Raw genomic sequence first — 68,620 nt, 5'->3', positions numbered from 1 at the left:
GAGAGTTCTTGAATGGAAGCGCACCTGGAAGGAATAACAAAGTCGGCGGCATACCTTGTTGAGCGCAGGTGTACTTGTCGGGAGGTCGGAGTTCTTTTCACACAAAACTGGAGATGGGAAACGCGTCGTCATCAACGGGTCCAGCTCTGTATTATCCGCTGAACCCGTGTCTGCCAGCGCGGATTCAGTCCCTCGGAATGTCTCATAAACATCGGCGCTAGGTGCGATCCTATGAGAATTTACTCGTCAAAAAACTGCTCTCTCCCTCTCTTTGAGAACGAGTATGATCACCCGAATGGGATCGAGACACGATTGGAGCTCACCTCCCCTGTGGACGTAGATTGTCTGCATTTGCCCAAATTTGAGCCACATTGACCGCGGTCGGGCTCCTCTCAGCGTTTTGCGCCAATTCTGCCTGCGGCAAACGTTCTGTTTCGTCTCTCGTCATCTCGCACCACGTCAAGGGCGGCTCTCCGGCTTCGTCGCAGACCTAGAGAAGGAGAAGTTCCACTTGCCTTCCTTCTTGCCTTTTACTACCCTCGCCAGATGATAACAATCATTGTCATACCGTCAGAGTGAAGCCGTCGGTGTTTTCATTATTGTCGGGGTTCCCATTCTGTGAAGTCTCGACTTCCATCGTCGAGGACATTCGACACGAGCTTGCCTCCGAAACTGAAACACAATTCGGAATGAAATTCACCCATCTGCATGAGGGCGGAGCTTCGCGAAAAACTGCTCACGAGCTGACTTCGCGTGGCAGTTAGGTGCCTTGAACGGTCCCCCCGATCGGGCGCCCCCGCTGTGGAATGGATTCGAAGGTGGAGTTGCATAAGAATAAACTAACCAATGATCTGCGGTGGTTCCGGCATCTTGACGTAAGTTGTCCGTTTCGTCGAAGATCTAGGGAAGAGGTTTGACGACCTTCGCTGTCTCAACTCGCTTCGACGCTCAAAGGAATCTTCCTCCGAGCTCTTCGATGAGTTCGTGGGCTGCTGGTTAACCGGGATTTCGGAAGTCAACTGAGGGAATGATGCTAAATTGAGGACAGAACCTCGGGAGAAGCGATTCTTCCATATCGGGGGCTTTCGCAGCGGTCAACCTAACAAGATCCCAAGATTCGGATGCCCCCGCCTCCCAATTCGTTTAGGGACATTGATTGACGCCGCATGGAAGAAGGCTACGGCTTGGTCTAATTCCCCTGTGCAGTTCAAGGGGAGCATCTGGGGGCAAAGTGTGGTCAATCGTCCGACTTACCCTGTTCTGGGCACGCTCGGGCACCGGTCGAGGTATGCCAATCGAACTACGCCGACTGCTCCGACGCTGCGTGACGGTCGAAGTTCCCAAAGACGGAGACGTTGGTCTCGTGAAAGTGGATCCCGCACGTGGCGAACAGTTCATCGTTATGTTTTCTGCATCCTCGCTATTCTGCTCCATGATCGTCTCGATATCGCCTTCGTCATCGAAACGATGATGCTCTCTGGGGGGAGCTTGTTTGACCACGGGACTCCGCGGCGGATCCCTGATCTCGTTCTGCTTTTACCACGCACGTCCCTTAATCACGACTCTTCGACTGCTCATTGGCTTATCGCAATTATCAGAATGACACCGGCTCATCCAAACAAATGAAGTTGAATGGGAAAAATGCATGTCCGATTTTCCTCACCTGAACGGGTTCAAACATGAAGCTTTCTTCCCCCACTAGAAATTTACGGAGACTGTTGGCATCCGTGAAACAATCCATCATAGTTTCGATTTGTCCCAAGTTATCGTAGGCGAGCTCTAAGTGCTTCTTCATTCCTTGTACAAAAGGTATGCCTGAAGGAATGAAAATCGAAGTCTGTCCCGAGGTTCTCAGACGATAATAAGCTATCCCGATTCATATTCCCCAGAAGTCCCAGATCCCTCGAGGCATAAAAAGAACGGGGAGGTTCGCCTCCATGCCCACGAGTACGAAGCCCCCTCCCCCCTGAAAATGTGTCTCCAGTTCATGCAGGCTCTCTTTAAGGAGGACATCATGATAGTTTGCACCGGTCCCTACTCAATCGAGACTTAAGGTCTCCGATTTTCGAGAGGGATTGACCGAACTCACTTTGACCCATTTTCAATAGGAAGCGATCGAACATAACCGAGAATTCTCGGTTAGATTTTTCTGCAGCTCGCAAGGCAGCGTTCTCTCTGATGAGTTCTTCATTCAACCTCCTATATCGTTCGGCTCGAGCCGCGAGGCCTCGACACCGAGGCGATACGCACCGCCCTCTAGGGGGAACCTGTCGAACACAGAGCTACTTAACAATTTGCAGGCCTCGATCAATGCGTGCTTACAATCAATCTAGTGCACCTTAAGATAGCTAGAGTACGTCGTCTCAGACAATCGTAGTCGGATGAATGAGATGATAATGATAGGATGAGGAAAATAAAGACACTGATAAGTAAGGAATTATTGAATGCGGCAAAAAGAAAATTATTCGCTTGAGGAATCTGAAACTCGGCTCTATTAAGCTCCCGAGGAAGCCGAGCACGAGCAATTCAGCAACTAGGTGAGGTACGACCTCACTGACTTAGCCTCAGCGATGCATTGCAAGCCAGTTTCGGAGAAGAGAGGAGAAGAATAACTCTGCCAGCTGATATCCACGCACATATTGGAAATTTCTTCTGAGGCGACCAGGATGCTTCAAGCGAGCCTTTCTTGCCAGGCTCATGACTTCGCCTCGAGGAGCGATCCCTGGAGAGAACGTAAAACATTGAGATTATTGCAGGGTCCGGAAAGTTCATTGTTCGCGCCTCCCAGATGAGCCCGCTTTCTCCTCAGAATCGAAATCACGCCCGAACTCTCACGCATCAAAGGGTGTTCGAACTCGACCCCGTCACAAGTCAGCACGAGTAGAAGCAAGAAACTCAGTAGGTGCGATCAGGTGGTGCTGAATTCGCGATCTTATCGGTGGAGAATGTGGAGGACTTCCCAAAGAAGCGAGTCGTCGATCGTTACAACGTCTCGCATGCGTTTACGGAATGAAGTTTCTCCACAAACAACGCCTGGCTTTCAGAGGTGCAGAAATATTGAAGGAGAAGAGCTGCCACTACTCTGACACGGAGACTGTCCATGATTGGCAGTGCTCCCGAAGAGATGGAACAAAGTCGTTGAGCCCGACTGTTCGAGCGGTTGTAGATCATACATACGTTATCGAGTCCCGCCTAGCCAGTAAGTCAATATTCACCCACAGAGTCACGCCACAGACTGCCACACAACCTGGCGCAACCGCGGAAAATCACATTCAATTCGAACACCGCTTATTTGAAGCTTGAAGAGTCCTTTATTTTGAACTCTTCTATCGAATATTTGTTGCTCGACGAAGCAACCGCCACCCCGTTGCCTCGAATCGTCAAGAGCAGACGACGCAGCTCTGGCGCGAGTTTTGAATGCATCCGCGCGGCGCACCGGCGCTGTAGCGCTCCTCGACGGGAGGCGCACCTCACCCCGGATCAATTTTCCTTCAGTGGAATCGCTCGGTGCGAGCATGCGGAATTCTTCGATGGACATCACGATAGGTGAGTTGCTAACTATCCCCATCGGAATGGTGCGCTTGCTGATTCAATTCTCCGCAAAAGCGTACGCTTCGTTGGGGGTGAAGTACTCTGGAGTCTGGAGCACTCGAGTAAGAAGAGATTCTGGGGTTTGAGCGATAGGGGCATCGCCTCCGTCGGGGAGTACAAAGCGAGATCTGACTAGGACAGATTTTGGGAACATAGGAGCCAAGTCAAACCCGCGATGACAATTCGAACATCATGGTCTTGAGTATCAGGCGCGAATTTTATACCGTGATAGCAAATCGTCCTTTTCATTGTTCCGTACAGCCAAGACCGTGCTGGGTCTAATCACGCAGCGATTTCTGCAGCTCCTGACGGATTGTTATACCGCGCCTCTCGCCCTGACCCGTGGCGTGGCTTCTCCGGCCCGAATATAGTACCTCTCGATCCCTCTCTGCGAGGCGGACAGCCGGGTATTTCTTTCTCTCGATGTGCGGGGTAATCTGGTTGATTTTTACCCCGAGATTCCATTGGTCGGTTGTTCCTTCGGTCTATTTTTTGTGGTACGAGATTACCAACGGACTCCCCTCCTAATAGACGACAGACACCCCACCTAAAACGAGGGCGTTTTTGTGTCTCCATGACAAATATATGAGCTCGCCGTCTGAGAGGCGGCGAATGACAATGTTCGACAGCGGCACAACAGCTCGGAGAGCGCTTCGCTAAGAGTCGGTCGCATGGTTGGACAGACGGGGGGCGACGCACCGGCAGGGAGCGACGAATCATCTAATTACGGCCTTCTTATCGTCTTCACAATCAGAGAAATAAGCCCCGGGGTGATGCTCCCTCTATGATAAGGTATTTCCGACGTACGAATGGGAAGAAGACGGTCCAGATCCTGGGCTGCCCCCGCGACGGTCTCATTCGCTCTCTTCCCCCGGGTACCGATTCTTCCGTCCTCGGAGCTTCGCGTCGCTCCACATTCACTTGGAGTGGCCTTCGTGAGCGAACGAACGAATGCTCCAATCGAAGAATCTCCCTCTGGGCGATTTATGCACAGCGGTGTCGACACCGCAGTCATTCCGAATTCGATTACAAAAACCTTGGGACCGACTAGACGCGGCTTTGTATACACGCATGATAAAGAATCGCAGCTCTGCTTCGCATCTTCAGATATAGGCGAGCCGGATCCATTCGGTGATCTCCAACGTCGAGCGTTGGGAGCCATCGGCTCTCATTGTGACCGTGGGCTTGCCCTCGGCTGGAGACCGTGTCGTGACAAACTTTGCGATGCAAAATCGCGGAGGCTAACTTTTCCCTCTCGTGCCGTTTTATAATGGACCGCAGCTGACTCTTCATCAGCATCAACGGTGCGGGCCTTGTTCAGATGCGGCCTAGTTACAAATCGCTGTGGACTTGCCCGTCCAGTCCTCGATTCCCCCTCTCCTCCACCATGGACCTGCCGTATGGGCTCTGGAAAGGAGAAAATAAAATAAGAGCGGGTCAACTGCGTATCGCGCTGGGGGGTAGCGTGGGAGCGCGTTCTCCATCTACGAGGCAAATCGCATTTCAGGTGCACTAATCAAGGATTCAGTTATTGTCATTGCGTCGAAGTCCTCCCTGAGGGAAGAATAGCTCGAGCTAATGCCGAGAAAGTCGTAATTCCGAGAATTATTCAGCATTCCCAGCCAATGGGAACGCCCGTCTCCGTCGGTCTGATTCGGGATGTTTCTTCAGTATGGACAGAGAGACACAAGGTATAACTTCCTCTTCCCGTTCTCGTATCTTCGTCTCGAGGAGGCTCCCACAAGGATGGCAGGGGAATAACAACTGTGAGTCAACACGGAACATGGAATACTTGGTGTAGATGGGAAAGGTATCCGAAGCAAATATTTGAGCTGCGGCATGGTCGCCTCTCATCACAAGTTACAGCCGTCGGTGCGATATTTCTACATTCCGATTCCGGCCCAGAGAAACTAGCTAAGCAAACATCGTGTTCGATCCACACTCGCTGCCGTGCCTTTCCCTGTCCTTGAGAGAGTTCCCCTTTTCTACTTTCGGAAAACCTATACCACTACGTTGGAGAGGCTCCGGCTATTCCTGCCTTGCTGTGAGAGCACAAACTTCAAGCGGCCTAATTTAGTTTTCCAATTCGTTCGAGCAGCGGATTGACTCCGTGCTGATCGCCGACTCGGTCGGCTCTAGCGCAAGCCTTGCGACGTCTCTTCCTGTCAACAGCTCTTGCTGAGGTGGGCTTCGAGAGAATCATAAGTTCTTTTCGATCAAGTCGATCGTTTCCGAGACACAGTCGTCGTCGTCTGAAGTGACTAGAGATATAATGTCGAAACGGACCGTGTCGGACTCTCCTGTCGGAAATTGGTAGAATATGCAGTCGATTCTCGAACATCGGACGAGGCGGGACCAGTGCAACATATCTTCTGAGGGTTCAGTTTTTCACTCAAAAAGTTTCGCCTTCGTCTCATCCCCGGCACCGTCCCCGTGTCTCCCTTTCGAATATCCAGCGAGTTCCTCTGGGAATCGTCTCAGCCTAGGAACGAAATAGAACCACGGATAGGTGTGGGTGCAGAAAAAGACGGAAGAGCCGCGCAAAACAAATACCGCCGAACGCTCGGAGGAAGCCCGCATCGAGCCCTACATCGCGTGAGACAGAAGGGGCTGCTCGGAGAAATGAAGAAGAAGAGGGAACGTTCGGAGCTAAGGAGTCGGATTTTTCGCGAGTAGACCTTCATACGAGTATTGAAGCTGGATGGCTGCATAATAAATCGACGTTGCAGCTCGCTTTGAGTTGAGTTTTGTTTGGGGCAACGCGAGACAGCGAAGAAACCGAGAGCTCTAAGAGTCCTTTGCGATGAAGAAAAAGGAAAATCGCGAGGAAAAGGATCGGAGTTCAAACGACAGCTGGCTGTAGGGTATTAGAGGGAGTTCGGTCGTTTGCGAAACTTCTTGGACTTCTCCCATGTCGCGGTGAGAGCCCCCGCTCCGCTGGCGGATTCTCCCAGGGCAGCTCTGGCCGAGATTTCTAACAGCGATCCCTCCGCCGCGCCGCGCGCCGTTCCGGGTGAGGAATCGCTGGAACTCAGAATCGTAGGCCCGAGGTCCCGAATCGCCACGGAGCTGATGTCAGCGACGTGGACTAAAACATGGTGTTTGGCGCCCGACTCTATCGATTCGAGAAAAACTAGCAATGATGGGCGAAATTAGAGATATACGCAGCTCTTCGAGACCAGTGAGAGTCTCATCGGAAGAAAACAGTGGACATCCTCCGGAGATAGGAAGAACAATCCGGCAAAGGCGAACAGAGAAAAATTTCGGCTCTAATTTCCCCGATCGACTCCGGATACGCCTGGTTTGAGGTCGTCGTTTCGGAGGGAGGGGGCAAGACGAGAGGAAAGAAGAAACGAGGGCAAGAGCGAGGAATCATCATCTTCGGCCTTTCCGCTTGGGCGGACGCGCGTTGTCAGCATGGGGTCCTCTCGAAGAGAGCTCTCTGGTTGACTCGACGAGAGGCTCGTATGTCGGAGAAACCCTCGAAGAAGATTGGTGGAGCGATTCAGAGACAGGAGGGCACTACAATGTTGTGAAATCGGCATGTTCTGCTTAAATTTCGTTTAGACCCGCTCCGAGATTTCTGTTGGCGAGAAAGAAATCAGAAGCCCGAGAGGAACGAGCTCAACCAGTCACGTCGGACGAGTCGGAGAGGAACAGCTGGGGTTTCCGCTCTGGAGCTTCTGGGGTTCCGCGGGTCTTTTCTGGTATATCTGAATTGGATGCGCTGTTCACGCGCATCGAGAACGCAGCTTATCGGTCGCCCGCGGGTTTCAGCATTGTCGACGGTCCGCTTCTTCTACAAACTACTATTTGTAAACACGGGGAGATGGGGGCTTCTGCTCTTTTTCGTCGTCTCATGCAAAAGACGAAAATTCTAAGATCGAAATCGATCAACTTCCGATGAAACTTAAAGAGATTCTCATAGCCTGATGACCCGTGTCGAACCCAGGTTCACCCTGAATTGACTCGAGATTGTAGAGGAGCTCCACATCCGAATTCAAATATTTGGCCGCGGAAAGAACAGGAGCCATCCTTCCACATCCTTCCAAATTAACCATCAAGATCGACGAAGTACCGGTCCGCCATAGAAAGCGAGGGGCTGTACGCTTTGTCCTCGGTGCTGGAAATCTGATATGGGGGCCGCGAGGATACCGGTCTCATTGAGGTGTCCCGCACGTTTCTTCCGCAGACTCACCTGTCGATACGGATTCGATTATGCTCCTCTTTATTTGCTCGTGCTCTGGATTATCATATCCTTCTACGCGTACGGGGAGAAATTTTGCTATCTCGTGCTGTCAAGAGAAGGTGTCAACCCAGAATTCCGGAATCACAAGCTGCTATTTGGCTTCCAACTGACAACGCTCCTGTATGGACTACCGGCGGTTTGCATCTTGATTCCATCGAAAAAGAGACGCAAGATCGCCGCTGGAGAACGCCTCTATTTCTGCAGATGGTGTCATGATGTCATCGACGGGAATACAGCTCACTGTTTTACGTGTGACACCTGCGTTCAACAGCACTTCACGCATTCGACAATTTTCAACTCGTGCATCGGTCAGGCGAACGTCGTTGCTTTCTTTCAGTTCCAGCTCTACTTCGCTTTTAATCAGGCTTACGTCCTGTTGACGTTGTGTAATGATTTCGGAGCTTTGGACATGAGCCACCTCTCGCATGCGTTGGTGACGTATTACCTCGCGATGACCTTTTTCGTTTTCTTGGTTGTGACATTTTATTTCGTCATCAATCTCCTCTACCTGGCGCTGAACATGAAGCCCGACGAGCCCTCGCACTGGAGAGAATCTCTTCGTTGCGAGAGACCCCTCGAGAACCTTCGGAAAACGTTCGGAACTTACGGATTCCTGAGGCTCTTGCTTGTTCCCACGATTCCGGGCGGTGAGACGTTTCCAAAAATTAGCCCACTCCCTCCGAGCCTTTGTAAATACCTCCAGCGATTGTGCCGCCACGTCGAACTATGTCACTGAATAATCTCAAGACGTATCGAATGTGAATAAATCCGCCATCAAGCTCCAAGTTTCCCGGTTCGTATCTGATTCTTCGTTGGGAGCGACATTTGTTCGGAGGAGCACCGGAGCCGCTTTCTCCGATTCGGTGAGAGGTATGCAAGCTGGTGTGCATTGCGAGTCACGGCGCAATTCGTCGTAGAGCAGCCAGTCGGCAATACGGCCGGAGTCGTAGATCGTAGATGAATAGCTATGGCTCTTTGGTCTTGACAAATGCTAGAGGCGGTACCGCGGCGGAGGGAAGCATCGCGGTATACGGTGTAGTGTTGAATACTGAGGGAGTCGAGACAAAAGCAGAAGACTGGCCGAGCTCGGTATCCACCTGTCGAGAGGGAAAAATAGAGACTTCCCCGCTGTGAATGGAAATTGACAACTCGGAACGGAATTGCTTCCCTCCTTCAGGAGACGACAAGGGAGACGGAGTGTTCTGTGCGAAGTCGGACTCCGCTCAGCGAAGGACCATCCGAACCAAGATGAGTCGTTCGACGGGAACTCTCTATTATCCGTGACGTAGCCGAGCAGCTCGGTGAAAACCCCCCACGTACAGTAGAAGGAGATCGGGGGGATGTTGATCGTCTCACAGAACTCGGTCTGTAGGCAAGACAAATTGAAAATTGAGAAAGACAAACACGGCGAAGAAGGACTACCGCTCTGTCCGGATGGAGGAGTGGCTGCTGGTCGGATAGATGGGAGTACACGTTCCCGGGAGCTTCTGCGCTGCCGGTTCCGGCTATTCTTCAAGTGGCTGCCTTATGCGTTTCTTTTTTGAGAAAATCCGGAAACTATAGACTATCGCCGTCACGCTTCCCACTGATGTGAGTGCTGGAAAGAGAGTTAGTCAAGCAAGAGGACACTGTGGATTTACCCTATCCGGAGTCCGGAGCCTGCTGTGAGCAATGGTAAGGCGGTAAGGAGTTGAGGGAAAACTTCGGAAGAAGAATTCCGTGTGGCTAGGAGACGATTCAGGCGGTCCGGGGGAATTCGCAAGAAAACTCGATGGGATCGCACCATGACAGAATCGACATTGAGGAGGCGTCAAGAAGGGCGCTCACCGGTTCACCGGGAATACCGCAGAGAGAATCGTTGGGGAAAGCCGAGGGGCCACCGAGTATAGAAGTCGAGACTTCGCTGTAGAGGAAGCATCGCACGCGTGAGAAGTATATGGTCCGTTCAACGACAAAGTGCAGTGTCTGCGGAAAAAGCGTTCCCACTAAATTGAAAATTGGACGCGAGCTCCTGCACGGCCGGTTCCGCGTCGGCGTGCTTTAATTTTGAGCAATTACCTCCCCATTATTTCCGTGCCCTCGGTCTCTCTTCCGCATTCTCACATCCTGCTTGCAAGGTTTGCTACGATGTCGGCGGGTTGAGCGGAGTCGTCGAACCGGCCACACGCATACACAAACCATTGGCGAATCGTAGCGCGGGTATCCATAATAATCAGGACAGATTTTAATGAGTTGCGGCTCGCCAGCCTTCCTTTGGTTCCGCACAACACGTGCCAAGCGGAAAGTACATCTGATAGTCCAAATAGCGCAGGTCACGGAATTGAGCACACTGCCGGGATGTGATTCCGAGGTCAGAGGGGTTCCCGTTTGGACTGGGATCTCGGACCTGAACAAAATCAAATCGAGCGTAACATCGAGCCGGGATCTCCAGCCTTCACCTCGTCAGAAACGGGCGCCGCAATCATCTACGACTAATGTTCACTTCACTGTTCACTCTCCTATCAGCCAACCAAATCACGTGCGAGGACGTTATTACCGTTTCTGGACATTTCCGCAAAGGTAACCACGAGCTTCACAAGCACCGACATAATTTTTTTTTCGCGCGACGATCGAGAGAACCCAGATCCTGTACGGGCTCGAACATTGAGACCGAATTCCTCGCCACGGCTCCAATTTCATGGGGGAATACCCCACCGTACCCTCACCCGAAGGCGTTTGAAAAATGCTGCATGTTGGCAAGAGCGAGGAATCGACTCAAAATCACTGATCTGACGGAGGTACAATGGGATCCTCAGCTCCGCTCGTTATATCGCTTCGGTATTCGGTGGGGCTACACGAGAAAATTGCCGATCACTCTACCGCTCTGTCAAAGCATTGGGCGTTTGATTCGATCAGGAGAGAATCGGAGAGTCGGGAACAGCAAGAAAAATCCTCCGATTCGGGGAGACTCCCTCAGATCATATATGTAGCCCGTCGAGGAGAAGGGAGCAGCGTAACTGCATTTGTATTGAGAGCAAGCCGCCGCTCACCCGCTCGCCCGCCGGTCAGTCAGTCAGTCAGCGAACTGGCATCGTCTGAGCGACCGAGCAAACTAACGGACGGCAAGACCCAACCACATCGGATTACCACCCGGATTCAGTCAGGCAAGCTAATCAGTGAGGTCAGTCACAGTCATAAAGATCGCGGGGGCGAATCCGGCGATGGATGGCAACAGCAAAGACTTCGGCGTCCGACTCCTACCCCACCGACGCAACTCAGTGGGCAAGTCGGCCGACCGAGCGACCGCCCGCCCGCTCCCCCACCCTGGTGCCTCCCATTCTCTTTTCCCCACCTACAGAGACCTCGGAGCGAACAAGCGCGCGATACCTAGGAATTCCACCATGAAAACTCCCGCAGTCGGGCCAAGATTAGGCCACGCTTCCTGGCCGTGTTTGTGACCCAAAGAAAGAGAGGCAGAAGAAATGGGTTCGGAAACCCACCTCTGTGGCCTAGCATCGATAACTGCTATAAACTTGTGCCGTTCGGTCAGATTGATGGCTGCGTACGCTGAATCCATTACGACGTGAAGGGGGACAAGGTACGGCGACAGCAGACGGGAAAACAAAACGTCCCGATTTCTCCCATCGTCGTTATCAGAACGAGCGGATTCATCTGGGGGGATGGCTGTGTGTACGCTCGGTCGACGAGCAAACGTACTTTTCCGCGCGTCCCGAATGCATTGAGCGGACAAACGGAGAGATCCTGATGAATAGGAGATATGATGGATACTCGGGTGACGTCCTCGCCGACCGATTGGGCCAATCGTCTTCGGTGGATGCATCGATCATGGAACCACCCCACCGCATCTTGCAATTACTTTGGGCTCAGATCACGTCGCATTGAGATAAATAAGGCCGGAGCAAGCAAATGGACAAGCGACTCGCTGTGCACACACATCCTCACAGAAGGATAGTATAGGATAGGGCTTTCTTCCCGCGCTTGGCTGCAGACTGAGGCATGGGGGCGATGAGGATGGGGGCGAGGGGGGTGCTGGGTGGGTGGGTGGTTTGTTGGTGAGTTTGCCTTCTTGCCGGCACGCTGCGGCATGTATTCCGGTCGTGTTTCGCTATGTACTTCGTGACCGCTAGTCGTAAACGAAGCGTGCATCTCGTTCCAGTCCGGCAAAACTTCTCGATTCATGCCCGCTGCTGCACATCCTCTAAGACACGGTTTGCATCCTCTGGAGGAGAGCTCCCGAAATAATAACTAGGGAACTTAACTCCAAGGAAGTTAGACGCGATTCGGTGCGCTCGAACGCTAAAGACGGCTCATTTGCAAGTGGGTAGCGAGTTACGCGAACAAAGCGAGCGCTCCAAAAGGAATTCCTGTGCGCGTGTGACTATTGTTCAAGCGACTCTCTCGTGGGGCTGCTGAAGCTTGTAGGCGAATTTTGAGCGCCCACGCTCGAAATTACGTATTTTTCATGTCTTGCTCCCAACTCCACATCAAAGGATCGTCGCCGATCGAGCGGAACTTCCTACGCTTCTCTAGAGACTATGGGAAGAACTCCCCACGATTATTATATAACCGGAACCAGAGAAGCTCGAGAATTAGGCTCCCTGTCGGATAAAGAGGCCAGAAAGATCTCCACGCTCCTATCCAGTCGAGCCGAATATTTTCGACCGGAATTCGTTTTTTTTTGCCGACGGGAGAGTGCTCTCGAAAAGAGAAGCATCGGCGTCGAAACGGATCGAAGCTTTTTGTCGCTTGTTTGCGATCCGTTGTCCAAAACCGGGGATGAGAAGGAAGAAGGGGATTTTAGCGGAGTGCAGGCCGAAGCGAATGTGTTCACTAGCCGAATCGACTGGTCAGTTCAACAACCTTTGTGGCGGCGGCGTCGTCGACAACGACAGGGGGAAAAAAGTGCTCCGAATGGCAAACTCGCAGAAAACCCCCGCGAAAGTCGATGAAAGCCGTAGCCACGAAATGCAATTGTTCCGGCCAAATAAAGACTTCCCCACCTCACTCTCACCAGGCCTCGACCGCTATACCAGACGCTTGATTTCCCTGCCCCCACTCCCTCTTTCCACTCCGGTACTAGGAGCAGCACAAGCAAAAGTGGGTTGGCTTCGGGACTGCGAGGGGGGATAAACTATGGGAAGACCGGCTTTGATTTGTCGAGAGCGTTCCGGATATTTGGCGAGGGCGCGCAGACCTTTGCTGTCCATGACAAGCGAACATGGCCGAAAAAACCGTCAGCTCAGCCGCTGGCGCGGTCCGGCTCGCCAGCAAAATCGCTTGCCCTTACCGAGCACGAAGGCGAGAAGAAAACGTCTACGGTGCGGGGACGCCGAGCAGGTCGGTCTTCGAAGCGTAGAGAGACCGTGTCTCACATCATTAAATGACTAGCGGTTTGCCGTAGCGGGAGGAGCTTGGCGACTCTCAAATGCGGCGAACTCCGGAGGGCCTGAGGACGAGGACAACGCCCGCCGCAGATTTTCAATCCGTTGTTTCTCTGAGACAAGACGAAGGGAAAAGCCTCCGAAATCTTCTTCCCTGCTCATGGGGCTGGAAGAAGGTGGGCTCGAGGAAAACCTATCTGCGCGAGGCACGGAGCTTAGCGGACCGAGGCAGGCAGGCGGGGAGGAAGTCGGCGAGAGATTCCGCAAGAGCGCCAGCCGGGGAACTCACAAGAAGCGCGGGGTCTCGGACTCCGGCTCACGTGTACGCTGTAGGTGACGGTGCGGTGGCGGGAGCGGAGCTTTTTTCTTTTGCTTCCTGACACGACTGTGACACGCCAAAGAGATCTCGTCCTGATTTCGTCCGAGATTCGGTCTGGAATTGGCTTCTTGCGCGATTACGTCGAGGGCATGTGACGACGGAGACACAGAGAGAGGGAGAGAGGAGCAACAGAGAAAAAAACTTGCTCAGTTCTTTCGACAGCACGGATTTCAATCTCACGAACAGCGGGCTCCAGCCACGGATTAGAATCTCCGTCGCCGGTAGAAATACGGATGTGCTCTCAGGGGCGTTTCCGTCACGCAATTAGGAACGAAAAGCGGATTAACATGCCCAAATGGTAGAGTTGCTCCAGGGCCTCATTGGCCCCTCCTGGAGTCGAGGCTCTAATTTCTTGTCGGAACTGGGTTTTGTCACGTTCTTTTTTTCTTCAGATATCTACATAAGATCAATGTCAGACAGACTAGCTCCCGAATGCCCTTTTCCGCGATGAGAGGAAGCTTCCCCGAGAGATACTCGTGCCACCGACAAAGATCCAGTCCTCTGCTTCCTCTCGTTTTTATTGTCCATGAACAAGCTCTGCAGGGCGAAGACACAGTCGCTAACTCAATGTAGATGTAAAGATCGATTGGGAAATCAATGCTCGCTCCCTTGCCTGGCGGCCTCCCGACCCGTCAGTCTGCCTGCTTTGCATTATTTCTCGTCTATTGGCAAAAGATGCAAGCCCACCCCACCGACGCTATCGATCGATGCGCTCACCGTGACGAGAAGAAGCCCTTGCGCACGGGGAGCAGCCCTTCGGCATCCGTCAAGACAGGAGATGTGCAGGAGCTTGGCTTTCACGCTGGGGTTTCCTCGGAGCGGATATTCGGGACTCAGAAAGCCGAGGCAAGAAGGAAGAGGATCGGGCGAAGATTGGGAAAAAAGGAACAATTCAATCTCTTTCGGCAGAGGAATTCACCTCGCTCGATACAGACGAGATCCGTCCTCGGATGTCGACGCGCTCCGCTACCAATTTTTCGAAGCGCTAGCAGACGAAAAAAATGACTCCACGTGAGTGTACGGGCTCGTCGCATGGCTCTAGAGTACAAGCAGGAGAAAATCTAAATCCTAGAAAAAACCGCTGGAATGGGAAGTGAGCTGTCTACGCTTACGAACGCCGACATTACACTCACCAGAATAGCGATACGCGGAAGCTTCTCCCGAAGGTAAATCATCTTTCGCAACGAGATGAATCAGCTCTGGGGCTTGCATAAGAGAACCAAAGCCCACGAATAGCCGGCAGCCCCGTCGGATGAAAGTGCGCATCTACAGACTAGACGCTGAGTTACAGTACAGCCTCCCCCACTTCCCCCACGGCGGACTATCTGCGAGCGTGCGCTGGTATCCTCGAGCAAACAAGAGCGAAATAGGAGAGTCCGGTGAAAAAGAGCCCGCTAGAGAGCCCTCGTGGGGCTCGCTCGGGGGGCGGTCGTCCCTGGTGGGCGTAGATTGCGAATCGCCCCTTCTTCCCCCAGACTCAGCATGCCTAGGCTTCGCCGCGTTGCCGTGCTTTTCTATGCCAACGGAGACTGGGAAAGTTAATTTTCCTTCACAATAACCCTAGTGCCGCTAGCTCGCCCGCCTGCCCGCCGCCCGGGCTCCGAGGACAAGTGGGTTGCTCGGAAGGTGGGTAGACCGGTCGGTAGGTTGTTGGTCGCTTATCCGCCGAGCCTGGTTCGCCAAGCTCGCGCGTCACTCGCCGTCGACAACTACCTACACATGTTTACACGAGACTACGCCTACCGACTCTAAAGAGCTAGGCAGACTGGTCGACTCTAATAGGCGGGGGGGCTGCCGGGCCGACGGAGCCGGTCCTTGTTACGACGAGGCCGGAAAACGGTCAGAAAGCTTCTCGATGGCTCGCGAGCCCAACTCGCCCAGCTGCAGGTCTTTCCTCGGGTGAACCCCGTTTGTGGTTAGGCAGGAGCGTTTCGGCAATCCTATTCCGTGCAGGGCGTACCCGATGCCCAGAATTGGTCGCTCACCGATGTGATTTCTAGACCGTTACGATGACTCACCGATTTCCCACCCCAAAAGCGCATATCCCGAATGCCGGTATGTCTCTCCCGAAGGAATCAGCGCTCCCGCCCGACCGGAACGCGGAAATACGGAGTTTGGACGGATTCGTCACAGGCTCGAAGGTCAAATCGACAGCGACGCATTACGTCTTCCCAGCCGTTTCGAGGTGAAAGGCCCGACGACGCGACGGAGGCTTCGAACTGAATCATTACAAATGAACACGTTCGCTCAAATCTCGTTCCACGGAGGAAGCTCTCGAGAGAATTTCGGAGCTGACGATGCCATCATATAGCGGCTCGTCTCCTCCATGAATAGATGGATTGCGGCCGTCCGATAGCAGATGTTTGTTCTCTCAGGCTTCCCGAGGGTAGTCAGCATCTGCGAGCAAGCCGAGTGGAAGAGTGAATCGAAGGAGGGGGCTCGAGCACTAAGTAATGGTGAAAGCCAATTGAGCCCACCGCGATTTCGTTCTCAGCTTTCTCATGGAACTATCCCGTCTCGTCGGTTCCTGTCGATAGTATTACTTCTCGCTTCCACCAGACGATGATGCGGGTCCGCAGAGCAGAGGGAAAATCAGGGAATCGGGTCCGACGACAAGCGGTCGAAAGCATGGCTCTCCCTGTATGCCGTCCTCCTTCAACGGAACCTCAATAGACGCAGGAAAGGCCATCGAGCAATCTCCTCACCAAGGCCTTCTAGACGCGACGAAGGTCCCCCCCCTCTCCCGCGGCTAGGTCCGGGCCGGCCGGGCGGCTGGCCGGACAGCCATCGCCCTCTCCCTGCGCCCGAGACAGGGGTCCCGAGAGCGTTTTCCTATACCATGGTTCTCAGGACGGAGGAAGCATTCGTCTATCGGAACGTCGGAGGAGCATTGTTTCAACATCGCTAATACAACACCAATATCGTGAGCAATGCTGAAGGCGCCGGCGGATGGCGCCAAGGGGCGAGTGCGATGCCGCGGGCTCGATACAGAGACGCAGCCGTGACTGCTGTCACGTGCGGACGATTTTTTTCCGGTTATACATTCCTCCTTCAGCCATGGTATGTGTACAGCTCGAGCAAATGGCGAGCACCTTCGAACATGTGCTGCGCGTAATGCATGCCTATCGCCGCATACATCGCTCCAAGCTGACATTGCGTCCGAAAGGGTTCGGAACGCGACAACATTTCCATAAAAACAGCCCGGAGCCCACCAACACACCTTTCGTCTTTCGCGGGCCTCGCCATCTGTCGCGAGGATCTCTCGGTCGGCCTAGACGGCCGGCGCCGGCCATCGTCGCCCCACAGTCCCCCGGACACGCCTCGGGGCGGACCCGGATGGCGCCTTCCTGTTCCCACTCCCTCGGCTGGAGTGGAGAATTTGCTTCTTAGAGTTAATGTGTCGACACCAACTGTTGGCGATTCTCCTTCCGGGGAAGCCCTTCCGCTCAAACAAGAGCGTAATATAAACTTTCGCGAGAGTCCGGGCCCGACTCACGTTTTGCCCTCGCGATGAATCGAGACGCTCATGAGGATTTCTCACCCTCGGGGAGACGAGGGAAAAATACGCGGAATTCAGATTTCGTGCTTCTACTTACGTTGTAGGGATTGGGAACGGACGAGCTGTGCTTCCAGCCAGGCGAACACATGAATCATCAACGAGTCAGTCGTTTGACCGGTGGGTCGTTCGGGACGTAGCTTTGTCGCCAAATCGACAAAGCCGAAACGACCGAAGCTGACAGACCCATTGACATGTTATAGTAGTGCTAGTCGGAGTAGTGAACGTAATCGAATTTCTTGTCCGGTGCAGTGACCGACCTGCCAAGCATCCCCACCCGCATTACATTCCCTCCCTGTCGGCTAAGCTTTGGGAGCAACTATTACGTGGAGATGTAGGGCGGGTCAGTCGGGGTTCGCTGCCCGAAGTTACGTCTGGTAGTCCCGCAACGATTTGACCTTTCGCAGCGGGCCGATCATCGGTGGTCGTGGCTCCTCATCCCTTTCTTTTATTCGACGGTACCTGATGTGAATAGATTTCAGTTCAGTTCGGTAGTTTCGGTTCCATTAATCATTCAGAAAACATTCATGGAGCCTTTCCGCCTCCAAGCGAGAAATATTTACAAGAGCGTGCACCTGGAGTGCTCGCGGCGGAACCAGACGCTCGCTCCTCGAATCATACCGGGCCGTGCGACGAGATATCTACCCGAGCAAGTCATCGAGGATCTCATCATCCGCGAGGATCTTCTTCCCGCTCGGGGACGAGGGTCTCAGCTGAGACTCCCGCATGCCGGGCGGTCTCGAGCCCCCGGAAAGACGCTGTAATACGAGCTCAGGAGCTAGCGAGCCAGAGAGAGCTCGTCGACCCTCTCCGAAATGTGGCAAACGGTAATTTCCGCTCGGTCTTATCCCCGGCTTGATCTGTGTCCGTCTTTCGAACGACCGCCTGAACGTCCGTCCGGTCGTCCGCCTATCCGCCCGGCCGGGCTCCCAATCAGCCGGCACACGATGTCGACAACAAGATCCGCTGATATTGAGATTCTCTTTAGGTTTCAGAAACAGCGGAAATTACATCGTGGCGGACTGCGTGATTTGAATTTCGCGCAGTCGGACCAAGTTTTTTCACCAGTTGCGTTCGGTTTCGACGTCTGGCGACATGACCAGCGTTCACCCCGCCCCGGAATACGACGCTGTGGCGCGACGACGACTCTTCGATTCCGCCAAGATGAGCCTCACCCCGACTGCATCGTTCCCGCCGCAGGAGAAACCTCATTTGATGGTCTACATGTTTCGCGTTCTCGGAGTGTTGTGGCCCGATGAACGGGTCTTCCTGAAAAGCTTCCTGATCGTTGTTTGTCACCTGGCTATTTTCCAGCATACATTCTCACATGTCGGGGCACTGATGGGGAAGGCCGGACCCGTGCCCGGCGAGCCCAATACTTTCAGCCGGAAATTCTTCCACCTTGGGACCTTGCTCCACACCACGTCGGCCTTTCTGTCCATCCACGCCATCCTCGCGAGACAGAAAGAGCTTTTAGTCGACATAGCTCTCAGATCTCTGGGTCCTAAGTCGTACGGATATTTCGTGTACGTTCTGCTGCAGGACACGCTCATATTCATCCTGCACGTCTTACACTCCGTAGCTTCTACGGATGCTTCAACCGTCTCGGATATCTTCTACAATATCTACAGCATTCTGGCGAACACCTACGTTTTCTATCATACGCAATACGTGGTTCCGTGGCTTGTGTTCACGAGCATCTCCGTCGCGGATCGCAAAATCCAGAACGTCAACGCAGGACTCGAGAGCGGGATGGGTGACCGCATGCGACTGATCAGGAGATTCCGAAACACCGTCGATCTGTGCTGCGACAATTCATCGCGCATAGCCGCCATAGTTCACAGTCATATCGTGCTCCACGTCTGTTTCCGTGTCACAACGTTCTCCATGATGGTCTTCCCATGCCTGCACGATCGCGCGCGATACGCCATGCCGCCCAATACGATCCCGGTCTTGCTGACCTATCTGTTTTGGGTTTTGTCGACAAATATCGGTCAACTGCTGCTGTTGAGCATAGCTGCGGAGAAGTTTCACGCGTCTTGTAGACAAACAAGAAGACTGATTCGCCATATTCGTCTCGAGGAGAACACCCGAGACAACGATGATCTCAACTGTGCTATAAACCTGATCTCTCGAGCTCTAGGACTCCGGGTTCCAGGGATGGGGATCGTTGGATACAGGGTGAGTAGAAAAGTTCGATTCGAGGATTAGAGCGTTTCTGAGTGAGAGGGCATCGGTGGGTCGCTATTTCGTCGGGGAATGTTACCTTGAATTATATTCGATATTTTCCCTCACGATGTGCGTTGCAGGTGATGATGTCGATCCTTGGAACAATCTTCAGCTGGATGGTGATCTGTTACCAAATATCGTATAGCGACATGGCTTGCCGTTTTCCGACGATTAACGCCACGCTCGCTACGTCGGCAAACAAAACAGCGGAGCAACCTGCTTAGGCGACATTTGCATTGAGACGAAATTTTCATGCATTCGTACCTTCATCCAATTATGTAAATGTTTCGTTGCGTGCGCTTTCTGCCTTGTAGCTGACTGAGTGAAAGACCAGATTTCATTAGAGACGGAATCTTCTCGTCTCACACTGCGACATTGAAAACAGCTTCGGATAAAAATTATCACGTGGCGGAAATCTCGCTGAAACTTCAGACGTCATCTTGTTTCGATTTTACGAGTCAGCGAAAATCAAAGACCCTCCATCATTGAGTGTTCGGCTGGAATGGAAAACCTACCCTTCCAAAGAACTGACATGAGCTCGCTTGAGCTCGAGAATTCCCCTCTTACGAAGAATATTCCCTACGGCTCAGATCGAGGTCGAGAGTCTTCCGATCCTCGAGGGAGTTCTTCTCACTGTGCGATCGAGACCGAAGGTCTCAGGTCGAAGATTGACATTATAATCTCATGCTCCTCACCTCTCCTCTCTTTTCTCACGCCCTGAATCGCTATTCCATGGGCGGGAGTCCCTGCTCCGCGCTAGTCAGTAGGCAGCCTTATCTCGCTTTTATCTGAGGGATTAGGATAATAGAATATTTTCTCATTAGCTCCGGGCCGCTGACTCCCTCTATGTGCAGATGGTCAGAAGGATATTAATCCACACTGCGATGGCTTTCCGACCGTCGCGTCGCTCCTTGTTGCAATCGACTTGCAGCGATTTTTTTTTGGAAGCGATTCGATTCGTCACGGCACCGATTGACACCCGATGCCAACCGCTGCTCCCGATGTCCGATCCGAAGCGGCGCGGATTCCGACTCCAGGAGATTGAGACCGGGATAATAATCTACTTGATCGCAATTCTGCATGCGAAGCTTCACATCTTACTCTCGATCAGAGCGCCGTGCCTCGTATTCGCCGGCAACCGCCGCCGCCGACCTCTGAACTCCGCCGCCGGGACCTTGGTGTGACACGCGACGCCGCGGCGGTAACCCAGCGAAGCGCGCAATCTTCGTGAATCATGGCAGGAGGATACGCAAAGGTTCTCGAAACAGTGTTCAATGTACTGAATGCACACGAAAATGCAGGACATTCGGATACTGATGAGACGGAACACTCCAAACAGGAAACTCAATCTGCAATTTTGTAGTCACCGAGGGACCAGACTTATTGCCGAATCTCGAATTTATCGGACGATGGCAATAATCCGACTGGATTCGATTCTCTTCAAGTGCGGAGACGCGACACGTGTGAACTCTCCGACCTCTCCCGCGCCGTATATCACCGCAGCGTCCGCCGCCATCGTCGAAAACCCTTCGGAGCACGGCTCTGCTTTTGATCCCTTTGAAGTTGATCTGGAGCGCGCGGTGGGACTCTCGGAGTTTCGCTAGACTTCCGCGAGTCGCTCTTTCTCGAGTCATTAACCTTGGAGTCGCAGACGTTGCCGGCGGCCACGAGTTCTAATTTCCGTCGCAGGTTCCGGCAGCTCAAGATCTTCCATGAACTGCTGACTCCTACACTAGAGAATCTGTCCCTCTCGCTTGGTATAAGGCGTATAGATAGGTACTCCCTCGTCGAATTAATCCGATTCTCTTCCCGATAGGATCGTTCCTCTGGACTTCTCAGCTAGTGATCCTCAGCCGGGAAAGAGGGAACAGTCGTTAATCATCTATTCGTTTGCGAGCGGGATTATCACGGCTCGCGATGAATTGATCGGCTTGAGAAAGTCGCGAAGGGGTATGTGCTGCTACCATGGTGTCGAAGTGAAATCCCGCTCCGAGGCGAGGTCTCAGAAATATGGTCGCCTGTCTGTCCGTCTGCCCGCTCGCTCGCTCGCCTAAGAGTACGGGCGCAATAACTTGTTCGGAGAGGAACGATGCCAGCCACTCGGGAAGATGAGTGAATAACGTCGTTTCGTGAGGCCGATAGCGTGGGTTAGATTGAATCAATGCTTACGCGATACCGGATCTCCCATCCGATCGGAGGAAGACCATCTCGGGTTGAGGCTATCCACCCGATTGGTTCTGAAAGGGACGACTGCCAGGAAAACACGGAGCGCTCACTCAGCATTTCCGACCTCGCCTGACTCGACCCGATTCTCGCCGGGTCGCTGGCTGTCTCCGATGGGGATCTTTCCTTTCTCTATGACGTACGCCGCACCTCGCTCGTCGTCGATGTTCCGATTTTTATCGCGCTCCCATCCTCCGTAGAATCATTGCGCCGTTTACATAAAGCACGAGACGTTAAGCTTCGTTCGACTTGCCGCTCGCAGAGAGCAAGGCAACTATAGAATGAATAATCTCGACAAAAAAAGGATACATAGTTTAAGAACGCCCTAACCTTCAACCTCGGATGGTCGGATTGTTCTGGTCACAAAATGACAAGCGTCTGGCGGCGAGAGTGACAACTTTACACTGCGGGTCGGTCGGTCGAGCGGGTGTTGGTCGGTAGAGCGGCGGCAAGTTCGCATGCCGATCACGTTCGCGGCTCATCGCCTGCCGCGGGAGCGTCTCACCTCGTGTGAAAGTTTGACGTTCATTCCAAGAGACTCTGAAGTAAGATCCCGGACGGCTGAGTAAGGGACCTCGGGGAGAACGGACACACAGACCAAGCGACCGATTCTCCGACACTGAACTGGCTGACCGAGGCCGGAGAGACCGAAAGTGAGACGGACCGACGGACGGGCGGACGGATGGACGGATCGACTGAGTGACTGACTGACTGACGGATCGTAGGTCCACCGTGAGATATACCGATATCGTAGAGCGAGCGCACGATCCTACAGTCGAGGTTCTTCAACATTGTTCCGGAAGACAGTTGGAGCTTCGTAGTGCAAAATGATCCAGCTACCGGTTTGTGCTTTGTTCTCAGTCGTTTTTTCGAGTTCATCAACTCCAGTCTCCGGCGAGAGGTGAGCTACCACCCGGACCTTCATGGTCTACCCCAGGGCCACGAGTCCACTGTCCTCGGTACCACAGAAGGAGCTGCTTCCTTCAAATCTAGCGGCATACTTCGAGTTGATGAAGTGTGTGAGAAGTTACAGCCTTCGATTCCACCGAGTTTTTCCGGATGAGATAGAAGGGCTGACTTGAGGCTCCGGAGAGAACAACTCCTACGCTGAAGCAAAGCGTTTATTGATTCAACCCGCTCCACACGTTTTGAACGTTACACCTGAGGTGGAAGAAAGAAAACAAGGAAACGAAGTCGACCCCAGAATAAGCCCCCGGCATCCTAGTCCATGAGGACCGGGACCAGGGGAGCTCTTCTTGATTTCAATCGAGTTAATTTCCTCGATGAACGGTCAAGGGCAGGGTTCCAGGCAACAGATTCCCGATGCTCATGATATCAAAGAAAACTCAGATTCCTTATACTATAGAAATAATCTGAAAAGTGATCTTGAAAAAACTAGTTTATAGTGGACTAACGCGGGCCCGCGACTGAATATGTTATATGTAGATCACGCGGACTACTTGGCTATCCGTCATCGTTCATGCTTCCCAAACTTGATTGAGAAGCCAGCGGAGTTGGGAAGGGGAGCGAGTCCCTGTCGACATCGATCTGCGGAGATAATGAACGTGACATCTTCTGATTTCCACATCGACATGGGATGACATCCGCAGCTCGATTATTATTCGTCATCAAGGTGGTCTTGTGAGACATGCATGGATATATATTGGATCCTCGTATAAATTCGGGAAAGGCTGCCCTCGGACCTGCAATATATACAAAACAAGCGGATTGTTGAGGATCTTCATGGTCTATAAGTAGACTTGAAGTGACAGTTCAACTCTTCCGTCTGATATCATTTTAAGACAGAATTTTCTCCCTCTCTGTTCTGACCAGTTTCACCTTGAACCCTGTCTTCAAGTCCATATTCCCGTCTGAATATTATTCATCAGATCCACCGAGGGGTGCCGACGGCTCTGCAGCGAAAATATTCGTCGCTTTCCACATCATGGATATCGATGAAATATCCGAGAGTAAAATGGTAAGTCGTCGAGGAGTTCCGCTGTTTCGCCGTCTCCTGATCCTGATCATGAGGAATTTCGTCTCCCTCTTCGTACCTCCCCGACACAGATACCTCGCCCCGTTGAGCAAACCCTCCGTCTATACCCGGGTAAATTCTCGCGATCGTTGAGAACCGCGATTTCTCGAGTTCCCATGCTCCTCGTCACGGATATTCATAGAATCTGGCTCCCACAAATTTTCCAGTGCATGTATCCATTGAATGATTCCCGTGACTCTCCCAGATTTCCCCTAGGAGCTCATCTCGAAGCTTATCGTAGAGAAAGAGTCCTCCCTATTTTTCTCCTGTTCGTCCCCGAGACTCATCCAACCTCGTTCGGAATCTGTCTTGAGAAAAATAACGGTCGAACCGAACGTCAACGAACTCCCTCGGCAGGGCTTTCGTCTTCATCTGTTCGTAATTGACATGTGGAAAGATGACAGGCTGAATCTCGACGCCGTCCTCGACAATTCTTCGGTGAGGATTGTTCCCGAGGAAATTTACTCGAGGATCTGGAAGCCCGACATCATTTTCGTCAATTCGAAGAGCGGCTATCTGTTCAGGCAATCAGTAACGAACAAATTCGTGAAAATTCTCGACGATGGACACCTATATCGGACAACGAGGTACGTTAGGATCCTGTGCTGATAACGAGTCGCTTGAAGGTTTTGGGTGAAGCAGCGACTCAACCGATTATTCGTAAGATTGTGGATCCTGATCCGAGCCAAGGGATGCCTTCTCATAGCTGCCGAGCCAGCGCATATTTCACGTGCCGTGTCGCGGGAGCAGGGAAACCTCCTCAGTAGAGGGGTGATGAATCGTCCCACCGTAATTTATGCTGTCTATCCACTTTGCCGCGTGACTGTTACAAACGACCTCCGTTGACGTTCTGCTCCGTAAAGATGAGCTTCACCTCAAGAACTGGGTCGTTTGAGACGGTGGCCGCGAAGTTGACGGCAGAAGCGACTTGAACGACTACGACGAGCGGCGACGATGACGCATCACCTAACGGGTTTCCATAGATACCTTTTCCAGGTCGACTGCCTCATGAAGCTCCAGAAATATCCGATGGACAAGCAGAACTGTTTTTTGAAGGTCGGCCTGCGTGAGTACATGCCTGCGGTTGGCGTAGAGATACGCGATGGGTAATCTAGTCCCCTGCTGTCGGAAATCTCCCAGTTTCCGGGAAATTCGCGACCACTTCTCTATGCTTCAGTCCGCATCAGGATGATCGATTCGCTCTTGCCGCGAGCCTGTGTTTGATCTTCTGACAAGCTTAACGAATTCAAACAGCACTAAATTAAACCTTTGAACAAATCAGAGGAGCGCGAGCGCTGCGGCGATCAACTCAACCGCTGCGAATGATTCAGCGGTGCTCCTATCGCTCGGAGATCCGGTGATTCTAGCGAACGAAGTCCAATATTCTGACCTTCAGGACGTGGTTCCAGTGTCCACGCCTTCGACCGATGCAACGCTGCATTGGATGGACGATCCTATTTCGCCGCATCGCAACGTGTCGCTCCGTCTCGTGGAAACAAATGCACCTCTTCAGTTCGACATCGCCCAACCGAAACCCCACAAGACAACTGAGCAATGGATTTTCACCGAATGCGATTACTTGTACGCAAACTTCACTTTCACAAGGAGGATCACGGCAAGGTTCGGCTGATTTGATTTCGAAAAAACTCGCTCGGCTCCCGAGAAATTCCCGGAGCTGGTGAATCTACGAGGTGTAATCATCATTCTAAGAATAAGCACGATTTGGGAAACGAGAGCTCGGAACCGAGTCCATCACGTCGAGGGTCGAGGCTTACGACGTCGGACCCACCTCTTTGGAGGGCTCTTATGAAGTCGGCGAAATGCCTGATCGACTGAGGTATAATTCATTCGGGGCAGTCGTTTAGGCAAGACGTTCGTACATTAATAGTCGGTGGTCTCGGCCCATAGGGCGATGCAATGTGGCGTGACCCACCCTTCGAATCTTGCCGTCATGGTTGAGTTGTCTGTCAAAACTTTTTTTCCATGACATGTCGAAAGCCTCAAGAAAGCTGGCAGCAGCAGCGGGGAACAGCAGCGTTGCTTGCGGTGGGAGAGATGGGAGACGATGTCGACGACATTTCAGAATTTCGTTGCTCCTCAAAGCTAAACTATTGTAGCCATCGCGTCAAATTCTATTGATGTCTACCCACGCTCAAAGTTTTTATCTATGAAGGAGGGGAGAAGAATGCTCCTCGTAGCCATGACTTTCTCTTGTCCACGAGCGGTCCGGCGGAGCCTGTTTGGCGGAAAGTCGAATGGCGTTCGCTTCCAACACATCGAAGGATCCGAAAATGAATCGATACTTGAGATCTCGCCGTATGAAAGCCTGTAGATAGGCGATCGATCCGTCTTCTCCGAGGCCGTCACAATAAGAATTTGCGAGAATTTCTTTCAGTCTCCTCAATACGTACATTCCTACCGGTATCGTGGTCATCATGTCGTGGGGATCTTTCTGGCTGGACGTGAATGCAACGCCTGCCAGGACCTCTATCGGTGTCACGTCCGTGCTGACTACGGTTACGCAAATCGTTCAGTCTCGGAATTCCACTCCCTCGGTGGACTATCTCAAGGCTGTCGATGTTTGGTTGTTCATCTGCCTCCTGATGGTTTTCCTCGCCAATCTCGAATATCCGATTGCATATAACGTTGAGAAGTTCTACACTCTGGTACGTTGAATGGAATTCCCATGGGAAACGAAAGTAGTGGCAAAGACAAAGTTGTCTCTCCCTCACTTCTCGAGGCTCTGAAACATCATTCCAAGGAGATTATTTCAGAACCGATACTCTCAACCAGACAAGTACAAGGATCCAAAAGGTCGGCGGATGACCGTGGCGCAGACTCTCTTCAGGTACACGAACATCATAGATAAAGTAAGAATAACTCTTTGAAGATTTCGGAATCCTAAAATAATCGGAATGCAGAGGACAGCACCGAATATCTTGATTTCCCCCCGTATGCCGAGGCTGAAACCGAATCCGGATTGCAGGTATCGAGAATTATGTTCCCGAGTGCGTTTTTCGTATTCATCATCATCTACTGGGCAACTTACCTTTCCATGGGCGAATGATCGCAATTTGAGAACATTACGTCTCGAATAAAATTTCCCAAATCGGGACGATGTTACGTACGAAAACCGAAATGGCTCGTGGGGCTTTCGATTCTGACGTGATCTCTTCAGTTAGCGTTCGGGAGAAAATTTGATTATTCTCTCGTTGGGTAAAAAGCGATGTGTGAAATATCCTGTCTGCCTTCGTGGAATTGACACGCGCGGGGCAATCTCGACCGAAAGGAAAATCGGAGCTTGGAATCTCACTTCATCTCTGCTTGTTGGAACAAGGCGGTCCAGGGACGGGCGGGCGAAAGAGTCTTCGGGGATGAATCAGCCGTGGTGATACCTCGCAGCTACAAAACAGCGTATGATAAAGCAGAGCTGATTTAATGTAACGGCAGATTTCATTACGAAACCGAATTCAGCGGCAGGGCTTATCATGGAGCGTTCTTTCCGCGGAGGTGGTGACGACGGAAATCACTGCGGAAATGACCGCGATCAAGGCTGAGCCCGGGAAATATGGCTCACTCTCTCAGTGTACTCGGGACTCGCCTGTCTCACCGGGCGACCGAGTGAATACCAGCGGCCTTCACCGATGGCGCAGTCGAGCCACCGATTCGCAGAAGTGGTTAATTTATGACCTCTTCCACAATCTCACGCGTGATTGCGTAAGGCTCCCGAATGAGCCCCGTTCTCCGTAGGACTGTTCGACGAGACTGTCGGGATCGTCTCGAGCCCCGACTGAGGCGGACGACGGCATCGTTGACGTAGCTGAGAAACGACCGTGGAACAGAACGTCGGCGTCGTCTCCGGAAGTTCTTCGTCTGGCCTGTATTGCCGATCTGTCATGGGGAAAATGAGCCGTATTCCCACGTCACTTCTCCGAATACGTTTGTTATCTCGAGCGTCCATTCAGCCTGTTGGGGAGTATATATCGACTGCGGGAATCGATCACGTCGCTCTCGCCTACATCGAGGATGCCAGGCGCGCGGCGGCCGATTCCGTTCGGGCCCATGGCGAGAATGTGCTGAATCGTTCCTTCAATTTTGCTTGCTTGAAGGATTCTGGATCTTTAGGTTTTTTCGAAGAAAAACATACCTTGTCAGCGCAGAGAAATCCCGGACACCAGCAGGGCTCGCGAGCTATCTGAGTGAGTCCTGAGCCTTACTCTCGCTACCTGACCCCTATAAATATCCCCATAAAAAGCAGCTACGAGTAGAAGCTGTGATCGTTTGAAACCCGCTTAGTGGAACCCTGACTAATGGTTCTCCACCACTGCCACCACCCCACCGGCTTTACCACCGGCTCTGCCGTCACTGCGAGCGCCATCTCCGCCACTGCAGGAATCGCTCGCTTCCCTGGGACCATACGCAAAGGGAAGAATCTCAGGGAGAGATATCGGACGTCGACACTCTGCTACATAAACTCCTGAAACCCTATTGAAGCTAGGGCCTCTCTCGTTCCTCCATCCTTCTCGAGGAGACTCTGCTCCGTTCTATCCTCCCTACATGGTCCGGGCAGGAAGGCCTCCGTTGAGCATCCGCGACCGATTCCACTGAAATCGACGTTTTTCTCTCTGGAATGTTATTCATGTGCAGGGTTGCTTCTCGCGACCAGTCATATCTTATACCCAGCCTGGTCTAGCAGATCAGAGAGGCTCTTCCATCTCAGACATCGCTCGAACACGTCAGAAGTGCGGAGGACGTCGGGGGTTCGAGAAGCGTCGCCAAGCTCCGCGGAGGGTTCTTCGGTGTGTCCGGTTCTCAATTTAGGAAGTCGCTGGAAATTAGGGAAGTCGGAGAGCGTCGGGGAAGAAGCCAGAGCTCGACACCGAGGGATCGGCTCTCGGAGAGATATCTTCTCCCACGTCGAGAACACAAATCTCTGTAGTTTCTTCGTATATACGTATCTGATCCTGATTACAGAGCTCAGAAGTAGAGCGGAGCGACTCAGGTTGGACGCTGACTGTAAACGTGACATGGTCTCAAGCGGGGCCCGAGCTAGCACGCGGTAAATCGGTGGAACTACTCAGTTCTCCGAAGCGATATTGCACAAAACCTCCAAAATGGAGGTTATTTGCGGACTCCCTGTTCACGAGTTTCTCTGATAGACTAGGTGGGGAGTAGCCTCGTGGAGTCTTCGACTGCGATATTTCGAGGTCCTTTTCGCTCTCATACACAAAAAAAAGAAGAGCCACTGGCAAGCGAGTTAATTCCTCTCGCAAGGCTCGGGCACGGTATCCGGAAGAGCGAGTGCCTTCAGAGCGCGCTCCCGGTGCGTCTCTCTCTCTGCCATCCCAAGGTTTCAAGAACACATCACCTGGAATCGGGTCTCCGAGCTCCCCTCGAAAATGAAAATGTCTGTTTGATTCACGGGGCCCGAGTTCACGAGCGGGAGAAGGTCCTTGAAGATGCAAGGTCGCTTTCTTCTATGACCCACTCTGCGCAGGGGCCGCTCTCCGTTAAAGCAGTGACCTGACGAGACCCGATCAGCTGTTTGAATTTTGGCGCGTCTGCCAAACTCACAAACAAAGATGTCGGCCTGCATGGGAGCTCTGCGGGTCCTCGGGAGCCTCCGGGGGCTTTCTTTGGGGCCCTACAGGGGCCCCCATGTGGGCAGTGTGATCTCAAGGAAGCTTACATGCTGCGTACAGCCAGTTCGAGTCGGTGTCGGGAACGCTGCATTTCGTTCAAAGGTTCGAGCACAGTCGGGGTCAATTCGAACGCCGTCCTAGAGTGTCTTATCTTGGCTCAGAACGGGTGTCTCAGCGCTCTGCCTAGATTTTTACACTTATGATATTCGCTCATTGGAGGAATGGAATCTCCTTGAGGCACATCTCTGCTGATAAATCGCACACGGAAAATTCTGATCTTGACTTACATCATACAAGTCTTCTGCATAGCTGAATTTGCTTCCAACTCTCTTTTCCATCTCAAAGGAGCATCCTGGGGGAAAGTTTATTGGCTTTGCGGACAGAAATTATCCATACGATGGATAACACCTTTCATCATTCAAGGCCTTGGGGAAGAGATTAGCCAGACTCAGAGCTAGACACTATCGAGTCCCTATCACATTTTCGGAGCCGAAAATCGATTACAAAGCCCTGGATATAGGGGTTTATCATTCACAAGTAACTTTTATGTCAGTCCATCATATATCAGAAAGGATCCGAGCCAGGTTCCGAATTGATCATATTCTGTGTCTGCACATCGGTCACTGATGTTGTTTTTCTCGCGCAGCCATGCCTGATCCGCAAGGGTTCATCGAAGGTACCGTAGAAAGTTCCAAAGCTTCCTCTTATCGCACTTCGAGTGAGAGTGTTTGATGGTTGTGCGGATTGATACACCACTAGAGGTTTTGAAGCCCCTTTAGAGAGTTTCGAACGCGTTGAATACCCTGAAAGTTCCATGGATCCGTATTCCTATTCTTGCTCAGAGTTATCTTAGTATCAGGAATACTCATGCAGTGTCACCGATTGCGCGAGTACCGAACGGAATTCTCCTAATCACTCGCAATTTGGCTCCCGTCTCCAAAGCTCCGAAGGGCTCGAGTGCGAAGCGATATCCCCCCTCCCCACTCTGACATGACCCTTTGTTAACCTGCTCGTATCGTGTGCATGATTCTCTCTCGGAAGAACCCGGCAAGAGATACGATCAGGTCTGACCTGAGGAACGATTCCCTGTTTTTTGCAGATACTGGCTCGAACCGTCCAACTCGGCCGCGTAACGAAGCATTTCCACGCTGGCAACAGTTCCTACATTCCTCCCAAGCTCGGTGTAGAACAGAAAATCTCGGGATGGAAAATCATCACCGAGATGGCTCGCTATATTTGGCCGAAAGACAAACCTAATATCAAGAGAACCGTGGCGGTGAGTGGTCGTCATTTCTCGACGGAGCGTTGAAATGAAGTTCCAGGACAGTCTCCGTGTTCCCGAGTCGACGAATCATCCCCTCAGATGACGACAGTCTATAATCCTCTTCATCCTGCAGCTGGCGCTCGGACTCTTGGTAGCCGCTAAACTAGTGAACATCTCTGTGCCCTTCATGTTCAAACACCTGATCGATTTCCTCAATGAAAACACTGGAAACAAGCTGAACTTCGACAGCGTGCCCAGTGCCGTCGCATCGACCGCCTTCGCATTGGTTGTCGGATGTGAGTTCCATGATGATGAGAGAAAAGTCGACCGATACGTACCACATCCCCCTGCAAGATTCTCTCCGAAATACGCCCGGTTATGGCCTATCAAGACCGGCGGATCTCGGTTCCTGAATTTCGATCTCTGACTATTTTCTTTCAGATGGTTTGGCGCGGGCTGGAGCTGCCGGCTTGAATGAGCTCCGCAGCGCGGTGTTCGCCTCAGCCGCTCAACATTCGATCCGTTCAATGGGGAGGAAACTCTTCAGCCATCTACATGATTTGGATCTCGGTTTCCATGTTGGCCGTCAGACTGGAGCACTGTCCAAAGCCATGGATCGCGGAACCCGGGGCATTAACTTTGTTCTGTCCGCCTTGGTCTTCAACGTGGCGCCAACCTTGCTGGAAGTCACGCTCGTCAGCACTATCCTGGTGTGTGGAGAGGAAAGAGCTGAATGGACAACAAGTCATTGTTTTTCTTACCCCTGGAGTTCCAATCGAAAACTATGATATTTCAGTCCCCTATCGTAGAAGTTATCGATCTCCTTTCTTGCAGTGGTACAAGTGTGGAGGTCAATTCGCCGCCGTAACTTTGGGGTGCATTGGATCTTACGCCGCCTTCACCCTGCTCGTGACACAGTGGAGAACGCAGTTCAGGATTGACATGAACAAAGCCGATAACAAAGCCGGATCTCGTGCCGTCGATTCTTTGATCAATTATGAAACTGTGAAGGTGAGTCGAGTTTCTCCGATGAGAGATTACTCGAGCAAGCGCACTAAGTCCCAGCCGGTACGCTTCTCCGGATCACGTCAGGAAGCGCGTGTCAGACAGAGATTCCTTCGCGGATAGAAATCGGAACTCAAACAAAGCTGAATTATCTGGAGCCTCGATTTCTTTCGCCAGTATTTCAACAACGAGAAATACGAAATCAAGATGTACGACGAAATCCTGAAAGATTACGAGAAGGCATCTCTGAAGACGACGACTTCGCTCGCGGCGCTCAACTTCGGACAGAACGCGATTTTCAGCACTTCATTGGCAGTTATCATGTATCTCGCCTCGGAGTCCATCCTAGCCGGTGAGCAGCTGGCTTAATTCTATCCCGCAGCATTGTGGTAGACAAATGAGCATTGCGTGGGTACGGCCTTACGGTCCTTTCGCGATGTCGCGCTCCTCATCAAAGACGTAAGTTTCTCCGTTTTGACTCCAGGCACGATGACTGTCGGAGATCTCGTCATGGTCAATGGACTCCTCTTCCAATTGTCGTTACCGCTGAATTTCCTCGGTTCGGTGTACCGGGAAGTGCGGCAAGCGATCATCGACATGCAAACCATGTTTGCGCTCACAGAGATGAAATCGATGATCGAAAGTTCCAAGGACGCACCCCATCTAAGTATCTCCAAAGAACGAGCCAACATCGAATTCGAGAATGTCACCTTCGGTTACATCGCAGATCAGCCGATTCTGCGGAACGTTTCCTTCAAGATCCCCACCGGGAAGAAAGTGGCGCTGGTTGGCGGCAGCGGGAGCGGGTGAGGAATCCCCCGCTCGTTTCCGGATTCTGGTTCTAGGCTTCTATGAGGAATGATGTCTCACGGTGCGGTTCACCTGAAATATTCTTATCTACTACAGGAAGTCAACCACCGTGCGTCTCCTGTATCGATTCTTCGATCCCATCGACGGTCGCATCCTCATTAATGGACAAGATATCAAAGACGTCAACCTCGACAGTCTTCGTCGTGGAATTGCGGTTGTACCTCAGGTATCATTTTGCTCCTGTCTTCATGGAAAGTAGAGATTCCATCTGCGGGATGCCTTCCCGTTCCCGAGGCTCCTACACAATCAAATAATCACTCCCGAATCCAGGACGCCGTGCTCTTCCACAACACGATCCGTTTCAACCTACAATACGGAGATCTACAGAGGAGCGATGCAGAGGTAGAGGAATCCGCTAGGATGGCTGAAATTCACGATGCCATCACCGGTTGGCCGAAAGGTTATGAAACGCAAGTCGGCGAACGGGGACTGAAACTTTCCGGCGGCGAAAAGCAGCGCGTAGCCATCGCGCGGGCGATACTCAAGAATTCCCCAATTTTGGTATTCGATGAAGCCACGAGCTCCCTCGACTCAATAACTGAACAGGTGAGCGACCATCTGGATACTCAGAATCGGCAATTGACTCATTGAGGATCATTCTGCGTATTATACGATTGGTATCATTCCTTATACGACTAAAGGGGTATTAATCGTTCCTTGATCCACAGAAAATCATGAAAGCCCTGAGGAGAGCGGCTACGGGGAAGACTACGCTGTGCATAGCCCATAGACTCTCGACGATTGCGGATGCGGATGAAATTTTTGTTCTAAAGGATGGAACCCTTATCGAGTCTGGAACTCATCAAAGTCTCTTGAGAAAACCTTCGTCTTTCTACGCGTATCTCTGGAATCAGCAGCACCTCACGATGTTCTGATCATTGTTTCCGTATTGTTTGGACGCATTTCCGGAATGCGAAGAAGGACTATGCTAAGGAATCTTAGTTCGTCGATTTTCCGATTGAAAGTCTGCCGGTTTCGCTGTCGAGAGGGTAAGGGTCCAACTCAGTCCATTCCCCGCCCCCGTGCCAAGGCCCTTGAGCATCTGTTCATAGAGCTCGGCTCCCAAGTTCCGAACGGAGGCTGCCAGGCTGACTGCCATGATCGAGGGCCGGAATCGTCCGCGAGAAAGAGTAGTTCGTCCTGTGAGATGAGGCATAACTGTGAAATGTGTTTTGTATCTTACGTTGAAGTAAAATTGTTGATTTTCAATTATACCTGTCTGTGTTGCATTTCGGCTTAGCTACAGGCTTCCATGCGTATCTCCGAGCTGAGGCAGGTCGAGAAGAATCCGGTTCTCGAGACATAGCTTCCTCACCGAAACATAAGGCGAAAAAGGAAATAATCAGAAACGATCGAGCATTGCGCGTGCCCATTCCCGCCACAGGCGAATTTTTTAGAAGTCTCTCGGAATCGAGGTCTCTCCGGAACTCCAGTCAGTTCGGAATCGGACTCTCCCCTCGAAGATTCCGATTCTGAAGCATGAGAGATTCGATAAGCCCCCTACGCGAGACTCTCTTCCGAGCGGGGTTCAAGTTCGTTCCCAGATTCCGGGGACAACACCTCTGCGGCTTCTCAACATTCCCGCTCTGCTGTCTGCAAGTTAAGGCCATGTGTTCGACCAGCCCGCTGGACATACCAACAAGAGGAGACTCACACAAGGCTTCTTCTCATGGCATCATTGATGTCAGATCGGAGGACTCTGACACGAGCGACACGAGTGACGTTTTCCGTTTCTGGAACGCCTGGGGAGATTCCCATTGATTTCCTGCTCATTCGGGGGGGGGGGGGATGGCCAGTTTTGGAACAACTCATAGAAGCCTATGGGACAACACCGTGACCAGTTGGGGAGCACTATATCATATCCCTAGCTCCACAACTGGTACGTGTTCCATGAGAGGAACTTTCACCCTGGTTTTATTCCCAAGAGAAGAATTTTTCGGTCCGACCGGGCCCTCGGAACGGTCATGTCTCATGCTTTTTCGATTGGGAACGCCCCGGGGATTCGCGAAGTGATCGGGGACACCGTACCCGCGGATTATCACAAAGACCAATCCCCGCGCGAAGCTCCTTCGACTCCTTTGATGGCATATTGTGTCGGGATCATCGAGCAGCACCCTCATGGGGTTTTTCAAACTTTGGCGCGGAAACCAACCACTCGTCTCGAGCCGCTGATTGGTAAGTGCTGTGTTCCCCTCGCCCCGCGTCGGCTTCGTCTGATCATCGACAACAGTACCCGAATACCAGACTACTAAACAAAGTCAGTTGTGCGGACGGAGTGCGAAAACACAACAGACGAGCTGAGCCAGTAACCCGGTTGACAGTGCGATCCTTGTGAATCGAAGATTTCCCTGACAGATCTTGAAGTTCATCGGAGAACAAACCAACTCCGGATAAAATTGTGACCCGTGCGGAAAAACGTTGTGCGCCTCACCGAATTCATTATCCCGTGTGCTCAGATTTCCGATAAGTCAAGATGTCGTCGTCGTCGGCGGCGGCACTGTTTGCCTGCTCCAAGTGCAATTCCCGGCATCCGTTTGAAGACCTGTCGCAAGGACAACAGCTGTGCAAGGTGGGTACCGAGCTTGAGGGCTCACTGACACTGCGTAGTCTAGCGACCTCCCACTCATGGACTCGACCGAGGTTTCGAACTCCTGTTGACGAAACTCGCCTTCTGCACCTTCGGAGACTTGCTTGAAACTTGGGGGTGGTTCGTGGAAAAATATCGATGTCAAACGACTCGGTCGCTCCAATCCGTTGTCGTAAGTCCGTGAGACGATTCTGTGACGCGGTGAGATCCTCAAAGCGGCCGATCGGGTCTAGATACTGCTTACGGTCGGTGGTTGAAACTGCGGTCAAGCAACCGGTTGCGACGCGAGACCAGGGCAGGAATATCGGGTTATCGAGTATCATCGTGTATCAGGCTTGAAATCCCGGCGGAAGAGAGGTACCGAGTGGCTTTCAAGTTCCGGCTTGGAGGTGGAAGGGAGCCCATCGGAGGCTCGGAGATCGATGGAGGTTTCTCGGGGCCGAGGTCGCTTTTTGTGGAATCCTCATCGACTCCGGTGGGGAGTTCCTTCCCGTATAATGGGGTGTATTTGGTGTTATCTTTTCTTGCGAGACGATTGGGAGTACTGTTTCAGTGTTGCGGCTCTCGCGACCTGCCTGCGCACTTCCGAGTCAGACCTTGATCTTGAACACGGTCTAGTGCAAGAGGTGGTCCAGTCGTGGTACCACTGCTCTAATCGTCTCGAGAATGACTGACGACATTCTTCGACTCGGGTTCGGTATGAGCGCCGTCTAGGTTCGATTTCCTCCCTCCCGCATTTGGTAACCGTACAGGTGATGAAGAAGTGATCCGTCCTGCTTGTCTGAATCAGTTTAGGTTGCTGTTTGTCTCATCTGGCCAATGACAAGGAACTGTAAATGCATTCAAATATGTTCTCGACGGAGGAGGGGGCGAGGTTTCCAGCTGTTTCCTTGGGGCCAGGCTGTTGATGCCAGGGAAAGTATACTCACTTATGCCTGATATGGCGATCCGCAATATCCATGTCCATATGCCAAATTATCTCTCTTTGCAGACTTGCCGCCAAGCCAGTGTCAAGTGTACATACTGTCGCGCTGACTTCCATCCAGAAGGGTGAGTTTCCTCATGAGTCAAGCACTGAGACTGAATTTGAATTTGTGTTTTCACCCTCTCTGGCCCGAAGCGGATCGATTCTCCCCGAAAACTTCGAGTCTGGTGGTCCGAGAGCCACTCGAGCAAAATAAGCGTTCGAAAGCTGCCGAATACCGAATTATTGAGCATATCTTCTCGAAATCCGAGGAGTAATCCGAAGCCCTAATTCGACGGAGAAGAGGGCGGCGGGAGGAGCTGCTGGACTCAAAGTTCTGTTTATTCATGGATGCTCCTGCGATTCTCACGACCGCTTGTATTAGTCTGAGAGTGTGGTGACAAATGAGAACGGAATTCGGGGTTTGATGTGCTCCGAGAATGACGACAATCAGCTTTTGAAAATCGATCTATCCGCAACGAGATCCCTGATCGGCTTTGTTTCGCGAGATGGATGCTCGGGATTTTTGAGGATCCGTAATCAGGACTCAATGCGGGTCAGAGGATCGTTTTCACGCCGATGAATGATCGCGTGAATATTTGAATGCACTCGCTCAATGGCCAACTTTACTTGTTGCTTCATCACAGGAAAACATCCATCTGTAAAAAGTGCGAGAATAACGTCCGTCAATTTGGAAAACCGAGATCATGCGATTACTGCAACCTGGTTGCAGCTTTCATCGGAACCAAATGCCAGCGGTGAGTTCCTCTCGCAAAGCGATCCGGAGTACAACTTACATCGGTGTTGTATGGCTGACCGAGGCTCTGAGCTTCGCGGTCCGGTCGCTCGGCTTTGCGATTCTTTCTCCGATCTCGATATTTTTTCACTGATATACGATTCTGCTTCTTCCTCAGATGCACTAACTCAGAGAAGAAATATGGAGCACCGATCACATGCGAGCAATGTAAACAGAAGAGCGCCTTCGACCGCAAAGATTCGGAGACACAGAAACGAGAGGGAAAAATGCTCTGCTGGCTGTGCACTGTTTCCTTGAAGAGGACTCTAGCGAAAGCGCGTATCTCGGATCCGTCCCGGTAAGGATAACTTCCCCGGTTCGGGAAACAATCGACTTTCTCGGGAAACTGAAGTTCTCGGCGGTTCTTATGTTTTCTGTCGCTCCTCTGAGGGGATCCAATAATTTTTGTCGTACCTTCAGGTTGAGAGCCAGTTCATCGCGCAGTAGTCCGACCGCACCACCGACTGCGAACCTCCTTCCGGAGAACAAACGCAAGGAGAAGAAACCCGATTTCCACCGAGATCGGAAACTCCGACCAGATGTGACTAAGGTGAGCGCAAGGTCATTTCTGAATACCTGCTCGTTATCGCATGCGAAGTAGTCGGGCATCCCGCGAACCAGGCACGCGTGTCGATCTTCCGAGAATAGGTCCCCAGCCGTAGGAGTCTAGAAAATATTGTGTCCGACTGACGTCCATCTCGCTCGCTCAGGTTCACGTCGACGATGAAGTCAAAGAGGTCAAAACATCGAAGCCGATCGTCTTCCCGGATCCTACTTCCTCGGATCATGTGGTGGCTCTGACGAAGCTCAATGACCAGGTACTCACACTTCAAAAATCTCTCGCCGAAAAAGAAAAACTTCTAATAGCGAAGGACCGAATCATCTGCGAACTGAAGGCCGACATGGGTAAAGTCGACCGGGACGCGAGATCCAAGTTTCAGGACGCCGTGAAGCGGCATGGAGAGCAGATGGCCGAGATGCAGGTGCGTTATTCTCTATTCCCATCTCGCATCCCGAAAGTCCGCATATGGGGCGAGAAAGAGCGATATTCTCGAATTTACCATGGTATGGGATCTGGTCTCAAATTCTACTTTTCCCGCAGGAGAAATGTCGCGCTTTGCAGAAACAGGTTGTGGCCAAGAAAGATTCGAAAGCAAAGCGCATGAGGATGGACATCACAGCGACTCTTTTGAACGGCACGCTGTGATTTTCTTTAATCTGAAGAGGTTATAGGGCTGGGAATTTCTACCGAACAACTCGTGAGAAGCGCAACTATCGTCAGATTCCTCCAATGTGCCGTTTTTTAGCTGATCTTCTTACATTTCTCGCACAGCTGATCTTCTCTGATTCAAGCCTACCTTATCATCTGGAGTCCTCGTCCACAGACGGGACTCGGAGAATATATGACTCGAGAGGTTCCCGTATCATGTCCGTTTCTAAAGTCATCGACACCCACAGACTCTATCGCTCAAACAATCAAGCTATCGATGTGTCACATGACGACGACTCTCAAAGAGTGTTTTTCAACTGACCCGTACTGGTCGGTACCTGGAGTCCCACTCTAGGCCATTACAATGAGCACGTCGATGCAATCATTCATCTTCTTCGATGCCCAAAAAGGAATTCCCCCTCCCATTGTAAAATACATCGATCAGAACATTGACCGAACCCATTCAGCTGCAGCTCGATGACTTGTAGATACTCTTCCGCTCGTATCCCCAATCTTATCAGAGGTAAGAACTTAATTGCGCTCCAGCTTCCATAGATATTGTGTAGAAACTATGTTTCAATGAGTGTCCTTCGATCAGCGCGAGCGTGTTGTAAGATTATCGTGGAACGAGGTAAAGATGTACATGGGCTCTTTCCTTACTTAGAAAAAAATCGTTGTGTCTGTGAATAAAGTCTCTCTGAAACTGAACATGTGACGTCATCCTTCGTGACTTCACCCATTCCTCGGTCCTCCGCGTTCTCTGACGCGGGCGGGAAAATTGAGCGAGACAATACTTCTGCGAACAGCTGATAGATGCCACGAGAGTACACTGAGGTTGCTTCCCTGTGCGGGTGCGGCCTGGAAACGAGGGAGGACCGCTCCAGGAAAATCTCCTCGGGGAGACTGATCTCCCGCTCCAGGGGTACTTTTCCTCGCACCTAGATTGACGTTCGGAACTTTCCGAAGGTTGCGAAGAAGCTTGCGGAACGAAGCAGGTTGCGTTCATGTTCGAGAAGGGATCAAAAACTACTCGAAGCGCGCGGTTCGGAGAAGAATTTCCGCAGAGAAGAATTGTCGAGCTCAAAATTTATTCACGGCTCTGTAATTTGAATTCCTGTTCCGGCTCACAACATAGATACCTAGAAAAGAAATAAGTTCGATCATTTCGGAGAGTTTTATTCTCTGTACGGCGAGTACGCATCAATCCGGAGGAGAGACTCCCTGGGATGTGATCCGACCGGGGAATGAGCCCAAACGCAATGACCAATAACCCAGAGGATAGCTCTAGTAACTCATGCCATTTTCACGCCGGCTTCTTTGAGGAGTGATTCTAGCTTGCCCTCAGAGTCTAGACGCGCCGTATCGTCTCCGCCACCGATGCACTTTCCACCGATGAAGACTCTGGGCACAGATCGCGCTCCTGTGATGCCCTTCAGCACGTCCTGAATCGCTTGCCCATCTTCTCGTTGATTCAATTCGATGAGGTCATACTGTGCCTGGGAATGTATTCGAAGATTCAAATATCCTTCCATACATTAAGATTGACCGCCAGCGGAAGAGAGATTCGGGAGCTAGGCCACGGGTTCAGCATCACTGGATTCGCGAATCGATCGTCATGGATGGTGAAATTCAGGGAGGCGTATCTAATGGTTCCGCTGGAGAAACGATCAACAATGGGACTCAAAATACGCGGTATTCCGGCAATGTTGTGTCTGAGCAACGAAATTTCGCAGCAGATCTCCGACTAATTCGACGAGACGTCACCGACCCCGAAAGCGCACGACTGACTACACCCAGAATTCAGAGCTTCGATTACGAAGCAAAATCATAGAACACTAATTCTACCTCTGAAGAGAGATTCCACCGAGGAGTTTCCAGGCACGCGGATTCGATCAGACGGATCGAATCACAATAGATCACTGACGATTGTCGCGCTGACCATGCTTAATAAATCAATCAATCATATAGACATGGAATTCGGCCTGTACGCTTGTACGTCATCGCACCGTCATTCGTTTGGGTCGATAAGTCGAAGAAACCGATCCTTCTGAAAAAAGGGGGCACCGCCCGATCGCGCTCAAACTTCTAGCGAAGCTTATCGAGGCACTTCCCTTCCCTCCAACATCAACAGGTTCCGTTTCTGTTCCGTCTCAGCCCCCGTGTTCCGTGCAGAGGTTCCCCGGAGAGTTGAGATGGGGACCCTTGTACGGTATCTGAAGCGTAAGTACCTACGACATTACGAAAATTACGGCGTACAATCGAAGGGGCCTGCTTTCGGATCTTGTGACCGATGCAGCAAATGTGGCCGGTAGGGCGACAATTTTCGAGCCCAGCGCGGACGCCGTCAGAGTATTTCCTTGATTCAAGACTCCCCTCCAAGTCCTCACCTTATATTTCTCGAGGATCCTTTTGGCCTTATCACAGTATGGACAGGTGGTCTTCGAGAAGACCACGAGAGGCGAGGCAGTGATCTTCTGATTCACGAACGCAGCTGCAGCTTCTGCCATGATGCCCGAAGTCCTAGAACCGAATGCTGCGCCCATTTAGAATATCAGGAGCAGAACACAGATCGCCGCTAAAAACTGAGCAGTGAGCGCGCTAAAGCGCGAGCGCTTCCGCTCGGCTGGAGCGATCGCGCGGAAGGAAGACTGCCGTGACGGAGAAACTAGGAGCCGGGAAAAAAACTGGGAAGCACCGACCGGCGGTTCGATCATTGAAAACTGTGCGATGCTTCACCGTGTCTCCCGCTTCTTAGAGAGAGATATATTATCCAATCCGCTAGCGGAGGAGGGTCGACAGGCGTTCGTTGCGCTAAATTTTCGTCTCTCGAAATGTTCAAGATTGAACAACCCCCATAATTATGCTTGGTACTTATGCGTTGTGCTTCCTCCGGGCGCTGGCGCGAATTCCCCGATTCCTCAGGGAAAGAGGCGACGCTTGAGCTTGCTGCTCGAACGAACAGGGAATCGAATGATACATAATTCGACACGCAGACGTTTTCAAGTATGTGGCGATCGCCCGGCCCGGGAACGGGAGGTATTTCGGAGACATCAGGAGATCCTGGTCGGCTGCAAGCTCAGAGCTTCGCGGAATGAAGGAAGGAGGACATGATGACGGAGGGAATGAGAAAATCTTAGAGGCGACTCGCTTAAGAGTCGTAATCTAGCTGGAATGTGTGCCGAGAGCCATGTGTTGCAGTCGTCACGTCGTCAGATGATTCAGCCGAGAGCGAAGACAGGAATCGGATCGTATCGGGCGCCGCTCCAATCCCTTACAGCTCGAAGGCTACGCAGAAGAGCTCCGGAGCGACGGGCTGACATCCGCATGACGGTAGAGGTCGCTTATTCGGGACCGCAAGCCGGCGCTCGCTTACCTGGGCAGGCGACTTGGATATTGCATGAGACAGATGAAAATACAATGACGTGGGATAGCTGATTCGTGACAGAAACCGAGAGGTTCTTGACAGAACTTCGAATTCCTCATGTTGAGGGGACTGAGGACCTCGCCGAAGAATTATGCAAAAAAAATAGCCGGAAGATTCTTAAAAGCGATAGATGCCAATTTATGTTTATGCCAACCCCGGCGGATCGGCAGATCTAACCTCGGACTCCAACTCCGGCTTCGCGAAGGGCAGCGTCGCCAGGGACTTCCTGTTTGTACGCCCACGGTAATTGCAGACTACTCCGAGAGTAAGACGTTGTTTCCGCGCTCGGTTAGCGTCTCCGTACGTGTCCTCTCTAAAAACATCTACGCCTTTGTCCTAGCGACTTTTCTCGACCGGATGGAGCTCTCTGTCACTGATATCCTTGATGAACTTACCGGACAATGTGGTTACGCGCGACCTCGGACGAGAGCGTCGGAGGGTGCCACGAACCGTTCGGAGGCTCAGGACGCGCCTTCCGAATGAAGACGTAGTAGGGCGGCCGGATACGACTCACCCTCAGGAGGAAGCGCATGTTCGCAGCGGTATATAAGGCATGATGTCTGTGAGATCAGAGATCACTTCTCGCCGAATCTTAGCGCCTCAAGCTTCTTTCACCATGCGAACCGCTTTTCTGTGCCTGTGTGCTCTTCTTGCAGTTGCTGCTTTTGCTTCAACAGCTAATGCTCAAAGGGTGAGTGGTTCCCATGTAGACTCGATCCGCGCACTGTGGAGCGATATTCGAAGGCTACGTTCTTTTCCAGGCAACGGAGGTCGGTCGATTGTATCTCGTTCCGAATGGGAACCTCCCCAATGGCGCCGGGCTGCTCCGCAGTGATTACTCTCCGGTAGGAGGAAGCATGGTCCACGGAGGTAAGCGAGGGGGCCTCGACTCTCTCAGCGGAATGGCCTTTGGTCGTCGGAGGTAAAAGCTTGATCGTAATCGCTGCGAATGCGCGCTTCTGTCTTCTGCAACATCAGATGAGTCTGAACCATGCCTTTGCCTCTCCAACATGTCTTCACGAGCTGCGTCCGCGTTAGCAACTTGCGTCCACCAACGGAGTGATTCCTTCGCCTCAACTTACAAATCGTTGATTTCAAGTGGTATGAGGCGTAGAGTGAGGACTGGGATCGCTTCGCTTGAGGATATTCACGATAGAGTGACAAATCGAAGGCTTTCGCCTGAACGCGTCAACATTGTCCGAATAAAGAAAACCGCATAGCTGTTACCAATCCTTTCCGTCGAAAGCAGCCTTTTCGTTTCATCACCGGCTCAGGTATTCCCGGATAGCAATCTACCCTCTCAGAATGACGGGATCGCGTCTCCTGACATAGGAACGTATCCGGGGAAAGTCTATAGGGGGACTGTCAATCATGCGTTGAAAGTAGGAAATAAGTCGAATGCTTCATGGAAAAGTCCTGAGTCCTGATTCATGATCCATGGCAGAGAAAACCTATCGGACCTCTCCTGAAGGTTCCGCAAGCCCCCAAATCAGGCTCGGGATCTTCGAGATCAGAATATTCGAACTTTATTCGGAGTACCATCGATTGGAATATGCTCTGTCCGACCTCCCGAGGGGATGCTCGAGGTGAAGTCTCGAATCAGCGGTTTATCATAGGAGGGGGCAGACTGTAGTGCTGCGTCGAGTGCTCTTGGACTGCAGAATAAAATGAATGCGCGAGGCTTACATTGTGCTCATCTGTAATCTCGACGCATCTCCTTCATACTTCCTTCCGTGAGAACAGCTCTCTCATGGATCGGGCTCGAAATCAGAACTCGATGCAGAGGCACATGATGAGGCAGGAAATCATGAATCTCAAATCTCAAGCCGATCGGACCGGGCGCATTCACCAACGAGGGGAAAGGGTCAGCCCTCCTCACCCACCTGTCTCAAAAAACACCACCTCTTCGGGCTCGATATCAAAGCTCCTTCTTTCAGAGCTTGCTCCGAACGGGAGTCATAGGCAAGTTTCCTCAGCTGCTGACGCTCTTCCCGCGGGGGTTTTACGAAGAAGGACCGGGGCATCCCTTCGACGCTTATGCTATTCGACTCGTTGAGCGTCTCATTTATTCGGGCCTTATCTGCGGACTTCGAAGATTTCGACGCGGATTGTGACTGAAAAGAGAGACTGGATCTCGATTACGGGACTCGTCCATCCCTCGGGCGCGTACAAAAGCTCCTTGATGCCGATAATACTATGTCTCGGACTCTTCCTCAAAATTGAACCCATGTTTCGGCTATCATCGAGGAGAGATGGCTCTCGAATATGACCCGGGGCTCGACCGTCCTCACGGGCCACACTGGCGATCGAATAAATTAGGTTCTGCCTTTCTAATGGGAGCTCCTCTCACTTTTAGAATCGGCGCTGGCGGCGTAAACGAGTCACGAAGCTCTGGCGCGGTTGTTTGGGCGGGCGTCGTCTTCGTGGGTGTCGCCGAGTCAATCGCCTGTGGAGTCTCCGTCCTTGTAGCTTCCCATGAGGACTCTGAAAATGTGAGTCGTGTCGCATGGCGAGAATCCATCTATAAAAAGATCACATCGGTTCCGTTAACCGGCTCATCTGCTGATTCACCTCCGGGATAATCGTTCTCGATTGATAGATTACCGAAGACTGTTGACTCATCTCGGCATCTTCATCCGTTGTTCTGAGTCTCAGCTGTAAGCTAGACATCATCCCGCTATCCTCAGCTAATATCCCACAGCAGATAGCGCGCAGAATTGGCCACACAATCCCAGCTTCGCAATTGGCCCACTCAGCAATCGTGGGCTTCTCGCCGTCACGAGGGAACAATTCTGAACCGAGCTCCAAGCTCATACGAATATGGAGAATGCTTCGAATCGGAATTCCTTCCTCATTCGTTCCTAGTGAGGGTACAGGAGCCAGGGTGGTGAGTCTGCGAACATTCATGGGTATATTCCATGTGAAATGTCAAAATCAATCCGAAGTGGCTGAATCAGTGCACCGACGACTCGTTCCGAGGCTGCAAACGACGAAGATTTCATTCCAACTCGATAGCTTCGATAGCGATATTCAGAGGCGACACGTTTCCTCCCCATCGGCTTTCGAGATCCTAGGCGGACCGAGGCCGCTCACGAAGCATCACGAATGTATCAGAACTCTTGATCAAAGCCTCGGCTGACAGAAGTGGGAGAGCATTCCTCTAACAGAGACTCTCGTTGGATGTGCAGCGAGGCAATGCGGCGGCTGTGTTGGGTACCATTCCTTACGGTTGCGGCTTCAAGACGGCTAGTCCGTCACATATCTTTGAAATCTAGACCCTTTCGTTAATCTAGAAGAATAAAGTATGATATATATGCTCGACGATTATCAATTATCGCTTGTCCCGCTATTGGCGACAATAATGCCAGACGATCTCGAGAACATCAGCCATCAGCGGAACGATCCTGGGCATTTTCCCACGGGTAGGACACCAGAGGCTTGGGACTACGTCTGAGACTAGAATAACTAGAAGTCATTGACTGACCAGATTTGAGATTTTACTGACTGAGTGAGTCGAGTTAACTTCTCTCCGCCAACACATCGGATTGTAGAGTTGGTACCTTGAGACCATTCACGGCGGATTTGGAGAGAGCCTCTTCGAAGTATGTTCAAGTGTCGATCTTCTCGTCAGATACGAGCGACGGGGGCGGTAGAGGTCGGCAGCGGACGAGCTGTCTCCAGAGTTTCTTGGTATCGCTGCAAACCACCTCAAACAATCGAAAGAACTCGAGGTTACATATATGTAAACTCGAGTAGTACAGGGTGGGGCAGCATAGATTCCCCATTTTTATGATCCCCATGGAATCCGAACCGAGGCGGCTAGCGGAATCCTGCTTGCAGTAGAATGACCACGAGGACTTGCAGTTTCAGAAAAATATCCTCTGGTACGAGACTCCTCACCAGGTGGACGTTCAAAGTTGACTTTTTGAAGTTCAGCTAACGTCATTCTCATAAAGCTCGGTATTGATTTCTGCGGGGAAACCCATGCTCCTCGCTTTCCCGCTGATTCTTGATCTCCAGCTTCGAGATATCGATTCAGAGGCATTTTTTCCTGAGAGGGCGAGCCCTCCTGAACATTTTGCCGCAAACAGAACTTCGCTAGCCCTCATGGTTCGGATTCCATGAGCAAAACAAAATGGGGAGAATATACTGCCCCACCTTGTATGTAGATCGCGCACAACACCCCGTCTTGTGGAAGCATATATCGCTCTCTCTTTCATCTGCTAGTCGCAAGGGAGAATTTCGATGACGATGCACCTTCTCGATTGCTTAAGAACCGTCCTGGCCCTATCTGAATTCATGTCATCCCCACATTCGCCTCGCTGTAGGATGCTCGCCGCGTCGTCCGAGGAAGTCTCGACGAACACGAAACCGCGGCTTACTCTTTCGTTTCACCAGTCGGCGGACATGCAGAAATATTAACGAGTTCTGTTGAGCATGTACGTCTGATGGCGCTAACTTATTGTTAGAGCCTACCTGATGACGGACACAGCTCCTCTCGGAAGACCTTCGAGAGATCGGAGGAAAGCCGCGGGTGGTGAGACACCCGACATCCCTCGATCGCTCCGCATACACCTAGATAGAAGAGAGTCTGACTGACCGCAGAACTTGGAACTCCCGTCTCCGTCAGCATCTAGATCTAGATTGGGCCCGGACCGCCTTCAGTTTACGGCGAATGGAATCGGAGCGGCTGGATACCGCTTGCTGCTGCGGCTTCGTCGTAGGCGCCGGACAAGATGAAACCCGGGGTCATAAAGTGTACAAGGGTGCGCTCTCATCAACTAGTGAAGAGCCTTTAGATATACGAGGTACGCTATTGGCTTTTCCCTTTCTCTCTACGAGACATTTGAATAAGAACACCTTAATCTGTCCAAATGAATCACAGTCTTGTGGAACCTCCGCCCGAGTGTCTCTTCGATCCCGCGCCCGAGTGTCAGTGCCTGAACTCTAGTTTCTCCACTGGTGAAATCGTGCCGCTTTGGGAACTTTCCCCACCTTCGAACTTTTTCCATCTACCAACGAATTTCACTCTGGTCTAGTTCGACAATTGGAGGGGTTACCATACTCCGACTGAGGAGGATAATACTTCGATCGATCGTCGACGCATGAAGCAAAGGAATCCCGGAGTTTCCCCAGACATTTGAAAGCAAGCATTCAGGCTGTCCGGTTCTCCGTCATGGACATCATTGTGCGATGCGCGCCCATTCGCCCCCTCCTCAAAAACCGATCGCTCGCGGAATTTTCGGCAGACAGCGAATAATAACATATAATGCTATCAGAATCAATCAGTCCGTAGACACAAGCCGGTTCAACGAAGAATCCGTGGACGTCCTCAGCATAAATACATCGCTATTGTACAACCGACGCAGCGAAATCCGAAGCGGAAGATTTCAGAGTGTTTCCTCTAAGTTTTGGGATGGATATTCTGTGTGATTATTAAGAAGCGGCTCAGCCTGAGAGGCGTGGACGTTTTTCCTCGTTCAAAAAGCTCTTATTAGGACCCGAAACACGCTCTGCTCAATGACCGTAATGCGAATCTGAGTCTTTGCTCGGCCACCGCGATTGTGGAACAAGGCGGAGTCCAGAAGATTCTCGGACCTATTCCAGGCCCACGAGCGTGAACAGAGTGTATTCGAATCCTCTCCCAGGTGTGACACGTGCTTTCGGCTCAACGATCGGGATCGTTCCCGGGGCAACGAACGAATTTGGCGAAACTGACCGTGCTCTAGAAAAGTGTTTCCAACCGAGTTCTATTTCCCATCTCCTACCAGGGAGTGCATGATCGATCTGTCATCGAGTCCGGGAGAGCGCCGGTCATCCGGGGGATTTTCTCTGTTTTTCCGAATTTTACCATCGAGAACTTACCGGCGTGGACTGTTTATCGGTGGAGAGCTCTCTGGAATCGGCGATATGACGAGCCATCGTTAATTGGTAGCTCGTGTCGTGATCTTTTCGCATCGGCCGCGGTCGCCGGCCCGCTGCTGTCACTCAGACGGATTTTCCTTCTTTAAGAGTTCGCTCAGTTCCATTTTGCTCGCGATTCACACGAAGCTGCCCTTGCCGACTGCAGTCCTCGCTATAAAACATCACAACACCCATCTTTGCTTTTCACAAACACTCGACACTTCCGAATCCCGAGCGGATAATCGGAAGCTGTGACAGCGAGCGTGTTGCTTGAAACCGGGCTCCGATCGCTCTACGGCAACGTTCTCACGGCGTCCCCAAACGACCGACGATGGAATCGATTTCCGGCATTTGGCAGAGCTATGGACTCAAGCAGGACCCGCGGACCTACGGCTACCCGCTTGTCACGAACCCGGTGTTCGTCAGTACCGTTATCGCAACCTATCTTTACATCGTTCGGAATGGTGAGCGTTGGATGGAAGACCGGAAGCCGATGGATCTCCGATGGGTTATGCGGGTCCACAACTTGTTCATGGTGATCGCGAACGTGGCCTTCATCGCGATATGTTTCCCGCTGACCTACGGCAATGGGTCCTACTCGCTCTTCTGCCAGGGCATCACAGGACGCGACGACTACGCGAGCCGCCTCCTCATCCGTTCGGGCTTCTATTACATCTTCGTGCGGTACCTCGACTTCTTCGACACGTTCTTCTTCATCCTGAAGAAGAAATTCAGCCATGTGAGCAATTTACACGTCATACATCACACGATCGTAGCGTTCAACGCCTCGTTCTTCTTCGGCTTCGCACCCGAAGGCCAGCCGGGACTGGGACTGTTCATCAACGCATCGATTCACGTCATCATGTATGGGTACTACTTCATGGCGACATTCCCCGCACTCAGGAAGTACCTTTGGTGGAAAAAATATCTCACGCAGCTCCAGATCGGGCAATTCATTTTCGCGATTTTCCACATGAGCATACCCCTAGTTTACGACTGTGGATTTCCAAGATACTTGGTGTATTTTGCCACGAGTCAGGTCATTCTGATTCTCGGCCTGTTCTTGAATTTCTACGTGAAGACCTATCTGACTCGTCGGCGGGAGGAGCGAGAACAAGTACTTGCGGCGATCACCCCGCCCGCGACAGAGCCCAAGAAACAGCTCTAGGCTCGAACAGAATGGAGAATCATGATTTCCGAAATAGATGTATTTATGAGCTTCTGACGTATGGCACTCGGATACTCCAAACGAGATCGAGTGGCAACCGATTGAGACGAAATAAAGCTCCACTGACGTATGAATGGCCGGGTGTGAAAACCCGACGACATTATGAATCGAATCTTCTTTCGATGAGAGCGACAGAGCCGATGACATGTCGAGCCTGATCCCGGTCCTTCTCGAGTCATTTCCGGGGATTGAAGAACCTTTCACCGATTAGAGGACTGGAGAGTGAGTTTTTCTTCGGACTGAGTCGGGAGTTCTTCCGAGTCTTGTTTCTCGTGATTCTCATCAATGTCATCACGCTCAAGATCAGTGTCTTCGAGTCTTTCCGAGTCCCGGAATTGAGCGTCGGCAGCCCGAGCACTGTCGATATCGCCTGATCAACGACAACAAATCAGAAATCGAGCAATAGGGACAGTCTCACTGAGTGAGAGGAATCTCACCGCCGGTGCGGTGGAAGTAGCAGAACTTTCGCTCTCATCTTAATTTTCTTTCTCCGGAGGCGGGATCCTTGCCATCGATGAAAATTGCTTGGCGGAAATTTAGGGCTTTCTCTCCTTAGCGCGGCGAGCGCCTTACATCACTTAGCTGAATGTTCTGAACGAGTACGCGAGTTCTTTGTTTTCTCCGAGGAAGTGCGATGACGCTGAGGTGAACTCTTTCCTGATACAACGAAGAAAGAATCCGGATTTGAGAAAAAATAGGATTAAACGTCAACTGAACCAGTTGCCCAATCTTGATGCTTTCGCTTTCGGGGAAAAACACGAGCAGAATTTCTGCTTATTGTTTCCTAATGATTCTTCATCTCTGCGGACAAAGATCAGAGCAGAGAAAGATCCGGCTTGAAGTCGCCTTCCCGGTCACGTGGCTGGCGCGGTTCATCATTCCCTTGCGAGTCTATCAACTCGGTCAGTCCGAGCCCATGTCGTCGAGTCACGACCGCCGCCGGAATCTTCCTCTTTGAGAGCGGCGACCACCGATAGATCTCTCGGGCGATACGACAGAAACCGAATCGGTCACCGAGCTTAATGCGTGAGAGACAGGCGAACGAGCGATGCGCGAGCTTCTGTTTAAAACAAAGCTTCGTTGATAGCCCGTCAGAAAAGTGATAGTATAAACAATGTCGCTCGCTGATTCCATAGCGGAGAATCCATCAACACCTGGACGAATAATCTCAGGGAAGAAGACTAGTTTTTAATGCAGTTTATTCTGTTTTCGAGCCGTCTCACACTCCGGTCATGCGAATCACGATAGGTGTCTTCGATATGCAGATGGCTGTCGATCTTCTGACGACGAAAATCAACATTTTCCAGATCAGGGACATTGTCCGGCTCAGCGTCCGAAGGCCATTCCACTTAGGGAGTCCAAATCGCCTCTTTTATCTCCATTCACTGTCGCGGATCTCGAGGGATAATCTCCACGCGGGAGTCTCCCGTTCGGCGCGAGGTTCTCGTTCGGCACCAGGTAGAAGCGGCCCATATTCTCGGTCGCCTGGAAATTTACCTGTTTTTTGAGACAGCTCGGAAATTCTGTGGTCGGCTCTCTGCCGAAGGACACCTCTCTTCCCAGCGCACTCACCTCCTGGCACTGAGTGAAGTCGAAAAATAAGGCGATAACCAGGGCGCTGACCAAAAGTAAGGGAAAACGCATCGCGGTAGACAATGCGGCTGCACTGCGGTCGCCGGTGGACAGTCCGTTTTTATAGGAGAGCATCAATGCTCTCCGGACCGGGGGCGGTACGACCGAAGGTTCAGAGCTTCCCTCCTTTGATTCGTCGCGACGTAATGATGTTCTGCTTTCCCCTACAAATGTCTCTTGTCGGACCTATTCTCGGCATGGTGAGTCCGAGTATCGGAGTGGTAGCCCAGGCTCTTCGATGACGAACTCTTTGGCTTTCCCGAATGAAATTACAGCCTCGGGAGAGACCGAGCGATGCACGTCACCGTCGTCGGAGGAGGTCGGAGCCGGATCTCCGTCGAAGCTGTATCGCCGGTCATGGATCATTCGGTGCCGTTCAGAGCCGTCTAGAATTCAGAGCCGGAAGAGACATGGATGAATGAATTTAGGCGTTTTCTTTTCAGAGCGCTGGAATTTCTTGCTTCACATCATTTGACTGAGGATCCGAATGGTCTCTACGATGCGAGGTCGTTCCATTTTTCGTGGTACCGAGCGACTCTCCGACCGTATGAGGTGCCGGAGCTGTGCGAGCTGTTTTCCTAGTTTGAGGGGTATCATCCACGCTTACCAACATAGATCAACAAGCTCTTTGCTTCCATAGTTCAACTCATTTATTGTAATTGCATAAAGATGACGATTGGGCAAGATCCCACGTATTGCACCGGACGCAATTCATGCCGTGTTCCCATCGTAGTCAAACCTCCGCTCTCCCAAGTAATATGGTACTAGTTTCGAACTAAATAACGTACAATGTCGAACCATTCTATGGGTATGTTTATCTTCGATCAGCGAATCAAGCGTGTGAGCTCGACTGGATGTGTAACCCGGCTGCGAGAGCCCGATCAACGTGTCCGCTGGCCGATCTCCCCAATGGTCAGGGAAGAATGATCAGGAGTTTCTCCGAACGACCAATCGGCTCGCTGTTTGAATGCGGATTTATAGAATCGAATAACTCCTCATCAAACCAAAGGCGTAATGAATTAGTTAGACTATGGGTCTATCTAACCATGACCCACCGATCGATCCGTCCGTCCCCTTGTCAACTCTGTGTCAACGACTCAATCCCCTCGATAGACAGAGCAAACGCTCTTCTGGGTGCAACTAGGACGTAGGGCAGCTGGATCTCTTTGAAAAAACTCTACTGTCATGTTATAAACTGCACTTGCGCAAAATGACTGACTTGCCTTGCAATGAACTATTTACACGGCGTCGGTAGTCAACACAGCGGCTCATCTACACGAATAGGTGGCTAATCTGCTCTATTGATGCACTTGTCGTTTGCAAACGAAGGAGTTCTACGAAGGCAGCGATGGACGCATCGCATCGCGACGGCGTATCATTGGAGAAGACGCGCTAGAGTTCGCGGCCCTTGTCGTGGAACGCTGCTTGTCCTCTACAACGGGTCACGACGAGCGGTCTTGGAGCCGAATCTTGTGTCCTAATAACGGGAGAATTCTAATTACGCGTACTGAAGTCTAAGGGAGACATGGATGCCTCTGTTTCGCCGTCTGAACCGTTCAAGTAAGACACTGGTTCTTCTTCCTGTTCACGAACGATGCGTTGCGGAGCAGGATTCTTGCGTCCGGTCTTCGAAGGTTTTTCTTCTTCATCGACCACTGGTCGGACTTTCCGCGATTTCAAGGGAATTGGGGTATCGTCTGCTTCTTCGAGGCCTAGAATCAATAATTACGGATTATTCGGAGGTCAATAATTGATCGATGAGTTGTTCAAATGATCTAATTATTCCACTGTATTGCGTGGCGCCGGATCCCGAGCCGAAAAATAATCGAATAAGAAATCGATAAGAATCAAAACTAGTCGTCATAGTCCACAGTTGTTGAACTCCGGCGATTTCCAGCGCGGATCTCTGACATCCTCAGAATGTCGGTGGAGCCGCGATTATTCATCGTTGGAGAGTCTTGTCGGAGGGAACTCGGTGAATTTCCCACTTGTCAAATAAGGGAAAGGAGTATGTGGGTGCGGAGAATAGAGAGGAAGCTCGACGAAAGCAACAATTCGCATACCTCGGCGGCGTTTGGAGAGTTTCGGCGCTAGGTCGAACAGCTGCAGACACTCGAGACAACAGAAACTCATCAGAGAGTTATCTGCAGCGACCATGTGATGCGGCGAATTCTTCGGAACCTGTGTACGATAAGAGGAGGATGTAACAACTTCTGAAAACTTTTCAAGCAGCAGGACGCTATCCATATTCGAAGTATCTCGAGGTTTGAGATCGCACCGCCGAACTCTCTCGATCCGGGATACTCACCACATTGATCCGACAGTATTCGCAAAGTTTTGCCGCTTCGGACGGGCTGCTCTCTCCTGGCTTCGCGGTCAGATTGTCGCCGTGAGAGATGAGTCTGGCTTGACCGGAAGCCCATTGGCCGAGACACATGGGAGAACAAAACGTTTCCTGCGTGCACTGCGGACCGCTAAGAGTGTACACCGAAGTACCACATTTGGCGGAGCACTGAGTGCACGACCGGGACGCAGAAGCCGAAGCGGACGATGCTGGAGACGGCGATCCGCCGGGGGATGCCGGGGGAGACCCTGCGGAATTACATTTTCGAACTTCAAGCTCCGATCAGATCGACGGTACCTCGGGGATTTCTGCGGCGAGCAGGAATTTCATTTCTGGGATCTTTTTTCGGCCAGACAGCTAAAATTATTGGGCATTCCGGCGGCCGAGCTCGTCTAGTCCGAGAGAGCTCGAAAATCTAAAAACACAGGGCACTTGTTCCCGGGATCCGCAGGCAAGTGTTGTGTTGCTATTTGAGAGGAAGCTCGCCCCACTCGGTGCCTTAGATAAGATGAACTCGAACACGCGACACGCTTAATTTTAGATGCGAACCGCGTCGAGACTCATTTCATTTCTCGGCTCTCAAAGTTTACGCGGATTCCCCGATTCCGCCCCGCGGGTTTCCAGTATATTTCGGACCTAAATTCTACTGCAACACATTTGATGCACGGAAGACATGCTACCCGATCGTGGAAACGAATATCGGATACCGTCTGTTTTCCCGAAGCACGGCGAGGAAGGTAGGGCCTCCGTCCTACAGAGAGTGGTATGTATCGCTAGAAATTATTGCTCTCCATGAAAACTGTTCAAGAGGCCACCGTAGTTTCGAGGCTCAGGCTGAGTGTGAGCTTCCGATTCCTCATCCCGGCGATCCGAGAGATCATATTTGCTTCCTTAGCGATGCTGCCGCCGCCGCCGCAACAGATTCCTAATGCAATTATTAAGCTGAGCATATCATCGACATTGGTATCTCGGAACGTCGGCCATGCCCGAGCAGAATGCGTCGGTCGACCGCGGGACCGGGCTCGCGACGCGGTCAGCGGGGAGACGATGAGCCGCACGCAGCGATCTCAATCGGGAATCTTGGAGCAATTGTTTCCTTCATCGGAATACGACGAGCGCATTTTTCGAATGCATGCCCCGATTCACACGCGTTCAGGGTCGATATGCACTCAAGCATTTTAATGAAACGAATCGATCGATCGACATATTGGCTGCAATTTCTTTCGGCGAACGACGCGAATGCGGCGCGCAGAGCCGCTCTCCATTTTTCGATATGCTCCGACTGCCGCGCATATGCGGCGGCGTTGGCTGCTGCTGCTCCTTCTGTTCTGCGAATAGTACTTGAATAACATTTGAAAATTTGCCAACATCGACGAAATCGTCAATATGTCGTCGGCGTTCCCCCTCCTCCTTTTTTTTCTACATCTTCGTCGACGTTGTTCGACAACAGCTTCACCAGCGGCGGCAACATCGAGGGCTGCGACGACGACGGCGACGTGGTCTCGATCCAAAGCCGTTTCCTGTTCTTGCTCATTTGACGCAATTCCGCCGTTCGTTCTTCAAGAATGAAGAGAGCGGAGCACGAGTGCGCATGAACGAAGGAGTTTCGATGCCACGGGTCGGGGGGGGGAGCCCCGCCGGTGGCGACGGAATAGTGGAGGGCTTCGCCGAGGCTCGGCGGCATTCGTTTTGTGAATATGTTCTTGATTTTTCGTCGTTTCTCCATCGCGGCCGCAATTAGCGAAGACGAACTATTCGACGACGGAGGCACAAGGAGTTACAACCCCCGAATTCCGTCGTGGCCTCCCACTCTCGGCGCCCGTCGCCAGACTCCGGCGTCCACCTCAGTCACCCACTCATAGAGTGGATGAGTGAGTGAGTCGGTTGCCAAACTTGTGTGCGTCGTCATTCGTAAAGAGAACAGCGGCAGCAGCAGAGAGTCGGTCCCCTCCTCCAACCCCTCATAAATTTCCACCGATTTGGCGGCGCCGTTACTCGAATCAAAGCTGCATATTGGCACTCAGTCGAGCGCGCACGCCAGTCGGCTGCGGACTCTGTGTTTCGAGTCGGTTTCCCTTGCGTCTCTCCGCGCTTCAGCCCCCTCCAACAATTGCTAACTTCCCTTACCCCTCCCTGCGGCGGCCCGTCTCATGCCCTCCCCTCTCAAACAAACCCCGTATGAACCCAATCTTGTGCTGGGCTCGTCGAGCCGGCTTCGAATTCGCACGAGCCAGCCAGGCTGCCAACCAACCTACGGCGGAGCTGGCGAGGGCTCCCGAATGACTCATTGCTGTCAGGCAAGAGTTAACGCTGCGATTAGGACGAGTCGCTTCCTTGAATTTCGATTCAACACGCGCTTTTTCACCCCTGGAACTTCGCTCCAGTCACAAGACAAACAGCCGAAAACAAATACATGCGAAGCGAGTCCAACTCTGCGATTCGCGATTCGCCCTATGCTTGGCGATTGGACGGCGGTCTCTTTTTGACAGGATTCCTAAATCAGAGCAGACTTCACGTCGATTGTGATCGAGTCCCAACGAGCTATAGATTTCTCAAGTCGTTCGCAAAGAGCTCCTGCCAACGCAGTAGAATGTCTTCGGATATTCACCGGGGTCTGTGTTCACGGACTGGGATGATTGTTTCACATGCGCGATATGGAACTTCAACTCACCGTTATCCGTTTTGAGGACATCCGGACTGTTACTGGCGGACCTGGAAACTGCCTCGCCAGAGTCCGGGAAGTCGTCGGCGGCTTTCTTCAGCAGCGCTACGGGGGACGAAGTTTCGGCGCGAGGTTCTCTCGAAGGTCCCGCGCGCATACCGAGGAACGCTTCGCTCGGACTCTCGTTCAGAGAGAGTTCAGATCGCGCGCGGGAAGGCTCCGACGGTCTTAGATAATTGGGCAGGAACTTCGCGTTGTACAGTTGGTGGTTCAGCAGTGCGTCTCTTATCCATACGTTAACCATGCCACTATCTGGAAATACGCACAGCAGAGGTCTCCGTATTCGAGATCTACGGTAGCCTGTATCGAGAATTCGAGAGAGAAGAGTGACTATCAAACTGAAGAAGACACCATCGAGATCGGACAGAAAACGAGGATTCTCACCAGCGAGATCACCGTTGCTCCTGGCCGAGTTCGAATGCTGTTGTTGCTGATGTCTTTGCCACACGGGCAGAAGAGATGCAAGGGCAGCCTGTTGATTCGGTAGCATACCGCCCAGCGGTACGCCCAGGAGTGGACCGTGCGCCTTCGGATTGAGGGATGCGGACAACGCCTCCGCCTGAAGGAGTACGTCCTGGGGGAAAGGGGATAGATTCATACGTTTTTCGCGGGGGAAGATTCACCTGTCTCACGTAGAATAATTATTATGTGCCGACGTCGGACGATACTCACCGAGAATGAGTCGCTGCCATGGTGACTGCCATTGTTGTTCGCCAAACTCGAATTATTGTTGCTACTTTGGTGTTGGTAGATGTTGTTATTTGAGTGGTGATGACTATTGTTGTTGTTGCTAGCATTGTTGTTGTTGTTGTTATTATTATTGTTGTTCAAGTGATGCTTCTGCGAGGAGCCATGGGATCTCCTTGACGAGGGCTGTTCGCTCGGCTTCGTCAGTCCGAAACCTGCAGCCGCCCACGTTCGCGACTTGCCGTAAACGCGCGACAGTTGAGCGCATTTCGATATAGACGACATCATCTTCGAAAGGAGGGTCTTGCCCAAGGGAGAGTTGTAGAACCAGATCGTTTCAGCGGGAGTCACCTGATCGAACACAAAAAAGTCAGTGAATCAAATTCGCGTTTTCGGCCGTGCCGCTCGGAGCCTGCAAGGTGAGCGTCGGCCCTCTGAATCGAGAGAATACAGAAGAGACAAATTGCGTGAACTCACTATATCTTTCGGTCTCTGGAATAATGACTGGCAGTTTGGATTGATCCGAGCCAGATAGGCCTCGTAAGACCGAACCGGACACAGAGGGTCTCCCGGCCGCTCCGTCAAAATACATGTGCTGGGTTCACTGTTGTCCATTACCTGCAATCGAGAAGCTCAAAAATTTAATTTCCATTCGACCCATCGATGATTATGTTTTCCGTTCGAATCAGAGTCCCCATCCCACCCACAAACATTGTTCTTTGTTACCTAGGTCATGCGAAATACTTCGTCGAGAAACTGTAGAAGCTCTTGGGTCTTGCCCCGAAAGCGGAAGCGGTGGTCCGCTGACCCACGTTCACCCCCTTATTCTGAGAACCCAGAATCTCATCCGAACTTCGGGATAAGTCCGGGAAGCAATCCTCTCGGAGTGCGTAGATGGCTTCCTCTCGAATGGCGACAAATCCATCGTCTGCCTCCCGAGGTCAACCAGAGCCGATAGGAACTTCACGCAAAACGATCGGGGAATACGGTTGCTCTCCCTTCGAGCTCGAGAGCTTGAATTTTCAATTCAGAGCGAGCCTAGTAAATTGTGAGAATTTCCGCCAGATGAGAATGCGCGAACGAGAGTCTACGAGCCGTCGGGCCGATTGTCGGAGGACTTCGCCAATCATGAAATACCTGGGCGTCTCTATCATCACAAAGCTTTCGGTTCCATTAGAGTCGAACGCGGAGTTATCTCAAAGCTAATTCACATCGTCGGTCTCTTCAGGTCGAGGGCCAAGAATTAAAAAGCCGCACTGCTTAGCGATCGATGACTTAATTGCTCGCGAGTGCATATCTTCGGTTGCCGTCCTGGCGGGGCAGGGTATGACCGGGGGTCGGTGGAGACAAAAGTTCAGCGAACGGGGGTTGGGTAGGTGAGGGAAGATTGAGTGCGGCGACCCACGAATGAGGCTCGGGGGCCAGAGGAGCCGAGATGGTAGACTCTAAGATTCCAAGAACGAGGCCCTCCGTCAAGCAGCGTCACGGAATCAATTCTCTTCCCGGAGACGTCCCCACCCTTGGGGAAACACAGCGAGAATGCAGAGATACGACCCATCCGTCGGATTCTGCCGCGGCAGAAAATCATGTCCATGAGGGGCTATTCTCAATAACTGGGAAAAAAGTTATTACGCTCGTTGCCTAGGCTTTCTGATGGAGTGACTTCACCGCGATGGGTCTTCGACTGGCGTTCCGGCCAAACAACCTCGATGAGAACGACATCGAAAAACTCTGGGGTCCGAGGAGACGAGCTCTGTGGTCGGCATAATGCTCCGTAATTGAAGTTGACCATTAGAGGGCATCGCGACATTACTAATGGTCAGTGATGTCGACAGGTTCGACAACACGATAAGGATAAAATATAGTCCCGATGGGGGAGCGCGACCCCTGCTTCTTAAGCAATGCTTACTCCAGTGCGCCAATCGATTCGGGTTTTCGAGCCAACCAGCCAGCCAGGGTGAACTTATTCGCTCAATTACTAAGAAGCAGAGATGAGCATGAATGCCAAAACACATCGATCGATAAGTTTATTAAGGTCATGCTCGGGGCCAGAGGGTACCTACCTACGAAGCTAGTATGTATAAATACGTAATCATCTTTGGCCCCTGGCCGAGTCGCCCTCAACGCGGTGGTCTGCGGCGAAGCGGGTCCCGATAATTCTGGATCGAATGTCTCGACAGATGAATCTGATCGGACTGCTTAATACAAATGGATCGGCTAAATGAATTCGTATTGTCGTCGCACAAGGTATGTATAGGATGTCATGAACATGTCGTTTGTTAGAGACTGAGGGGTATCTGTCGCAGCACAGATTTCTGATTCGCTAGTCGACTACCCTTATCGTTTTCGGGATCCTTAGGAGCCGAGTCGGAGAGTCGAGGACCCAAGTTTTTCGAATGGATCGAGGTGCGTCCCGAACTCTGCTAGACTCTAATTTCTCTCGAGAAGAAGAACGCCACAGACGTGGGATAAATGCAACGGTATACCGAATCAATGAAAAATAAATAAAATAGAATTGATGCAGAAAGCATTAACAAGACATATATGATACGGAAAAGTAATCATCCATGAAGCGTGGGGCCCTCTTTTGCAGGGAGTTTTGAACCTACTTGGTAAATTGACGCCAACGAACAGTTCTTCTCGGGGTTCCATCGTCTGGCAATTTTGAAGGTTTCTCTCGTCAGCTCCTGAATCTTATCCGCTAATCTCGGATCCATGTGGCCGCTGAGATCGAACCACACTTTGTGCAGGAGACCTCGTGGCGTGGCCAATTGAGCGATGAAGTAGTCACGAAGCTTCACCTGGTCCTCGCTCAGAACGTTGGAACGAACCCGCTGCGGCGCAGCTCCAGGACCCCTGGAAGCAATAGACGTTTGGTTCTCGGAATCTACACACATGACCGACGGAATCTTCCAAGCCCCAGTGAGGCGGCCACCGACCTCAGTTTTTCTTCCTGGTGCAGACGACGAACGATGTTCTTGAATGTACGGTTGGCTTCGTGGAAAGCTGGATCGCGTACGATGTCAATCTGTCGGTTTACGAGTGGTGATCGATAATAGCGGTTGATGGCATAGCGAATGACTACCAAAGAGTTCGCACTGAACGGAACCCCGTCTCGAGTTCGCGCTTCGTCATAAAACGTCTGAAGAAGCCTGCAACGATCATAAGACGCTCAAAATCTCGGAACGACGAGATATTCGAAGGCTTCGAGGCGTCGAGCCGCGGATATTCCTGATCGCGAATTGGATCTCTCACTCACGCTGCAATCTCCTCCACGGGAAGATTATCGACTTCCTTGATTCCCTTGCTCTGAGCGTATTCTCTGAAGACCCGGTAACCGTAGTCTACGGTGAGTTTGGTCTTATCGCCATCGAGGGATGCTGTAGGTGACGGCGGAAGTGGAAGAGGCAGGCCTCCTCCAGGAACTGTGCCTCCACCACCCCCGCCCGGAATGGACACTCCTAGAGGACTTGCCAGCGCAGCGCTCACAGCGGCCGCATTTACGCCCAGAGCCTCCATGTTGAGCATATCCACTGCTGGAGCTAGGATCCCGGCTTCCATCTGAAAACTTATGCTCGGTTAGACTTAGAGAATCCGGGGAACCTTCATTCTTCATTCTCGGAATTCGAGGATTGATTTAAGCTCGGTCCCGAGTGATGTTCTCCCCTTCTATGGAATCGGGGAAGATCTTCTACTCCTCTTGCGATTTTTTAATCAGCCAAGATACACGAGCCGGTATTTTGAGCTCCAAGGAGAACGTTGAGAACCGCGCGATGAGCGGGGGGAAAGAAGGCTACCGTATGTATGTATTCCCCACGAATACTTTCGCCCCTCGCATTAGCACCTCGATCTCGTCGACTCCGAATTTTCCCCTCAACGCACCCCAGTTCAGGCCTGCTCGAGAGAGCTTTTTGAGGCAGGTATAGAGGATGAGATTTCGTTGTAAGCCTGCCGCGCAACGTCGCGATCTCGAAATGGACGCTGTAGGCAATGCACGATCCGCGAAAAACGTCTTATTTATATCTGATCCGAGCTCGAAGACTCAGAAGCTGACTCGTGATACGGATAGCTATTTATTTCTATTCTTGCCCTGATTCGAAATTTTATTCAGATCCTCGGAAAGATGACGTTCCGAAGTCGTCAGGCGTCAATAATCTAGATGTTTTACTCGATTCCAATAGGATCCGAACGTGGAGGACGACTGGAGGGCTCACAATCAACAATAGTCTCACCCATTGGCTTAGCAGCTTACAGGTAACTAAAAGCTTCCGCACTCCAGGAAAAGGATGCTCTCAGAAGCTCAGTCCTGCGCATCATCGATCAGCATTGTTCGCATTCCTGCGGTTCTCCGGCCTCTGGGAGCTGTTTGCAGGATAGTACAGGACATCGACTCAGATTATTGAGCTGGCGAATTGGACGCCCCCCCCCCTCCCGAATCATAGTGGGATCGGGGACACCCTCGTTGGTTTGCTCCAGGGTGGGCCTTCGCAATGGCCTTCGTCAGTTCAGGAAGTAGGTGTCACTCGTCTATCTCTGATCTCATCAGTGTCGAACACGACGAGAAGGCTTCCACGACACGTAGCAATAGCAGAGACCCAGTGTGTACGAGCATACACAAGCTCCCTTGGCGTGGAGTGTTTCCTAAAGTTTACCCCAGCTCAGGGTGCCGAACGGCCGTTGCTTCAACACATTCCGGGATGGATTATCTCAACCTGTCTACCTCCGCGACGATAAGTGATAGCAGTGGAGCTTGGTTTAATGAGATGCGGATCGATGATCGGATTTTTGTTGTCATAAAGTAGCCGTCGATTCAATTCGAGCGGCGAACCGCGCGTATCGGAATAACAGATTCAATAAGCTATTGCGGACAAATCGATGCACGTCTCATCTACCCCAAGAATACTAATACGAATGAGATCGCGAGCCAATTGAACTGGAACGACAGCGATAGAAAATGATGTTTCTGACTCCGGGCAGAGGGATAGCGTTGAGACTCGGAGACAGTCGATTCGATGGGGGCTGGTGTCTGGGTTGAACTCTATCGATCTGGGGGAATTCACCAATCAGTTGTAGCGCAGCCGACGTCCCGAACATGATTGCTTTGATTGCTCATCGACTGCCGAATCTTGAAACTTCAGATTTCTTCCAATCCACTCCATCTCTCGAGATGAAATGAATGAAATTTGAATGGAGTGAAGTTTGTCCTTTCGTTCCCAGAAGATACCAAACATGGGATTCGTGGAAGCGCTGCGCAAAAACGCTCCTGATTCATTCACCGGGAAGTCTCCAAAAATCAATCAACGGAAGAGGGACGGGGAGATGAGCGTTTACGAAGTTATGCAAAACGGTGCTCTGACATGGACGCCATATGCCCTCAGATTTGACATCGGCCGGATGTCGTTCCGAGGATTTCCCAGCGCTCCGAAACTAATTCGAATTGCGGGTCTTCGATTCGGAGCAACGATTTGTTTAGCAGGAATCGACTGTTTTGATATTGTCCGAGACGGCGTTCCTGCTCCGGACAGGAATCTGAACGCGCAGTCCGAAGGCGCGGTTCAAAGCATCGATGGGGAACAGGGAGGGGGGAGGAATGGATGAATGAATGAATGCATGCCTCTCAGCGAGTGTCTTGAATTTTTTCCCACCGTCTGAGAAAGTTCTCAAGCGGAGGAACAATCGAACAATTGCAGAAAACTGTTAAGTGCCACCCACAAATATGCCGTGCACTCTATAATCAGCGGAATTTTTTCCGCCGGTTTTTCTTTTCCTCTCGTCCTGAAGGCATTAGCAAACACCGTCGGAGTTCGAAATCAGTCATTCGGATCGTGTTTCATCATTCCGGGATTCTTTTGTCTGCTGCGACGAACTGAGGGGAACTCTCGAGCCTCAGTCGCGCTCTCGAGATTATCCACCCTTCATAGAGACCTCGTCTCAGAATCCAGATCGTTCGTAACTTCGACTGAAGTTCCGGACAATGAATTTCCCAGAATTTTCGATAATTAATTGCTCCGGCTGAATACGATTTGAAGGTCGGGTAATATTCATTTTCTGACTGCGGACGCATCAAGTTCGGATAAAAGATACCAGGTAGGAAAACATCAATACATTCGAGGGGAATCTTCATGAGACGGAGACAGGATTCTCTTGTCTGCTCATCATGGCTATGGCCTACATATCTATGATGGATCGTCAATCGTTCAGCGAACTCCAAACGTAAGGATGTGCGTCGGGAAGCGTACTCGAATTCGAATGTTTTCATCTCCAGTTGGCAAACGGAACGAGAGCCCCCTACGGGAGACATAATAGATACACCCGTGGAAGCAGTGCAATAGGCGAGAAATCAGCTTGGCGGTACGGGGAAGGCTATTACAGCGTGCCGTAAAACAAAGTTGAGCCATTACCATCTCCTCGTCTAACGTTGTGAGGACGCCGCTGTACGGCAAACGATCAAACTCATAATTGCAATTGGTAGAATGATATTTGCTGCCGGCTCGCTTTCTCCCGCTCCGTGAAGCCCGATCGGCGGATTCACGCTCGCCTGATCGGCGGGCGGTAGGTAGCTCAACTTTACGTGCTTTGCGCTGTCGCGCTGGTGAGAACAAGACTCAAAACACTTGAGAAAGCTCTTTGATTTCGATACCGAGAGCCAAACCGATCATTCTTTGCGAAGCTCGAGGAGGAAGCTGTCAAATTCCCCTACGAAAACGGGACCCCCGGATTCGGGGTCTCAAGCGAGAAGGACATCGGCTTTAGCGCCGCGCCGGTCCGTCTCTTGCCGACTTCCAGGCTCCGTCCTAATTTCCCTCTCTACGAGGCGCACGAAATTGCTCAAGGAGCCTTTATGGAGTCACAGGATGCGCTCGCCGGCAATTGTCACTTCTCGTAGAGCAAACTCCGACTCATTCTTGAGTTCAAGCCTAATATGGAGCGACGAGCACTTTCAAGACGACGCGCTCTTCATTCACATTTCATTCGAGTGCTCAGTTCAGCATGATTGATGTCACTTAGCAGCCGAGCAGTCAGGCAAGCGAGCAAGCGGCATCCACGCGGAATTTGAAATGTCTGAATGCCACCGGAAGGAAGCGCCCGCCCACCTGCCTGCCAGGGTCTCCATCCTTCGGGGAAACGGGCAGATTCTCTGATAACTTGGGCGGAAAATCACGTTATCCTATCGTGAAAGAAGCGATTTGAGTGGGGAAACTCGAAGTTCGAAAAAACGCGCCGGAAAAACTCACGAACTTGAAAGTAGCTTCCGATAATCGTGGCCGTCGAGATTACGTTTGGAAGGAGATCCGAACGGAACCTTTCTCAACAATGGTGACAAAGACGCTTTCTCTAAAATCGATCAACATGTGCTACGCTCGCCTATAATGAAGCGGATCCGAGGGACATGACTCCTCCCTGCCGCCGACGCCAGTTCATCTGATAGGGAGGGATTCAATCATGAGTCATGACTAGGGCTAGGCGTTTGTGGCGGCCGCCACATCCGCCATGAAATCCGCGATTTTCGGCCGGAATGCCCACCTTCCGCGAATTTCGTTTTTTTTTCACGGGATAAACATGGTCAGTTTGACTCCTACCGTGACAGACCCCGCATCCCGTTCGACAGATTTCAAGGGGACCATCGATGGCGAGATATCCTTATCCGCTGCGGACTTCTTCCGCGCCTGTCGCGTATTCGACCCCGCGAAGTTGAAAACAATCGAGATCGAAGCCGGCTACGTCATCGAAAATATACTGTAGTTCGAGGATAACGATCCGGGGAAGGCTGAACTCCGACTATACTTGTCGGCCAAGAGAAAACTCGAGGCTTCGTCTCATCCGATAGTTTTGTGGATAAATGCGACGGCTCGTTTTCCCGAATTGGCGAAGATCGCTCTGACTTGTCTGAGTGTACCCGGCAACAGTGTTTCGGCTGAGAGATCTTTCAGGAAATGCGCGACTAGACGGAGAATGAAAAGCAAGATCTCAGCATGTACGATATGCTTAATCATAACAGTGACGAAATGTGACTTCTGGTCCTAGCTTCAAGCCTCCGAGGTAGCATAAGGAAATTGACGACAGCAGACGAACATAAGCATGAGCTTTCGTTTTGCTTGTTCGGAGCCATGAAGCTGCCCTTGTCTTTTTCCCGACTTAGCGCGATTCGTCGACAAAGCATCCGCCATAAGTCCGCGATTTTTGCTGGGGAGATCCGCCACAGGTCCGCGATATTCCCGAAAAAAGTCCGCCACAAACGCCTAGCCCTAGTCATGACCCTTCCTTGCCTTCCACGTCCGAAAACGTAAGGGTCTTTCGGAGAATCAGTCGATCGTTTTTCTCGAAATAGGCTGCCGGAATCTGTCGCGTGGCGTTCACCGGAACCGTCCATGAAGAGAAAACGTCACTACAACTCATAACGTCAGAATTCGCGAACTTCTGTTTCGGTTCCCATGAAGGAGATCAAGGGTCCAGACCGGGCCGAGAGCAGGCGTTTCCGAGTCCTATATGGACAGAGCGTTCCCTTTTTTATTAAACACTCGTGGCGCTCCAGCGAACGAGTCCGCGTCATAGGTGAGTTCGCCGGTATTTGAATCATCGAGAGTGGTGATGAGGAAAGTTCGCTTCTCTTCCATTCGAGACTACGATTGATGGAGCATCCTCCTCGGGGCAGTGGTCGACCCGATGAGGGAGTTCTCCGAGGAGCATCCTGAGCTCTCGTGGAATTCGGGAAAAATATATATCTAGCCACGAAAGATCTCGATCAAGCTCGGTCATTGATCGTTAAGGTTGGAATCCTCTGGGAGCGGGGCGCCACGGGAAGACATCGGGAAGAAATCGGGCCTGAAGCACTGCTGCGACCGAACGCAACGTATAAGGCTGAGAAAGGGACCGGCTTGCGGACTATAGGGAGCCCGATCAGCTGGTGGTCAACGGAGCCACGCGGCTTCCACGCCTCGCCGAACGAAAGCGAACGACGGACCGGTGAGTGGGAAAAACTCTTTTTTGAGGCCGCACGGTATGTTCCGCGATCGAGATGTTTGAGACGTGGGTACTGCCTGTCAGCTCAGGAGCATTGAGCTGAGGCGATAGAGTTTGAGCGGAGATTCCGATCACGGGTCTTCGAGGACGACGGTATCTCCGACGAGTGCCAAATCTCGAAGTTAATCAGGGCTGCCTAGTGATTTCGAATGAGACAACTTACAGCTACCATTCCAGGGAGATTCTCCGATGGTGACAGATCACAAGTTCGCGCACAGAAAACTTCAAGCGTCAGCTCCTAATCTCGCTTTCCTGGGATGAACACGCACTTGCTTGAGGGTATTGACACGGCTGTCGAACAGTTTCGAACATGAACTCTCCAATAGATGATTGACCAATTGATTGATTGATGATCGATTGATTGATCGACCGCTCTACTCGACGAGCATGCGTCAAATGAATCGATGGACGTGATCGAATCCTCGGAGTGTATGAGCCGGAAGTTCAATTCGACGGAAAGCTCGAGTCACTCTCTCTGAGTGACAGGATCTAAAGGGTCAATCAGTCAATCAGTCGGTCGGTCGGCCACTTGAGCGATCAGTCAGTTGGTCAGTCAGTCAGACAGTTGTCGAATTTGAAGAGCCTCAAATTGCGAGAGTGGAGTCGAGGTTCGAACTCCGGAGCAGCGTGCCGGTCGAGCGGCGCGCTCACACTGGAGTCGGCAGGCGTAATAATATTTTATTTGGGAATACTTAGATAGACAGACACACTCACTCGCTCGCTCACACTCACACACAATACTCGTGGTGGTCGTATGGGGGTACACAGACATATATACATCCCGAAGAGAATCCCTCTCCCGAGCAGGCTGCAGCCCGCCTCATTCCCCTCGGAGATACAATTAAAAGCTGGGGAGCGCCAATGGGCCCCGCTCTCGGGAGCCACGTGACCGTGACGTCACCAATGCGCGCCCCCTTTTCGAATTTTTTGTTGTTGTTCTTCAAAAATTGAGAGCCGCGGCTGCTGCTGCTACCGCTGCCTCCGCCACTGCCGCTGCTGCCGTTCTCCGGCAGTGAGGGAGGGTACCACGATACAATACGACACCACCATCACCACCGAGTCCTGAACCTGAATCGCCTCCTGGTTGGCGGCGCCGGCCAACAGCGCGACGTCGAATCACCCCTTCCACCGGGGCTTCGCCTTGAGGGTGACCGGGATTATCCGAAAGATTATGCGATGAGCTCCTGCGAGGAATTCAGCGCGAATTCCGGAGTTCAGGTGAGACTTTCGCTCATCTACTTCGTCCCGCCGGAGGAGCAGAGCTCCCGTGAGGGAAGAGGGTAGAACCTCTGCTCGCAAGGTCTTCGCGCGGAGAGCTAGGGGCCCAAATTTTTTTTCCCGGGACTTCCTGCTTCTCCCAATGCTGTTTCGATTCTTGGAATTGAGACAGTAGAAGAAGACGGTTATCATTCCTCAGGGATTCCCCGATTTCCCTGCAGGTTTGACCTAGACTGGAAGGTCTAGGAGAGCACAGAAGTGCCGAAGGACCCCCGTCGACCTGAGTGAGACTCTTTGTGTCGTCTTCACGATTCTTCTCTCCATCTTACATCGCGGTTGAACAAGGTCTCGGATCCCGGAAACCGCTTGGGCCGCGAAGTCCGGGTGGGTTGATCACGAGATTGAGTTACATCAGCGCCTTCAATACTGTTCACCCATTGTGGCGCTTTTTGCCGCCAGGACAAGAGCAGATTGCATTCCCCTTGTTCTTTTCCTTCCAAGAAGACCATACTTCGACGACTCGGGTGTAGTCGCTCGCTAGGGCTCCCGTGAACAGATCTTGGAGAGCACACGGAAATACAGGCCCGGGAAAGATCGAGGACCTTCAGATCTTCGGCGACAGCAGGGATTGAAAATCGCTCGCGATGTCCCTATCGGAGCTCGTGGAGGAAACTCTGCCCGGGAGTCTCTCCGACAGTCTTACGGAGACCCTCACAGTTGAACACACCGACACTCTGCGTGGAGTCCTGAGAAACTCACGCCAACTCTCACAGGGAAATCCACCTGCCGCATCCGGTGAAAACGATGATGGCCCTTCCGGGAATATTGTTCCAGACTTGCTTCGACCCTGACAATGCCTTAGGCTGGCACTTTCTAATCGAATAATGTTCACGAAGAGAGAGAATGACGAGGGAGCTTGGGCGGCGCGCGTGTGTTCGATGTAAGGAAGTCGACGCATCCGGCATTATGACATTTCTCGAAGCAGATCAACTGATTACCAGGTGAACTTCAAATATTGATATTATTCGAAATATCAGGCTGTTCATAGAACTAAGCCCCCTATCATCATATCCGTCCTTCATGCAATGGCGATCGACTCTCGCGACGCTCATCGATTCGGCCCGAATCGATGAATGTTGAGCTCAATGACCGCTTCAGACGGCGTCCGAGGATCGGATCACGGTCCACGTCGAGTTTCACGGCGGCACCGATGTGAGATCCAGCCGAGTCTATCCTCTGTTGGCTCTTCAGAACTCACGCAGCGGCCCTATTTGCTCTGCAGAGCCTTCTCCGTCAGGAATCCGCTGCCTTCAGCTCGCAATGCCCATTGGGGTGCCGAGGGAATGGAACCGTATCTCGTGACGACGACGTCACGCCGTCGACCACGGACCACGAACCAGCGACTTCAGCGGCTCCGAGCCGAAAAACTGCGGCCAAAGATCCGTCATCCTGGTCGCTTCAACCAACTCGGCCAGCAGCATCATGATGCCTCTTTCTTTTCACCGTTCGTCTCACCATGGAATTTCCCCATCCGGCTGACTGAAGCGCACCGGGCGTCTAGCACTCGGACCGTATCTCGCAGTCTCGATGCCCGGAACTCATCGAGAGCACGATTTGAGATTCGGTGATCCTGGGACAAGAATCCGAATGACGCTGCTCTGACGCACATTCCGGCCTTGTCGTCTTCGGCGGAAAGCTACCAGGGAGGTGGCCGGCTCACGCTGGAAATTCTTGTTCCACTCACCTAGGACCGATGTCGAACCGCTTATGTTTCTCAGAGCGCTCAGAAAGCAGTCAAGCCTTTCTCGGCCTAAAAGCAGCTTCCTTTTCCTCCTCGATTTTCCGACAAGGTCAATGGGATCAATCGATGCATTCCATGCAGTTCGAATGTTATAATGATAATTAAAAATTCATAGAAGCCGTTCACATTCTGATTGAGATGGGGATCAATCGTTAGATAATGGCGAGGAGACGGGGGAGGTGAAGCGACCGATTCAAGTAGTTCGGAGACGGGGGACGGGCTGGACGGACTGGGAAGTCTCGACATTCCTGATGAGGGGACGGCGGGATCGAGGAGCGGCCCGTCAGCGGGGGCATACATATGTTCGGTGAGACGAGCTCGACAGCGCAGAGGAGTGTTAGGCATAAACGGCGTTGGGAGAAGGCGTGAAGAATTTTTCTATGAAGAATGCAGCGACGTGAAATAGAGAAGGCGCCGCGTCTACAGACGACTCGCTTAGAGAATTCGTCTTAACGGACCGTTTCTTAGAGTGTTCGTCTCAGGATGCGCGAACTGCAGGCGCAATTTGCTACGGAAGTTTGTACTCGCTACGGAGTTGCTCTCTGACCCTGCCCTCGTGTTGGGAAATGAAGAACGGAGGGGCGGCGGTTACGCGGGAAGGAGCAGTGAAAGTGGAGAGAACAGGAGAATTACGAGGCGTAATACAGCGATTTGCCGG

General features: G+C 51.8%; 7 protein-coding genes and 2 long non-coding RNA genes across 9 annotated transcripts; 6 read left to right on the top strand and 3 right to left on the bottom strand.

Moving 5' to 3' along the window:
- The first annotated feature begins 7,727 nt into the window (after positions 1-7,727).
- On the top strand, positions 7,728-8,576 carry LOC108865010 (palmitoyltransferase ZDHHC20). The gene has a single exon (XM_018641615.1). It carries the CDS (start codon positions 7,728-7,730, stop codon positions 8,574-8,576), a length of 849 nt encoding a protein of 282 aa, XP_018497131.1.
- Positions 8,577-23,205: 14,629 nt separating this feature from the next.
- On the top strand, positions 23,206-26,710 carry LOC100902044 (gamma-aminobutyric acid receptor subunit rho-1). The gene is made up of 8 exons (XM_029112997.1): positions 23,206-23,249; positions 23,442-23,586; positions 24,001-24,230; positions 24,627-24,709; positions 25,053-25,263; positions 26,039-26,309; positions 26,418-26,513; positions 26,630-26,710. Exons 1-8 carry the CDS (start codon positions 23,206-23,208, stop codon positions 26,708-26,710), a joined length of 1,161 nt encoding a protein of 386 aa, XP_028968830.1.
- A 2,597-nt stretch (positions 26,711-29,307) lies between these two features.
- On the top strand, positions 29,308-33,624 carry ABCB7 (ATP binding cassette subfamily B member 7). The gene is made up of 10 exons (XM_003738263.2): positions 29,308-29,387; positions 30,385-30,561; positions 30,683-30,845; positions 30,991-31,259; positions 31,384-31,560; positions 31,732-31,906; positions 32,039-32,360; positions 32,461-32,590; positions 32,695-32,970; positions 33,093-33,624. Exons 2-10 carry the CDS (start codon positions 30,508-30,510, stop codon positions 33,297-33,299), a joined length of 1,773 nt encoding a protein of 590 aa, XP_003738311.2. The 5' UTR covers positions 29,308-29,387; positions 30,385-30,507; the 3' UTR covers positions 33,300-33,624.
- Positions 33,625-34,897: 1,273 nt separating this feature from the next.
- Positions 34,898-38,334, top strand: LOC100900045 (protein FAM76A). Its single transcript, XM_003738251.2, has 7 exons — positions 34,898-34,993; positions 36,003-36,061; positions 36,623-36,733; positions 36,890-37,069; positions 37,192-37,321; positions 37,482-37,754; positions 37,874-38,334. Exons 1-7 carry the CDS (start codon positions 34,898-34,900, stop codon positions 37,976-37,978), a joined length of 954 nt encoding a protein of 317 aa, XP_003738299.1. The 3' UTR covers positions 37,979-38,334.
- A 718-nt stretch (positions 38,335-39,052) lies between these two features.
- LOC100899904 (glutaredoxin) lies at positions 39,053-40,558 on the bottom strand. The gene is made up of 3 exons (XM_003738250.1): positions 40,369-40,558; positions 39,280-39,477; positions 39,053-39,120 (listed from the first exon to the last, which is right to left on the bottom strand). Exons 1-3 carry the CDS (start codon positions 40,522-40,524, stop codon positions 39,106-39,108), a joined length of 369 nt encoding a protein of 122 aa, XP_003738298.1. The 5' UTR covers positions 40,525-40,558; the 3' UTR covers positions 39,053-39,105.
- Positions 40,559-41,976: 1,418 nt separating this feature from the next.
- Positions 41,977-42,641, top strand: LOC108865013 (uncharacterized). Its single transcript, XR_001951244.1, has 2 exons — positions 41,977-42,096; positions 42,167-42,641. It is a non-coding gene; the product is annotated as an uncharacterized LOC108865013 (long non-coding RNA).
- Positions 42,642-46,846: 4,205 nt separating this feature from the next.
- On the top strand, positions 46,847-48,637 carry LOC100899532 (elongation of very long chain fatty acids protein 5-like). The gene has a single exon (XM_003738249.2). It carries the CDS (start codon positions 47,641-47,643, stop codon positions 48,475-48,477), a length of 837 nt encoding a protein of 278 aa, XP_003738297.1. The 5' UTR covers positions 46,847-47,640; the 3' UTR covers positions 48,478-48,637.
- Positions 48,638-49,722: 1,085 nt separating this feature from the next.
- Positions 49,723-50,208, bottom strand: LOC100899675 (uncharacterized). The gene is made up of 2 exons (XR_145211.2): positions 50,110-50,208; positions 49,723-50,022 (listed from the first exon to the last, which is right to left on the bottom strand). It is a non-coding gene; the product is annotated as an uncharacterized LOC100899675 (long non-coding RNA).
- A 1,455-nt stretch (positions 50,209-51,663) lies between these two features.
- On the bottom strand, positions 51,664-59,441 carry LOC100901754 (uncharacterized). The gene is made up of 10 exons (XM_029112996.1): positions 59,182-59,441; positions 58,862-59,074; positions 58,532-58,778; positions 56,400-56,540; positions 55,899-56,273; positions 55,620-55,809; positions 55,185-55,487; positions 52,478-52,761; positions 52,233-52,350; positions 51,664-51,881 (listed from the first exon to the last, which is right to left on the bottom strand). The coding sequence occupies exons 1-10, from the start codon at positions 59,439-59,441 to the stop codon at positions 51,664-51,666; spliced, it is 2,349 nt and encodes a 782-aa protein (XP_028968829.1).
- Between the last annotated feature and the right edge of the window lie 9,179 nt (positions 59,442-68,620).

The sequence above is a fragment of the Galendromus occidentalis genome, unplaced genomic scaffold, assembly GCF_000255335.2.
Source record: "Galendromus occidentalis unplaced genomic scaffold, Mocc_1.1 scf7180000075860, whole genome shotgun sequence".
NCBI classification, from domain to species: Eukaryota; Metazoa; Arthropoda; class Arachnida; order Mesostigmata; family Phytoseiidae; genus Galendromus; species Galendromus occidentalis.
The sequence above is the reverse complement of the archived record's forward strand: the minus strand, read 5'-3'. Positions and strand labels throughout refer to the sequence as shown.

Bases quoted from the DNA above. Each gene is read 5' to 3' on its own strand.
- LOC108865010 (XM_018641615.1), top strand. From the start codon at position 7,728: ATGGGGGCCGCGAGGATACCGGTCTCATTGAGGTGTCCCGCACGTTTC.
- LOC100902044 (XM_029112997.1), top strand. From the start codon at position 23,206: ATGACATCCGCAGCTCGATTATTATTCGTCATCAAGGTGGTCTT. The intron at 23,587-24,000 runs GTAAGTCGTCGA...CTCCCTCGGCAG, and splicing joins AAATATCCGAGAGTAAAATG to GGCTTTCGTCTTCATCTGTT. The intron at 26,514-26,629 runs GTAAGAATAACT...TCCGGATTGCAG, and splicing joins ACACGAACATCATAGATAAA to GTATCGAGAATTATGTTCCC.
- ABCB7 (XM_003738263.2), top strand. From the start codon at position 30,508: ATGGCTCGCTATATTTGGCCGAAAGACAAACCTAATATCAAGAGAACC. The intron at 31,260-31,383 runs GTGTGTGGAGAG...CCTTTCTTGCAG, and splicing joins CGCTCGTCAGCACTATCCTG to TGGTACAAGTGTGGAGGTCA. The intron at 32,591-32,694 runs GTATCATTTTGC...TCCCGAATCCAG, and splicing joins GAATTGCGGTTGTACCTCAG to GACGCCGTGCTCTTCCACAA.
- LOC100900045 (XM_003738251.2), top strand. From the start codon at position 34,898: ATGTCGTCGTCGTCGGCGGCGGCACTGTTTGCCTGCTCCAAGTGCAAT. The intron at 34,994-36,002 runs GTGGGTACCGAG...CTCTCTTTGCAG, and splicing joins AAGGACAACAGCTGTGCAAG to ACTTGCCGCCAAGCCAGTGT. The intron at 36,062-36,622 runs GTGAGTTTCCTC...GCTTCATCACAG, and splicing joins GCTGACTTCCATCCAGAAGG to GAAAACATCCATCTGTAAAA.
- LOC100899904 (XM_003738250.1), bottom strand. From the start codon at position 40,524: ATGGGCGCAGCATTCGGTTCTAGGACTTCGGGCATCATGGCAGAAGCT. The intron at 39,478-40,368 runs GTGAGGACTTGG...ATACATTCCCAG, and splicing joins GGATCCTCGAGAAATATAAG to GCACAGTATGACCTCATCGA.
- LOC100899532 (XM_003738249.2), top strand. From the start codon at position 47,641: ATGGAATCGATTTCCGGCATTTGGCAGAGCTATGGACTCAAGCAGGAC.
- LOC100901754 (XM_029112996.1), bottom strand. From the start codon at position 59,441: ATGGAGGCTCTGGGCGTAAATGCGGCCGCTGTGAGCGCTGCGCTGGCA. The intron at 55,810-55,898 runs GTCCGACGTCGG...CCTTTCCCCCAG, and splicing joins ACTCATTCTCGGTGAGTATC to GACGTACTCCTTCAGGCGGA. The intron at 55,488-55,619 runs GTGAGAATCCTC...GCGTATTTCCAG, and splicing joins GAGCAACGGTGATCTCGCTG to ATAGTGGCATGGTTAACGTA.